At 43.0% G+C, this 72,089-nt stretch overlaps 3 protein-coding genes and 1 pseudogene across 4 annotated transcripts; 2 read left to right on the forward strand and 2 right to left on the reverse strand.

Moving 5' to 3' along the window:
* Positions 1-12,612: 12,612 nt before the first annotated feature.
* LOC130069367 (neuronal acetylcholine receptor subunit alpha-7-like) lies at positions 12,613-18,253 on the reverse strand (annotated as a pseudogene).
* Positions 18,254-21,763: 3,510 nt separating this feature from the next.
* LOC130069368 (uncharacterized protein CFAP97D2-like) lies at positions 21,764-23,786 on the forward strand. The gene is made up of 4 exons (XM_056233217.1): positions 21,764-21,877; positions 22,844-22,924; positions 23,205-23,323; positions 23,597-23,786. The coding sequence occupies exons 1-4, from the start codon at positions 21,764-21,766 to the stop codon at positions 23,784-23,786; spliced, it is 504 nt and encodes a 167-aa protein (XP_056089192.1).
* A 4,731-nt stretch (positions 23,787-28,517) lies between these two features.
* On the forward strand, positions 28,518-33,851 carry LOC130069369 (uncharacterized protein CFAP97D2-like). The gene is made up of 5 exons (XM_056233218.1): positions 28,518-28,532; positions 28,662-28,769; positions 32,725-32,805; positions 33,086-33,204; positions 33,478-33,851. The coding sequence occupies exons 1-5, from the start codon at positions 28,518-28,520 to the stop codon at positions 33,665-33,667; spliced, it is 513 nt and encodes a 170-aa protein (XP_056089193.1). The 3' UTR covers positions 33,668-33,851.
* Positions 33,852-44,800: 10,949 nt separating this feature from the next.
* On the reverse strand, positions 44,801-50,951 carry LOC130069379 (m7GpppN-mRNA hydrolase-like). 2 transcript variants are annotated; one of them, XM_056233231.1, is made up of 9 exons: positions 50,782-50,951; positions 50,567-50,665; positions 50,326-50,478; positions 50,118-50,230; positions 49,929-50,024; positions 47,310-47,442; positions 46,045-46,125; positions 45,906-45,957; positions 44,801-45,470 (listed from the first exon to the last, which is right to left on the reverse strand). In XM_056233231.1, exons 1-9 carry the CDS (start codon positions 50,830-50,832, stop codon positions 45,343-45,345), a joined length of 906 nt encoding a protein of 301 aa, XP_056089206.1. In that variant the 5' UTR covers positions 50,833-50,951; the 3' UTR covers positions 44,801-45,342. The 2 variants fall into 2 exon arrangements, with proteins under 2 accessions (XP_056089206.1, XP_056089205.1); XM_056233230.1 differs by having other exon boundaries at positions 44,801-45,476; positions 50,782-50,944.
* Between the last annotated feature and the right edge of the window lie 21,138 nt (positions 50,952-72,089).

Genomic DNA, 72,089 nt, shown 5'->3' on the forward strand with positions numbered 1-72,089 from the left:
CTAAATACAAGCTAATAAATTGAGGTAACTTATTAACAGCATACTTATAACCTACTGGGTTACATGCTCCCCCTTCTAAACATCTCATGACCCCATGAGATTACTTCTCAACACCTTAATGGTGACTTTAGGCTCAGTAGAAGGGTTTACCTGAGTACAACGAACACATTGTGCCATAGGGTGACACCACATGGTGTTACATGGTTTCCTTTCTGAACCTTCCCCACCCTCTACATTTATGACCATCCCTCTATGAATCAGAGTTAAGGGTCTGTTAGTGGGCTGGCCCAGAGAATCATAGCTCAACGGGTCGTATCTCCCTTTTTGGGCGGGAATGAACTGTCTCTACTACCTCTTTAGTAGCATTAACTCTTTCCATCTCTCCCCCTTCTAAACTAGGATCTCACCTAGTCTCTGAACTTCGATCGGGAAACTCTCCAGGGCCTTCTTCCATGATCATCGGCTCTGCCATTTCGGCAAAAGGTCTATCCACCTCCCATCCACAGTTAACCGGTTCATCCTCCACTGTAGAGTCCTCCTGTATAACACATTCTGGCCTGTGCTGTCTCTCCACTCTATCCGAGTAGTAATAACCCACATCATCATCTTCACTTTCAGAGGAGTTTCTCAATTCACACCCTGTCGGCACTACATTTCTTTCTGGTCCAGAGAAACCAAGATGGCGCCGGTGTTTTTGGCAGGCCGTCAGTTCCTGAGACTTTTTCCAAGTTTGTTTATTTTATGGTGTTTTATGAGTCCTTTAAGCAAAGTGATTTTAAACTCAAGTGTTGTCTTAAGCCAAAATGCACTGCCATTAATAGCGTATGATCGGCAAACTCTATTGAACATTAAATTTCTGGTTGATGAAATTCTCCACCACCGCTGCTGGCGTCCGTACCTCCCTTTCTGCGGCGCGTGCCGTGTTTGCGAGGGGTTTGGATTTTACGTTTATTACTGAAACGTGGATCACGCGTGGAGAAATAAGCCCTTTTTCTGAACTTCTACCACAGAAATGTAAGTTTTATAATACTCCTCGTTCATCTGGTCGAGGAGGAGGGTTGGCCTCTATTTTTAAAGAGAAGTTTAACTGTAAATAGTGACTGAGGAATATCAGTCGTTCGAACTGCAGTTAATGATATTAGACATTGATAACCCAGTGGTAATAGCAGTCATATATAGGCCACCTAAACAACATAAGGACTTTACCAATGATTTTGGAGATTTTCTTGGAGGTTTGATATCAAAGTTTGATAGACTGCTTATTGTGGTTGATTTTAATATTCATCTGTGTTGTTCTGAAAATTCCCAGGCAAATTATTTTTTAGGTTTGATTGACTCCTTTGGCCTAACTCAGGCAGTTAAAGGCCCAACCCACATGCATGGCCATACATTAGACCTGGTACTAACACATGGTTTTCTTGTTGAGGACTTAGAATTAAGTGATTACAGTATCTCTGATCATAAACCTGTTTTGTTTGCTATTCCTGTTGTCTGCCATTTCAACAACCTTGTAAAATCTATTCAGTATTCTCGCAGGTTTTCATCTACAACCTGTGCAGATTTTACTACAAGGTTCAGGGAGGTGTACAATGTGTCAGACAGTGGTCTTCAGGACAAGGGAGTGGATGAACACCTTCAACTGCTACACTTAACCTGTCAAGAAGTGTTGGATGCAGTGGCTCCATTAAAAAGTAAATATCGTAAAAATAGGTCTGATCCCTGGTTGAATGATGATGAGATACGGCGCTGTAGACAAGCTTGCAGGCAGGCGGAAAGAAAATGGAAAAAGGATAAACTTCAAATCTTTTATAACATTTTTAAGGAAACTTTAAAAAAATTTCAGAGAGCTGTAAAATCAGCTAAATCTAGATACTTCACAGAACTTATAGAGAAAAACTCGAATAATCCGAAAACACTTTTTTATATTATTAATACTGTAGTAAATCCTTCTGCTAAGGTAAAATTAATTCCGTCCCCGTCTGTATGTGAGAACTTTCTTGATTATTTTATTTCTAAGATTGATGCAATTAGATTGGATTTCTCACCAATGACTTATAAACCATCAAGTCCTGTTTGGCATATTGCAGTTTTTAATCAATTTGAATTGACTACATTTCAGTGGTTACAAAAGCATGTAAGTAAATTAAAACCCACAGGCTCCGATGCAGATATGGTCCCTCCATGGTTTTTTAAAGAAACTATTGAGGTGATTGGGCCTGGTACCTTGCAAATCATAAATAAAAGTTTAGATACTGGGATATTTCCAAACATATTGAAACAGGCATTTGTGCAGCCTTTACTAAAGAAACCAAATCTGAACCCGACTGTCCTGGCTAACTTCAGAGCGGTATCTCATCTTTCATTTTTGTCCAAAATTAAAAAAAAAATGGTTTTTTATCAATTAAATAACTTTCTAGAAGAACACAAGATCGGTGAAGTCTACCAGTCTGGTTTCAAGAAACACCACTCAACTGAGACAACCCTTGTAAAAGTTTTTAATGATTTGTTGATGACTGTTGATGCTGGAAAGTCTGCTGTGTTAGTTTTATTAGATTTAACCGCGGCTTTTGACACAATTGATCACTCAGTGATGATCTCACGTTTGGAGGAGTATGTGGGGGTTCAGGGGAAGGTCCTGGAGTGGTTTAAATCCTATCTGACTGGTAGAAGCATGGTAGTGAAGATCGGGACATGTTCCTCTTGATCAGCACCGATCATGTGTGGTGTGCCGCAAGGCTCCATTCTTGCTCCTATTTTATTTTCTCTCTATATGATTCCTTTGGGAAATATTTTCAGGAAATATAACATTAAGTTTCACTGCTACGCTGATGATGTACAAGTGTATCTGCCACTGTCACATGAAAATGGTTTAGAACCTCTTGGCTCCACTAGAACTGCAAACAATAATCTCAGTCTTGGTTTCATTTAGATGTAAAAAATTCAAAGTCAACCATGTTTTAAGATCTAAAAGGCAGGCCATGCCTTTTAGATCTTCAAGTTTCTTTCACTTACGTTTCTTTCACTTACGCAATCTAGCAAAGATGAAATCATGCTTGACGTTTAAAGGTCTTGAAACCGCGATCCACGCTTTGATAACATCCAGACTTGACTATTGTAATAGAATAGAACCTTTATTGTCATTATACATGTACTGTACAACGAAATTGGATGCAATCTAATCAGTGCAACATTAAACAAAGTAAAAATAAAATAAATAAATAAATAAATAAATAAAATAAAAATCCTCGGTAGAAAAATTAAAACACATATCTCTTCATACACAACAGATCAATACACAATACATCTCCTAATACTGCATTTACTGCACTGTGTTTCGTGCTGTTATCGCTTTTGGATAGAAACTGTTTTTTAATCTGTTTGTTCGTGTTTTCATTGTCCTGTAACGTCTCCCCGAGAGCAGCAGTTCAAACAGGGAATGTCCGGGGTGAGATGGGTCCTTTAGTATGTTCTGTGCTTTCTTGAGGAAGCGTGAACTATAAAGATCCTTTAGGGAGGGGAGAGGGCAGCCAATAATCTTCTGGGCGGTGGTGACAACCCTCTGGAGTGCTTTCCTCTCTGTCTCTGTGCAGCTCGCGAACCACGCACAGATACAATAAGTCAGTATGCTCTCTATGGAGCAGCGGTACAAGGACATAAGCACTTTTTGAGTCAGGTGGTTCTTCCTAAGAATTCTCAGGAAGTAAAGTCTCTGCTGTGCCTTCTTAACCAATACTGTGATGTTAGTATTCCAGGTTAGGTCCTCCTCTATGTGCACGCCCAAGAACCGGAAGTCTAGGACCCTCTCCACACATTCCCCACTGATGAAAAGGGGCTGAATGTCGGTTTTATTCTTCCTGTAATCTATTATCAACTCCTTGGTTTTAGTGGTATTGAGGACCAGGTTGTTGTCCATACACCACACAGACAGCCGCTCCACCTCATCCCGATAGGCGGACTCATCTCCCCCCGAGATGAGCCCCACTACGGTGGTGTCATCCGCAAATTTAATGATGCTATTTCTGGAGTGAGCAGGGATACAGTCGTGGGTATACAGGGTGTAGCGCAGGGGGCTCAGCACCCAGCCCTGTGGGGAGCCAGTGCTGAGACTGAGAGCTGATGAGATATGGGCGCCTACTCTCACCCTCTGGGAGCTAGATGAGAGAAGCGGGGTAATGCGTTATATACGGGAATTAGTCAGTCATCTATTTCTCGTTTACAAAAAGTTCAAAATTCAGCTGCTAGACTTTTAATGGGGATTAAAAAACGTGAACACATTACTCCTACCCTGATCTCCTTGCACTGGCTTCTATAGGATTGATTTTAAACTTTTGTTACTGGTGTACAAATCTCTGCATGGACTCGCACCGGCCTATCTGTCAGATCTTTTAACTGAATATCAGACTGGACGAAGTTTGAGATCAGCGACTCAGAAGCTACTCAAAATACCTAGGACACATCGAAATCAAAAAGGTGATCGTGCCTTTGCTGTAACAGTGCCTAAACTTTGGAATAGTTTGCCTAAACGCCGCTACTGTGCAGGATTTTAAAAGACAACTTAAAACACATCTGTTTTCAATAGCTTTTAATCAGTAATAATTTTTATTAAACGTGTTGCTGCCTATGTGATGCTTATCCTTAAGATTAGATTTTTTTTCACCTTCTGTGTTATATGTTACAATGTAAAGCACTTTGGTCAACTTGTGTTGTTTTTAACTGTGCTATATAAATAAAGTTGCTATTGCTATTGCTTTCTCCTAATCCTCTTCTCTGTTTTCTCTCACCAGATATGGTCCTGGTCTCCACTGGAGCAGAAACTCTGGTAAGTTCTCCAGTATCTGCCAACCTCACATGGTCCCCAACTGGCAAGAGATGGTCTCGGTGTAATGTTCTCACACCTCCCACGCCGGATTCGGGTTTCAGACGGTATACCGGTAAGTTCTCTAGCTTTTCCACCACCAGGTAAGGAACAGAATTCCACTTGTCGCAGAGTTTGTTCTTTCCAGTCAATGCCAGATTTCTTATCAGCACACGATCTCCCACAGTCAGACTCTGGTGTTTCCAGGGCCGGATTAAGAGTTCAGAGGCCCCTGGGCACAATGTCTTGTAGGCCCCCCCTTAGGGCCAAATGTATATTTTGTCCAAGGACATTTTAATATGGCATTTACAGTTTTACTGACTTAAAAGGAACTTTGTTGCTATGCTGGAGTAAAGTTCATAAATGGTCGTTCTTTCCCATAGGATTTTGTAAAACTATGTTGGGTGGACCTCTGTGCCTCTAGGGGGGTTCGGGGGCATGCTCACCCGCAAGAAAATTTTGTACATTTTAAGGTTAAATGCATCAATCTGGTGCTCTTTGAGAGGTCAGCAGGCGAGAGTTTAGCGTCCGTGATTTGATTGGATTTATTATTTTCACGGATTGGTTCAGCACGGAGTCAAAGAGAACCGGCATTTTTTAGCAGCTAGTGCTTCGCGATGGACCATGCAATGTGTCCATTGCACAAGTGGAGCTACTTGCTGAACGCGAGCAGCTAGGCCACGCTCACGCCCCGTCATTGCCTGCGCACCATCCGTGCATAGGCCAATGCATCGGTCCCAAGCCAACCCATTTTCACGGATAAAAATATCAAGGACATTGAAAATGGCTTCTCCTGTAGTGTGCGACTGAAGAGGCCGGCAAAACAGGACATCCTCCTCAATCGCCTTGTCCCGCAGATACCTGACATAGGCGAGGAGCTGTGCCTGCCCAGCAATATCAGTGGATTCGTCCAGCTGCAGCGCGTAGTAAGGACTCTTTTTTACGAACTCTATCAGTTGCTCTCTGATGTCATTGGACATGTCTACAATTCTCCTAGCGACTGTGTCATTGGACAGTGGTACTGCACCGAGTTTGGCTGCTGCACTATCTCCTATCATTATTCTGCACATGTCTTGTGCTGCCGGCAAAATGTGAGTCTCGGCGATTGTATGCGGTTTACCCAGTGTACCGATCCTTTTGGCCACTACATACGATGCCTCCAAACACTGTTTAGACACAGTGCTGTGCACTGAAATGGTTGCCTGTTGCTGATGGAGGCCATCAAGCTTTCTTTTAAAATATTCAGCCGGTTTATTTTTAATGCCAGCATGCTTTGTTTCGAGGTGCCTTTTTAATTTGCAGGGCTTCATACTGTCGTTTGCCGGCACCTCGGCACACACGACACACTGAGGTCTCAGATCAGCAGTGACTGGAAACCCAAACTGCAGGTATGCTTCATCGTACCTTCGAAGCTTTTTTGCAGCTGGTGGTGCGTCGGTTGGCTTGTTGGTCCTCACAAGAAATTTCTCCATTTTTGTTACGTGTTTTCAATAAAGTTTTGGCACTATGTAACTGTGTGTGTGGTGTATGTTGAGAGACGTATCAGGGGCTAATCAGTCGGGACTTAGGCACGATCTTTAATTTTATTTTAATACTTAACGCTTGTAGTCCTCGTCAGTGTGCGTGTGTGTGTGTTAGTCGTGTGGGTAGTTTTAGCTAAGTGAAGCTACTGCCTAGCAGTTAAAAAAAATTACTGGCTAGGGCTGAGATTTGATCTAATCTTAAAAAATAATGTTTGTGGGTTTAGTCTTTAAAAAGACTGTTGGGGTTTTGTAGTAAAGGCCTATCGAGATTGATAACAGACTAGCGAGAGCTGGCACAAGCGAACTTGGCAAGAGACTAGACTAGAGTGAATGGAGAGCTATGTCGTGAGTCAATTTAAATGCAGTGATTTATTTTTGTGAGAGTGAGTGAACATTTACAGCCCGCTCTGAAAGTCAGGGCGGGAACGGCGGTGGCCATGCGCATGCGTGATTCATTTGCAGCCTGGATGCGGAGGGGTGTGTGTCTTCTCTCTGCTCTGACTGCAGGCTGGGCCTGCTGCGCGAGGCTACTGCTAGTTTCGCGTAGCCAGACCTTCAGACTGACGGCTGAAGGTCTGGAATTCAGCAGCTTTATTTCGCCAAGGCTCGCCCATAAGGCCGTTTGACCGACATGTAAAACAACCAATTACTGATCGTTTCGTTCAGCGTCACGTTTCGGGGCGTGGAAATGTCCCCACAACAACAGACCTGCGTTCAACAAGTCAGTCAGCATAGAAAATCAAAGAAGGAGAAGAAAACTTCTTGCATACTTTTGAGAATCCTACGTTTAGCTGATCTTGATAAATGCTCATTGTCACTCATGTAAACACTAGGGGTGGGACGATACAGTTACCTCACGATTCAATTCTGTGGCGATATGTGGTCCACGATATGATAATATCACGATTCGCGATATCTACGATATTCAATATATTGGAAGAAATTTCATCAACGATATATCACGATATATGTGACTGAAAAGAAAGATTAACAATGCATGTGTACATATTGAGAATTAATATACCGTAAAACTTCCCGGGTTTTTATTTTCCCAAAACATCGAACTGCACCGGCTTGTATTCGAGACAGGCGTCTATATGAGACAGGCCTTTATAATTTAGTGTTGAGATGTTGTTCATTGAGTTTAGGCGAGTCTCTAATCTCTAAAAATCTCCAAATGCTCCACGTGAAACTGCGGTCTTCCGACCTTTTACTATCGTGTCAATTGATTTTGATTAATATGCGCGAGGGAGAGAGCAAGACAGCGCTCGTGTTGTTTGAAGACGTGAAAGTGCGCGCGCGCGGCCGTTGCGCTCTCTCTGCTCGTAAAACCCGAAGTGTCTCCACACTTTAGAGTGGAAACTAGCGGGTGGGTCTTGATTCGTTTTTTATTGTTTTCCGCCATTCTTCTCGCTTCTCTCTGTTGTTGTTAGTTAACTTGTGTGCTTCACCGGCCGCTGTTTGCGCCACTTTACCCCTATTTACTCGAACAGCGCCCCCCGCAAACAGAATGGTAGATATTGGGTAGTGACAGTGACACTGACAACGGGTAAATTAATCATTTTGTGTTGTAATAAAATATCGATATTGGGCGTTAGTGTATCGATTATTTATTGCGACAGAGAGCACAACAATATATTGCAATATCGATTTTTTTTCCCACCCCTAGTAAACACAAAAGTTTTTCTTCCGCAATCACACGTCTGCGCTTTGTTTCCCGGCGGACCGAAAACAAACGCGACACTTGCGCCCCCCGGAAATCCGATAAAATTCAACCAATCAGATGACGACTTCGACATTCCTGAAGTGTTTCCAGTTAAGTGTACCATATGCATCAGACGTTTAGCCAACGTTCCGTGGGCGTGACGTCTGAGGCTGAGACTAGGCTACTGCTGACTGTGAGTGCTTTTGGACGGGAGAGGGGCTCACGGTAGGGCTGGGCGATATGACCAAAATCTCATATCACGATAGAAGTCATCTCATATCCCGATAACGATATATATCACGATATACTGTAAAACTTCAAATAATAGCCCGGGCTTTTATTTTCCCAAATCGCCGAACTGCACCAGCTTGTATTTGAGGCAGGCGTCTATGAGACAGGCCTTTCATTTAGTGTAGGCCTAGAGATAACGAAGATTACGTTTTATTTATAAATGTGTTTAACAAATCCGTTAATCTAAGAATTAGCCTAGGCTACTTTATGTCTAAAGGGGGTCGCTCACCGGACGAGAAGCGCGCGCGCCGTGTCTATAGCAACTCGAGGTATCGCACACACACCGGACGCGCGCTGTCAGTTTATGGCCAGCAAATTGTTATGTTTAAGGACATTATGGAATTAAGATCATGTCTGTACTATGTTATGATGGTACTGTACAATTAAATACAATCGTTGCTTAGTCTGCAGTCTGAACACTTTACCTCAGAGCGTCCGTTAACTGAATGAATTGGGAATATCACCTGAAAATCCGATAATAACAGCATCAATTTGAATTCAACCAGCTGATTTCTGTAAATGAATGTACAACTAAATGTATGTTGCAGCACAGGGTGAAGTCAGTATATAACAATAATTGTACGTTTAATATAACCATAGCTTTTAGATTATTGGCAGAATTAAAAAAAACGAAACGATGTGACAGCCATGGGCTGAACAATACATTACTGGTAATATCCATCGAGCCTATGAACTTGTTGCCCGAAACACATCAACAAGAAAGAATGAAGGCTATACCCTGTAAAACGATCTCCTTCTCTCTCCGGCCTCCGCTAACTCTGCTTGCGCTAACAACTCCGCCCAGATGCGCGCAATCTGCACCACAGAACTGGTTTAAACAGACGATCTGACGGGTTTTAGAAGATTAAATACAAACCGAAACTAAAAAACAGACCAGGCCTCTATTTGAGACTGGCGTTTATTTATCCAAACCACCCTAAAATGGTCAATACAACAAATAGAAAGTTAACCAAACCATCTAGCCCCTCGTTTAGGAACGAGCTCCTCGGTTTTTTCTGGCTGGTTCTTCTCCTGCTCGGAAACACCCGGTTCTGTCACCCCTTCATTCATGCTGTTATTCACGTTCCTGCCTGCATCCCCATGGTGGCGTGAAAGATTGCAGTCATCCAAATTTTTGCCGTAAACAATGTTTTTTTGCGACACCACGATATAAACGATATGGCATAATATGAAACGATAGGCTTTTTATATCGTCCATCCGATATATATCGTCATATCGCACAGCCCTAGCTCACGGCAGCTCCCGTGGTTGAGCACAGTAGGCCTAACTGCAGAGTGATTCGTGCTTTCGAGTCTCCAAACACCACAAAAGTCTCCAAAAACACTAGTAAAAGTCGCTGGATTTGTCGCTTTTGACAAAAAAAAAAAAAAAAAAAAAAAAGTCGCCAGGAGGATGATTTGTTTGTGTTATAATCAGTGCTTGAAGTGGGGGGAAAAGGTGGCGGTACTCTCTTTGCATTGGCAAATCATGACATTTTTATAGTGAAAAACAAAACTTGGAGATTGTGGCTACAACAATTTGTTGTTATTTATTTATTAACAACATAAATGTATTTAAAAACATGTTTGTCTGTGCGTGGCTGCGTGCGTGTGAGCATTTCACAAAAACTAAAGGAAAGCTTGAACTGTAGCCTATATTCTGACTAGTTTATTCGTTTATATATATGTATTTATAAACTAAATACGACCTCACGTTTTATACGTTTGCAGCCTCTGAAACTTCCGTCCGATTTTCTGCATTTTTCGCATCCATAGCAAATATTTTGAGGGGTTTTGACAATTGAAAGCCACCAAATGACGAATATGAAAAAATGAATACGACAGTTTCGGACTTAAACGTTTGAGGCTTGTGCAGCTTCTCGAGGAGAAATCAAACAAAAAATGAGCGCCGTTTTCTTAAGTCTGTGAGTGCGCAGCACACACAAATAAACTAAATTGACATACTGCAGTTAAATTTCTAAATGTGGTGTTTTTATATTTATAACATTTGAATACAGTTCAGCAACATACATCACACGACCTGACGACCAAGAGAGCTGACAACCATCACTTAAAGCTCCAGTCGGCAAGTCTGGCAGATTGAGTGGATTTAGGAAAATTTTGAATGTTTACAACTCTCATGCCCCTCCCCCACTATCAACGGATACCCTCCCACCGAGTTCGTGCTCGTCAGTGCGTGTGCACCAGATTTTCAGTGAACGCGCCCGTCTCATCAGCATCCATCAACACCATGGAGTATTTGGAGGTATGCTGTCCTGGCTAATCTACCGATAGATTGCAATTGCTAACGTCATTTATACTCTAAATGAGCTTACTTGATTTTACCATCACTCTTCGTTACTGCGCGAACTTCCGCGAACTTCAGGCGTGTGCATGCCATGTGATTGTAACGTGCGCGAGGGGTGGCGTGTGCCCGATCTGTGATTGACAGTCAGATCTCACACCCCCCCTGCGCTGATTGGATATGATGAACCGGGAGCTGTGGATTTTGGCAAAACAAATAACACGCTCCAGGTGAAGTTAGAAGCTCGGGTTTTTTCCTAAAACCACTTTATTTATGTTGTTCTGTCAGATTATAGTGTCGATTTCACTTAATATGATCAAAAAAAATGTTGCAGCTTTAATTTACCATCACCTCACGATTGAAATGAAAATGTGACACTGATTTCATATGACAGCTCAACAAACAAGTGAATAATATTAAGTCACTTTTTAGACGAAATAATGACTTTTTTGGTCTATTTTAGCAGCGAAAATAGATCCGATGAATCCAAACAAAGATCACAGCGCATCTAACAGCAACCCTCAATCGTCTTTTGAATGATTCAGTGTTTTGAACGAATCGGTTGAGTCAAAGATTTAATGAGCCATTCACAAACATCTGTCTCAATCTTGATGAATTGGCCGTTTGAACGAATCGTTTGAATGAACGACTCAATGACTCGCTTAATAAAACCGCTTATCACCTGTATTTGCGCTCACTATCGACAAACCAATCAAATTTGTTCAAAACTTTTTTTTTAAATCAGTCCAAACACATTTTAATTTTTTATTCAGGAGTTATGTATATACAAAACTATAACTTTTTATGACAATAGTTTAGTGATAAAAAAAATGTGATTTTTTCCCCAGTTTTTTCCCCCTCCCATCCTGTAGTCTACTCGCGCCCCCCCGCCGGTTGAGAACCACTGCTGTAGATGATATCTTTATCGTTATAGTCATGCTGTGGACGATATCTTTATCATTATAGTTATGCTTTGGATGATATCTTTATCGTTATAGTTATGCTGTGGACGATATCTTTATCATTATAGTTATGCTTTGGATGATATCTTTATCGTTATAGTTATGCTTTGGACAATATCTTTATCGTTATAGTTATGCTGTGGGTGATATCTTTATCGTTATAGTTATGCTGTGGACGATATCTTTATCATTATAGTTATGCTTTGGATGATATCTTTATCGTTATAGTTATGCTTTGGACAATATCTTTATCGTTATAGTTATGCTGTGGGTGATATCTTTATCGTTATAATTATGCTGAGGACCATATCAATCTTTATCAATATTGTTATGCTGTGTGTGATATCGTTATGCTGTGGACGATATCTGTATTAGTATAGTCATACTGTGGACGATATCTTTATCTTTATCATTATAGTTATAGTCCTTGGTTTGAACAGGCCTTAACGTTGCTTGTTTAAATCAGAGATGTAGTAAAACATCTCTAGTTATTAAGATGAGGATGTTGTGAACTTTTTCCTTGCAGAAAAGTTAGAAGCTCAGGAGACCAGGAGACAATGGACGTTTTCCAAGCAGAAGTTCTTTATTGCTGGTAGCTGCAGTCATTCCAACATCGTCTGAATAAGGGAACTTTTACATTGCAGTTTTATATACATTTCAAGGGGGTGGGATTAATTACATAGAGGAGGGGACTCTTGAACAACACAATGAAAGTACGATTCAGCTGGTTACCTGATTTCATCAGCATGACAATGTCACTCAGAGCCTTGAGATGTTAATCCACTCAACTTGATTAGGTCACTCAAACCTTAACATTATCATAGAGACAAAGGCCCAGCTGGGGGACCTGGAATGCTTGCACTTTCTTAGTTAAAATACTGTTATATTGGAACCTAAATTAAACATTTTATTAAATTTGTATTCCTTCAAGGACAATTAAAAAGTGCATAAAAGTGATTTCGCTTAGCCCTAGTTAGCATGTCATTTGCACTCCCATTACACAAGAATCTCGGTCGTTTCTGAGCGATGTACAAAAAACGTAAAATGACGAAATTCTCGCGGCAAGAACGTCAAGCATCAGTTGAAGAAATCTTTCGAGATGGCTTCCACGAAATTAGGCGGCGACATCATGATCCCAATTGTGCAGAGGATTGTAAAAATGGAGAACGCCATGAGGCACAAACGATCGATCACCGCCGCCACGAATTTCCATTCGTTAAGCCGCCTTTCCACTGCACACGACAAACGACAGCCGTTGGACCGGAAGTCATTCATTTCCAATGGAGAGTCGCACGGGAGCTGCGGGGAGTTCCGATCATATGCGTATGCGGAAAATTCGTATCCGATTTGAGCTTTGGATCCGTTGAAATATCTGAACTTCTGCGGCTAGACCGTATGCGACCGGCCGACCGGATGTGATGTATTCTAATCAAAACTATGAGCGTGAGGCTAGAATTACCAATATTTCAACTCTTTAATGTTATTCTGTAAACTTTATTTCTGTAAAATGTCGGTTATTAATAATTATGGCAGAAATTCTTTTTTTATAATTATTAAATCAATATTTATATTGATTAGCTCTGTAAAATCTATTGTTTTTATTGTAGATGTATTGAGGGTCATTTGTTTTGTGTGGATATATATGAATGATGAATGTAATGCATGCATGAATATATATTCATGCATGCATTACATTCATCATTAATTTTACCATTGTGAATAGCCGAGGGTAACGGTTGCTTCACGACCAATTTCAAAGTTCCGTGCGACTGACACTAGGGGGCGAAATGCGACAATCGTATGCGAATGTCGTGTGCAGTGGAAAGGCAGCTTTACACACGTTCTCGTCCTCGTCCTGGTCGCGAAATCGTTTGGCGATATACCTCACTTCCTCCAGAATTTTGGCCAGTTCCAAAGCCCCACCCACGATACCTCCACTGACTCCGCCCCTAATTCCAGCCCGCCCCCCTAGCGACGGCACTGCCGACCCTGGCTACAGCACGTCATCCTCAGTGGACGCGACGAGATGCCCACAGAGCACGCCGTGAGAGTCGTGAGCGTAATGGACGCCCTCCATCCCTCTGAAGCCGATGTACAGCATGTTCCCGCTGGCGGGCTGCAGCGCCCCCTGGCTGACCGACAGATCCACGCTCGACACACTCCCACGCCGGGGATGTTTGTTGTGACACGCCAGACGGATCCGCTCCTCACCGGGCCGGCGCATGCGGAGAAACCAGGCGCACCAGTTCAGGAGGAGAACGCGGGTCTAGACAAGAAAACACAACCATGAATAGCCACGTTTCCACCCGAAATCACCCGAAACAATAGTAACGATCTCATCCATGCAAATACTACTGTGTTTCGTGATTAGTTTGTTTGAGCACTATTTGCATAACTCAAAGATTCGCTGAGTCAATATGACCGAATCAATGCAGGTGACTCATCATAATGCTGTAGGCAGTGGCGTAACGAGCCAACACCGGGCCCTTATGCAGGATTATCAAGGCGGCCCCCTACTACAACACGTGATGACGCAATGTCCACGAGTAGGCTTTTGCATGCAATACGCAAGGAACTGTTTACACCTGGCCACTTCATGCTTTTTCTGTGATATATCGTATATCGTATAGCTATCCGATCGTGAAAAGACCAGATGTAAATTCCCTTCGAAACGCATTCGAGACGGATTTGAATCCGGTCGCTCAAACCACTTCAGTAGGGGGGTCTGGGCCGCATTCCAGACGACACTGGACAAGTGTAAATGCATCTGGTTGTTGAAACCACATGTCAATTTTACTCCTCTAAAAATGCTAAAAAAAATAAACGTGTGAGAGCGTGTTATGTCTATATGTCATAGTCAGATATGACGACGCTTCTGCAACAACACGCATCACCGCAGATGAGCATCTATTCATCAAGCCAACGCACAAACTACACTCACCGGCCACTTTATTAGGTACACCTGTCCAACTGCTCGTTAACACTTAATTTCTAAGCAGCCAATCACATGGCGGCAACTCAGTGCATTTAGGCATGTAGACATGGTCAAGACAATCTCCTGCAGTTCAAACCAAGCATCAGTATGGGGAAGAAAGTTGATTTGAGTGACTTTGAACGTGGCATGATTGTTGGTGCCAGAAGGGCTGGTCTGAGTATTTTAGAAACTGCTAATCTACTGGGATTTTCACGCACAACCATCTCTAGGGTTTACAGAGAATGGTCCGAAAAAGAAAAAACATCCAGTGAGCGGCAGTTCTGTGGGCGGAAATGCCTTGTTGATGCCAGAGGTCAGAGGAGAATGGCCAGACTGGTTCGAGCTGATAGAAGGGCAACAGTGACTGAAATAACCACTCGTTACAACCGAGGTATGCAGCAAAGCATTTGTGAAGCCACAACACGCACAACCTTGAGGCGGATGGGCTACAACAGCAGAAGACTCCACCGGGTCCCACTCATCTCCACTACAAATAGGAAAAAGAGGCTACAATTTGCAAGAGCTCACCAAAATTGAACAGTTGAAGACTGGAAAAATGTTGCCTGGTCTGATGAGTCTCGATTTCTGTTGAGACATTCAGATGTTAGAGTCAGAATTTGGCGTAAACAGAATGAGAACATGGAACCATCATGCCTTGTTACCACTGTGCAGGCTGGTGGTGGTGGTGTAATGGTGTGGGGGATGTTTTCCTGGCACACTTTAGGCCCCTTAGTGCCAATTGGGCATCGTTTAAATGCTACGGCCTACCTGAGCATTGTTTCTGACCATGTCCATCCCTTTATGGCCACCATGTACCCATCCTCTGATGGCTACTTCCACCATGTCACAAAGCTCTAATCATTTCAAATTGGTTTCTTGAACATGACAATGAGTTCACTGTACTAAAATGGCCTCCACAGTCACCAGATCTCAACCCAATAGAGCATCTTTGGGATGTGGTGGAACGGGAGATTCGCATCATGGATGTGCAGCCGACAAATCTGCGGCAACTGTGTGATGCCATCATGTCAATATGGACCAAACTCCCTGAGGAATGCTTCCAGCACCTTGTTGAATCTATGCCACGAAGAATTGAGGCAGTTCTGAAGGCAAAAGGGGGTCCAACCCGTTACTAGCATGGGGTACCTAATAAAGTGGCCGGTGAGTGTATATCGCAAATCAAAGTGAAAGTAAGTCGCAGACGCTCGCTTAACACACAATCATCTTCATTAAAAGAAACGAAATGATCTTACCAGTACTGTTGCCGCTCTCTCTAATTGCGGTCTTCGATTTAGAAATTTTAGCTGATGATCAATAAAATGCAGCTTATCTGTTGCTTTCGGTGACCTGAACTCTATTAAATCTGCATATAGCGCGGAAATTGAAGATCGGATTTATATCTGTTTTGCAAAAACACATTTATGTGACCAGCTGTAAATGGAATCGTTTTGATAAATCAGTAGCTATCCGATCTGAGAAAACGCATGAAGTGGCGCGCGCGTGTAACGTTAAACAGCCGACCCGGGGATTCCCCAGTCCCAGCTCAAAACAAATTACACCAAAATCCATGATTGTTCGTTTCACACATGTATTTAATGATCTGTAAAATATGTTGTTGTCATTATTTATTTAAAACAAAATCGTGATAAAGTAAAATACGATCAAACTAAAAGTAGTAATATGCGATAGGGGGCCCCGGCTGTCAATCAATATCTTCCAGTCAAGCGGGCCCCTGATTGGTCCGGGCCCGTAAGCAACCGCGTACCCTGCTTACCGATAGTTACGTCACTGGCTGTAGGGATTTCTGGAGGCGTACGCGGCTTCTTCCTAATGGTGCTTGAATATTCATTGTCATTCTACACAACGAAGACCTGACATATTTTATTCAAGCAAAAATGGAAATTAGTATTTCATGTTGGCTAGGTTAAGAGTGTGCCTAGAAAACAAATTTGCACAAAGTTTGTTTCCTCGTGTCCAGTCTCATGCATTTGGTATGAATCGATTCTGGTTCATGTCACACATCCTCTGTAGAATGAGGCGCCCGGCGCTCGGAAAGACACTTTAACCTTCAACACTTTTAATACAGAGTGAGAGAGACTGTTGTAACTTTACTTTTATTATAAAAATAATATATTAATAACAAAAACATTAAACATACAGTATATACAGTAGCCCCCAGAAGTATTTGGACATTGAATTACATTTTTTAATATTAATAATGTATGGAATAAAAACTAAATACTAAGATAAAAATCTTGATAAATTAAACAAATAAATAAATGCTTTGGTAATATAAAGCTTAAGTAGCAAAAATACACACATAATTAAAATATATTAATAATAAAATTAAATAAAAAGCTAAACAAACAAACACATACATATATAAAAATATAAACGGGATGGGATAATACATCCATAAATAAATAAATACATAAATGCTTCAGTAATGTAAGCTTTTAAAATTTTAAATTTAAAATACATAAAATAATTAGGGCTGTCAAATGATTAATCGTGATTAATCACATCCAAAATAAAAGTTTTTTTTACATAATATATGTGGGTGCACTGTGTATAATTATTTTATATATATAAATACACACACATGCTTGTATATATTTAAGAAATATTTTCATGTATATACTGTATATAGATTTATATATAATTTATATTATATATAAATATAAATATTTTATATGTAAATAATATTTTTTTCTTAAATATACATGCATGTGTGTGTATTTATATATATATACAAAATAATTATACACAGTGCACCCAAATATATATATGTAAAAAAAACTTTTATTTTGGATGTGATTAATCGTGATTAATCATTTGACAGCCCTAAAAAAAAAAATGTTAATAATGTATGAAATAAAATACTAAATAAAAAGTGAAACAAACAAGTAACTAACTTACTAATAAATAAATAATAAACAAAATTAAAAATTAAGTTTAACAAACAACTTAAACAAATAAATAAATGTAGCAAAAAGTAAAAAATACATGCACAATTAAAAATATATTAATAATGAAATTTAAACAAAACACAAAAAAGAGGAAAAATGAAACAAAAACAGATCTGCTTCAGATAGTGATGGAGAGCGTTTCTCTTACCCATCGTGGCATCTTGGCTCCGTCAGGATCGTGATAGTGATACTGCAACACCAGACCCACAGACCCACAATCACCATGGTGGTCACAAAATACTGAGCTGAAACACACACACACACACACACTGAATCCACAACAAGCCCTGCATGTAGATGAAGCATTCATGAGATCCTCAGCGATGTGTGTCTGAGCTGTGAGAAAACACACTGTGCCATTACAGAACGTCAAGCTTCAGTAAACCCAATCTAATCTGTTCCTGAACCCTCGAGAATCTCTCAGTCCTGCACATTTCAATAAAGGAGTCACGGTAAAATTACTCATTATTTGAACTGATTTCTCATAGGTAGAATTATTCAGTTAATAATAATTACTTAAATTTGCATCTGTTCCTCACACAATGCCATCATGTGATGCTGTTTTCGGTCCTACAAGTGTCAAATATCTTGTTCTGTTTGTATTTACCATTTACTTTTTTTAGTTTGCAAGTTTTGCGGCCCTGTTATCACTCACTTACATTTATGCATTTAGCAGATGCTTATATCCAAAGCGACTTACAATAGAGGAAAATACATATATCAAAAATCTAAATTCAGGAATATATAGAATACAGATTTACTATACATACAGTAAATAAGGATAACCAACATTTGATGCATTTAAAAATAGGTTATTTTTATGTGATGTTAATTTCATATTTATGGCTGTTATTGCTTTTGAAATAAAGTCACATTACAGCAGTTTATACTCCATCAATGTAAAGTGACAACAGCATGAACATCACTAAAAGTCAAACATGTGAAATGGTTACAAAAACATGTGAAATGGTCTTTTCTGTGAGGTTATTGTGTGTTTTCCCTCTGTAAAGGTGTGTTAGTGAACAGACAGATAACATGTCAGGGTGAATGATTGCACTGGTTTCTAACAGGCCCGTCTGTCTCTATCTATCTCTCTCTCTATCTATCTATCTGTCTGTCTGTCTATCTGTCTATCCATCTCTCTATCTATCTGTCTGTCTGTCTGTCCATCTCTCTATCTGTCTGTCTATCCATCTATCTATCTGTCTGTCTGTCTGTCCATCTCTCTATCTATCTGTCTATCTGTCTGTCCATCTCTCTATCTGTCTGTCTATCCATCTCTCTATCTGTCTGTCTGTCTGTCTGTCCATCTCTCTATCTGTCTGTCTATCCATCTCTCTATCTATCTGTCTGTCTGTCTGTCCATCTCTCTATCTGTCTGTCTATCCATCTATCTATCTGTCTGTCTGTCTGTCCATCTCTCTATCTATCTGTCTATCTGTCTGTCCATCTCTCTATCTGTCTGTCTATCCATCTCTCTATCTATCTGTCTGTCTGTCTGTCCATCTCTCTATCTGTCTGTCTATCCATCTCTCTATCTATCTGTCTGTCTGTCTGTCCATCTCTCTATCTGTCTGTCTATCCATCTCTCTATCTATCTGTCTGTCTGTCTGTCCATCTCTCTATCTGTCTGTCTATCTATCTATCTATCTATCTATCTATCTATCTATCTATCTATCTGTCTGTCCATATCTATCCATCTCTCTATCTGTCTGTCTATCCATCTCTCTATCTGTCTGTCTATCCATCTCTCTATCTGTCTGTCTATCCATCTCTCTATCTGTCTGTCTATCCATCTCTCTATCTATCTGTCTGTCTGTCTATCCATCTCTCTATCTATCTATCTGTCTGTCTATCCATCTCTCTCTCTATCTATCTGTCTGTCTGTCCATCTCTATCCATCTCTCTCTGTCTGTCTGTCTGTCTATCCATCTCTCTATCTATCTGTCTGTCTGTCTGTCCATCTCTCTATCTGTCTGTCTATCCATCTATCTATCTGTCTGTCTGTCTGTCCATCTCTCTATCTATCTGTCTATCTGTCTGTCCATCTCTCTATCTGTCTGTCTATCCATCTCTCTATCTATCTGTCTGTCTGTCTGTCCATCTCTCTATCTGTCTGTCTATCCATCTCTCTATCTATCTATCTGTCTGTCCATCTCTCTATCTGTCTATCTATCTATCTATCTATCTATCTATCTATCTGTCTGTCCATATCTATCCATCTCTCTATCTGTCTGTCTATCCATCTCTCTATCTGTCTGTCTATCCATCTCTCTATCTGTCTGTCTATCCATCTCTCTATCTATCTATCTGCCTGTCTATCCATCTCTCTATCTGTCTGTCTATCCATCTCTCTATCTATCTATCTGTCTGTCTATCCATCTCTCTCTCTATCTATCTGTCTGTCTGTCCATCTCTCTCTGTCTGTCTGTCTATCTATCTATCTATCTATCTATCTATCTATCTATCTATCTATCTGTCTATCTATCTATCTGTCTGTCTGTCTGTCTGTCCATCTCTATCCATCTCTCTATCTGTCTGTCTGTCCATCTCTATCCATCTCTCTCTGTCTGTCTATCTATCTATCTATCTATCTATCTATCTATCTATCTATCTATCTATCTATCTATCTATCTATCTATCTGTCTGTCTGTCTGTCCATCTCTATCCATCTCTCTATCTGTCTGTCTGTCCATCTCAGGGTTTTTCCTGGCTCAAAATGAGGCGGAGGTGGTAAAATCGTAACACTAGGGGGGTCTGGGGGTTTTGATACTCGGGAGAAAATTTTGTACATTTTAAAGATAAATTCATTAATCTGGTGCACTTTGAGTCACTCGAATCTGTTGTTAAAAATAAATAATAATCCACCCGCCAACCACCCATATTCTTTGATTTACATATTTGCATCTGATAATCACATTACAATTATTCAATTAAGCATGATAATATGGTAACATATCACACTGAAGTAGGCTGATTTAAAATCAACATTTATTTAAATTAAAAGTTAAAAGAATTAAATTAAAAGAATTGTCTGTCTCTATCTATCTATCAGTCTATCTGTCTGTCTCTATCTATCAGTCTGTCTGTCTGTCTCTATCTGTCTGTCTCTATCTATCAGTCTGTCTGTCTGTCTCTATCTGTCTGTCTCAATCTATCTGTCTGTCAAATTCAAATTCAAATTAGCTTTATTGGCATGAATGTGTAAAATAGCACAATATTGCCAAAGCAATAGACATATACAAACATATAGATAAATAAAAGTGAACAATAAAAAATAAAATAAAAAATAAAACAATTACTAAAATATCAAACAATCAAAATAACAATTATTTGTAATTTATTTGTACAATTATTTATCCATCTGAGGTTCCACTGGTTGTCCTCATTTCATGGCATGAGGAGACATATTTTGCAGCAATTATTTCACATTTGGGCATTTCTCCTAGTAAATATGGGATTTTCTGTGTGTCTGATATGGATTTGAATTCAGGGTATATTTGGGAAATGTTTGGGAAGTGTTTTTGTCTTAGTGTATTATAAAGTCTGTATATAATGTGACATCGTTTTTCATATGAGGTAAATAACCGCAAGACAGAAATCAAACTTCACTTTAAATAAGATTATTTTCATCCTACTAAGAGAAACGATGTGAAGTTGATCGTTTAGTCAGTGGCTTGATTTACTGATGCATAAATAGCATTAAAAATTTGGAGAGAAAGATAATCTGTCTGAACTTGAGTAACTGTAACATCAGAAATCACAGATCAGGCACTAGAATAAACATGATTATTACTTACATGTTTGTGGCAAAGCCTGCGCCGAAATTTACCAAATAATCCATAGTGAAATGCGCCGAATACAAGCAAAAAAAATAATGAACTGCTGAGACATTCACACTGTTGAAAAAAGGGAAACCCCACTATCCCAGCATTAGGAGGATCGTTTGTCGATCTTTCCTCCACGCTCCAGTGGGCGGGGCCAAAGACGCAGTGATGTGACGTAGCGCTGACCTTCTGCCAAGGCGGCCTTTCGCTGCCCTGTGACGTCACAAGCCTCCACTGTTTAGAACTCCGCTGTTGTTTTCTAGTCTTGGTTACAAACGTGTTTGGAATATCAAGGAAGGTTTGAATTTTGATACTTTGAAAGGGTATTTATATTTTTATAACGGCCTCTGAAATGTCAAAAGATCAAGGAAAGAAGAGCCAGATCTACCGGCCTCTGAAACCTGCAGCTAACTGGCTCCTTCAGCAAAAATGGGACCAGTCCAGTTATGAGATCCACCGAGACAAGGTCTGACTCTGACGGGTTTTGGTTGTCTGCTTTTTTTTAGTAACGTTATGTTTAATATTGCTTGAAATTTAAGTAACTAGTGCAAAGTGCCCGTACAAAATCTGTTTTTGTGTGTGTTTTTAGTAATTGTTGGTTTAATGTGTTTGAGTGCTCATTGTTACAATTAACTACACAGCAAAAGTTCAGTGAAGTTTTTATTTGTGCATGGTAGAAAGCAAATACTGATACTGACATAATAATGACATACAATAAATATGGAAAATTGAACTACAGGATTCAGGGAGCAGCGACACAGTGAACTCTGAGAAAACACTACGCTTGAGCAAACAGTTTGTGATTAGGCTTCTACGAATGGTGGCCGTGAATAAAATATAATATTCAGAAGTAAACATGTAGCTGACTTCATGTTTAGCTGACAGTGTTTATGTCAGAATGATTATTTTTGAACCACAACCTTCTAAGTGCTTCTTTTACCGATATCTTTTGCATTTCTAATCCAAACAACGTTAAACTCGGCACTGCACCCGTAGCAAGACACCCGTCAAGTCTGAAATCCATCGGACTAACGGTTCGAGAGATATGCGAGTAACAGACACACACACACACACACACACACACACACACACACAGACAGACGTTCCTGTAATTTATAGATAGATTTGGGCCACTCAGTTTGAGTTATTTTAGTACATCAAGTCACTAACTTAAGTCATCTTCATTAATATAGCGCTTGTAACCATGTAGATTGTTCCAAAGCGGCTTTACAGTGATAATAGGAATAAAACCACTAACGTTAAGTGAAAATTAGAAATGTTGGCAACCATAGCTCAAATGGAATAAGTTTTTTAATTTTATTTCAGTAAAGAGAGAGAGTGTGTGTGTTTGTGTGTGTGTGAGAGAGAGAGAGAGTGTGATTGTGTGTATATATATGTATATGTTGATGTTCTGTCTCTGTCTCTGTCTCAGGTGAGAGAGGCCAAACCTGTAGTCGACACCAAGGGCATCGAAACACCGGCGCATATCAGACACAATCTGAAGAAAGTCCAGGTATCTGATTAATTAATATGTAAACAAGAATGTATTTTCCTGTCATCATTTACTTGCCCTCATGTTGTTCCAAACCTGTATGAGTTTCTTTCTTCTGCTGAACACAAAAGAAGATATTTTGATAACCAAACAGTTGAACGTACTCCAATAATTATGAGCCTATAAGCAGACAAAAATGATTTTGTGAGCTCTATAACAGCACTATTGCCGATTACAGTGATGTGTTGTTATGAAGTAACGTGGAGTAGATGAAATGCATGATAACAGTGTTTGTCTTCAGTTGCAGAAAGAAAGGATGTCCATCATAGAGAGAGACAATCATCGTCTGGCCAGCAATCTTTCTGCTATCACTCGCTCTAAAGGACTGGTGGACAACAGGAACCATTGCCCACAGCTCAGGTGTGTGTGTGTGTGTGTGTGTGTGTGTGTGTTTGTGTGCTCATACGTCAATCTGTAGCTGGTTAACATAGTAACTCAGTGAGGTGTTTATTTGATCTGGGTTTCAGTTGTCGGATCTCCCGCTGCGTCTCATGTATATAACATCTAAACAAGATGTAGAAATTATTTAGAAATAAAATTAAATTAAACATTAAAAAAATATTCTATTTCATTTGACAATTAAACATTTTATTTATGTTATGTTATGATAATGTTATATATCTGGTTTTACAGTGTGAACACACACAAAAAGAAGGAGGAGCTTCTAGAGCTGACAGCAGAAAACCATCGGATCAACCAGCGAATCCTGACGCAGAAGTCGGATTACAGGAGGGAACTCTGGGAGGCCGACTTTGAAAAGGTCCAGCAATATAGAGACAAACTCGCACACTATCCACGAGGAGAGACCAACAAACAGGTTTGATCCTAATTCACACTTTAAAAAACGGAGCTAATTTCTTCTTAATTTTCTCGCCTTCATCATGTTTCCACACATTTCAGATGCTCACGCTGCTCTTGTTAATGCCTGTGAAAAAAAGCATGTCATGTGGGTTCGAAATTATTATTTCAAAGCACTAAATGGTTTAGCTCCTCAGTACTTGAGCGAGCTTTATTTTTAAAGAGGCGTTTACAACAAAAAAAGCATTTAGGACTTAAGTTACTGAGATAAAAATCAACCCGATTTCAAGGGAGGATCTGATTTGTCACAACAGCTTCTCGAACAAGAAAAAATGTAGGGCGGGGCTTAATTTAGTGCATAGGGAATTGATTGTCTGGTTGTGGTTTGCTATTGGCTGTCCTCATGTGAGTGACAGGTTGTAGCCCCGCCCTCGTCATCAGAGAAGAGTAGAGATGCTGCAAGAGGAACTTATTCTGATTCAAGATTACAAGGCACACAAAAAACTGCACTTCACTGCAATACCATGGCGACTCAAAGGCAAAAATACGCATCAAAATGTTACTTGTTTTACGTAAAATCATTAAATGGCTTCCTTCCGCTAAAATAAATAGTACCTGTGCCCGGTTGCATAAAGCACCTTAGGTTTTTCCCTTAAGTATTATACTTAAGGGGCGATTTCCCCTTACCTAAGAGAATAATTTAAGGGTGTTGTAGTGTTGTCAAAAATATTGATATTTCGATAAATATCGATACTGAAATATCTGAACGGTACCAATACTAATTTCCCGAAGTATCGATACTAGCTGAGCGGTCACTTTCACTTCTCTCCAAAGGCGCGTTGACAAACACCACACGTGACGCACTCGTCTCATTCGCTCTGGTTAAATAGCAAAAGTGAAGTGAATGGTTTTGAATCGACCGGCTTTGGTTGATTGATAAAGAACACCGCGATCAGGCATGTCGGAGAATAGCGCGCACACGCATTAAAAAACACACCGCGAGCAGGCATGTCGGAGAATACGCGGACACGCGCTTCACACTGTGAGCGTGCTGCGGGCACCCAAAAGATTGTTTGACTATCAATAATCCCTAACATCACTAATTTTTTTAAATTATTTTATAGTTGAACAGACTTAAGGAACAGGCTCCAGGGGTACCATTTAGCAGCATATATGCTCAGCATCAGGGGTGTTTGTTATTTGGACAGACCTGCCCCCACTGCTAAAAAAATCCTAAAAGAAATAATGTAACTCTTCTCATTTTAACTTTTCTGAAACATTAACCAAGATGGCCTAGTATTGTTGTTGATATGAGTCTGTGTTGTCTAGTATTTTCACCGTTTTCTTAAAGTTAAGATAAGCTGACTGAGGAATCTTAGACAAGTAAATATTGTTGTGGTCAAATGTAAATTAGCTTGTGCCTATTTAACTTTATTCAAAAATTATTATTTAATTCTGCAATTTTCCTTCATTAGCGATTATCATCAATTTGATTACACAGATACTAATTAAACTAAACAGCTAGACAATGGCATCTCTGAATTCAATAATGAAATGCCTTTAACTGAAAATTGAATGTTTAATCTTATTATTATACATTACTGACACTCTATCCTCCAATTTGATACTGTTAAGTGCTTTTTTGTTACAGTATATTTTAATCTTTGATAACAGTAGGTAATAAAAATACAACGGATCATGTAAGCTCTGGTCCAATTAAAAAATATTAACAAATAGAACTCGGGACATTTTTGTTCATGTAAAATATACCTCATTGTCATGTTCTAGACTTGTTATATTTAGCTTTAAATACAAAAAATACCCCCTTAATATTGTGGCAATTTTTTTCTCTGTGGTATCGAATATCGATATTTTTCAAGGTATCGTATCGAAGTTAGAAATTCTAGTATCGTGACAACACTAGGGTGTTGCATATAATCTCTTAAACGGTTCTCTTAGGTAAGGGAAACATTTAAGTGTTTCACGACAGCGATCCTGGATTCACGTTATAAAAGTCTGTTGTTGCCATAGATGCGCAAAACACTAACATGTCGGCATATCACGTGTCAGTCCAGTGACGCTATCACGCAACACCGCGTTAGCTCCGAAAGTGTACTGTTCACCGTCTCCTGCTTTGGCATTTGTTTAGGTTTTGTGAATGCACTTCTGGCTCTGTGTCTCGAAATACAGCTGAGTATTTCCATAGCATACCTGTTTTCTTCTGTCATGATTCCTTTTAAAACACAGAATCAGCTCGTTCTCCTGTGAATTTTTTTCTGCACGGGTCGGCCACACACTCTCCGTGCGCGCACTGACTTAACGTTGTGATAGTCTACATGCGAGTCGCGTGTAATGACAGACAGACAGCCGTCTAGTTGGTTAGCGATGCCAAATATTGCGCGTCGATCAAATCGGTATTCTTGCAACAATTTTTCATCGCTAAGTTGGTCCAAAGGGTTCTGCCTATTCCCTATGATCTTCAGCTGGTTCCATAAATTCAGCCATGTCGTCTTATTTTTGTCCGCGTCACTCTTAAGGTTACGATTCCCAAACCTTAAGTTATACTTAGGGAAATGACCGTTAAAGGTGCATTGCGCAAGTTTCTGAGGTTTTGCAGAACTATGCCCTCTCTGGCGACAAGCGAAACTGCAACCAGAATGAACTACAAGCCGATCTCTTTGAATCCATCTTCTACTTTTGTCGAAAGTTGACTGAAGTTTTGTCGCTCGAGTTGTCTTCGCTGATACGGAGAATGGCGGCGAATACACAAACCTGCCAGACATAGCCAGGGGAGCGCGAACGCGCATGACGTCACGCCCAGTCTCACGTTCCGGCCCAAATCCCTCTTGTTAATTTTACTGTACAGGATTAAAGAGGCAATCGCAGTGATCAGAGAAGGGCTCATTCAGCCCATCAGGCAATTGTTTAAGCATGTATGGGTTAGAAAAACGGGTATTTTTAACATGAACTGTTGCGCAATGCACCTTTAAGGGGTTTTATGCAACACTTAACGCTTTTTCAGGGATTACTTAAGTGAAAAAACAGCATTTATGGGAAATTCTAAGTGTTTATGACGTTTCACTTAAAAAAAAAAATCTTAAGTAACACTTACGGGGATTTTTCTGCAACACCCTTAGGTTTAAGGGAAACATAAGGGCGAACTTAAGGGAAAATTACACTTAAGGTGCTTTATGCAACCGGGCACTAGACCATAAACAGTAGGGGTGTGTAACGATATTCGAACCGAACCAAAAAAACGCGATACACCACCCACGATACTGGCGTCCCGAACACGCCCCGCCCCCTGCTGCCCCGCCCAGCCCCGGCTCATTGCACCTCATGTCTTATGTGTACACAACGAATACAGCGTTGTTGCCTAACCACCATTAACCACATATAATCGCAATAAGCTCAGTGTTTTGTTACTTTCGATAATAAGCAAGGTGTAATCTTTCAAATTCTGTCTATTTGATCACAAAATTCAAACAATAAATGCCGCTTTGGCGCTCTGTGATGTGGCGTGTCAGATCACTGTACTAGGCTCCTCATTTAAAGCGGCAGCGCGAGTAAACGTGATCATCTCTTCCTCAGTTACAGAATAAACATGAATGAACACCCGAAGGTATGTTGAAAGATACAGTATACTGTATACCAGTATACAGTATACATCATAACTCACTCAATCAGTGTTTCAACAGCGGAAATACGTCAATAAAACGCTTAGTTTTTCACATGTAAATATTTACCTCAGGCAAGTCCTTCAGTGTCCACAGCTTGTTGGTTCGCTAACTCTTTCACTAAATAAATGCACTGTATTAAAGGTGCTCTAAGCGATGTCGAGTGTCTATCACTTCTTGTTGACGTTTAAAGTATTGTCAAACAAAACGGAGGCTAGCTAGACCCTCCCTCCTCCTCATCCGCACACTAACCCCCCAAACTCTTCTTGTCGGTTATTGGCTGGATCAGTTTGTTATGTTTCGTGGCGCGGGTCGCTACAGTTTGTTTTTGTTGCCGTGTGTGACGCCTGGGATGTCTGCAGAGACCGCGTCTTTTTACAGTGTGTTCAGGGGGACAGGCAGCTAGCGGATAGTGAGGAGATGTTTGCTGTATGTGACAAAAAATGTTTTGGCCTAAAAAATGCGTGACATCGCTTAGAGCACCTTTAACCTATATATTATATTTTACTTAACCTGTTAATGATATCTTGATTATTTAATGTATGTTTAAAATATCTGTCATGAAAATAACATCAACTGTGTAAATTATTATATTTCAATAACAAATTAGAGTAAAAACATGTTAATGCAAAAACTGCCTTATGTGCAGTTTACATGTTTTCATACAATTTGTTATTTGAGTGTTGATTATTATTGTTATTATTAGATCTAAAAATAAATGTCAACTGAATTTAGGCTAAAAGTCTAAGCTCTGTTGTTAAGCTTTAAAGTCGTCATGAAATCAGATTTTACCATTCGTATTTTTATATGTAATATTGTAGTGTTTATTATAAATGATTTATCTGTGCACTTCATTATTTTTTTTTAATTCATGTCCCCTTATAATCTTTAATCAAATACGTTACCCTTCCCTCCCCCCTCGAAACGACTTCTCTTCTCTTCCGGTCAAAATCTATTACTAGAGGGCGTGGCTATCCCGTGGTTCGCGGGAGGCTCATATAAATATGGGGTGATTCCTTCCGGAAAATTTGGCTGCTCGTCCTCGTTCTCGTTCTCATCGTCGGGTTCCTCAATTAAAAATGCTTCATGGGAGGGTAACGGTGGAGAGAAATCCTCCACAACTGACTGTAAACTGGCTTTCAAATCTGTCGGTGAATCTTATCTATTTGTTCATTTATATATATATATATATTTATTTATTTATTCATTTTCAATTTCTGCAGGTTTCGTCCTCCACAACACACAAGTCCTACCGGCCTCTGAAACCTGCAGCTAACTGGTTCCTGCAGCAGAAATGGGACCAGTCTAACTACGAGATCCACCGAGACAAGGTCTGACTCTGATGGGTTATGGTTGTCTGCTTTTTTAATATGTTTATTGCGTGAAATTTAACTAACTAGTGCAAAGTGCCCGTAGCAAGACACCCGTCAAGTCTGAAATCCATCAGACTAACGGTCCGAGAGATATGCGAATAGGGATGGGAATTGATAAGAATTTAACGATTCCGATTCCATTATCGATATTGCTTATCGATTCGATTCCTTATCGATTCTCATTGGGTGAGGGAATAAGTACAAATTTATTTGTTTGTATTAACTTATTGAGCTTATAACTTATTTGTTTGTTATTAACTCGCTGACACAGCACAGCGTATTAGGGGTGTGAACCTACACTTGTCTTACGGTTCAGTTCGATTACGATTATCATGTCATCGATTCAGTTCAATTCGATATCTCGATGCATTACATGCACTGCATCCTCAATTTTACTTCAAAAGTGATGTGTGCATGCGCGTGTTCACCTGTTCGTGAAGTCGCAGTGACAGAAACAGTGACATTCCAGTTTAAGTTTCATGGGACTAAAGTCTGTTCATGATGTGTGGCCAAATGTCTCTGCATATTGGAGGTCCCCCCTTTAACGAAATGGAAATTTTACAGGTGTTGGAACAAGTGACCATATTGTTATGAGGCGCCGTCATACTCTCATTGAGTATGTGCGCGAGTTTGAGTGTGTGTGTGTGTGCTCGCGTCTCATATGAATATGTGCGTGGAGAATTTGTGTGTGCGCGCGCGTGTCTCGTATGTGCGTGGAGAGTTTGTGTGTGCACGCGCGCGTCTCTTATGAGTATGTGCCTGGAGAATTTCGCGCATCTTGTGTGTGTAGAGTTTGCGTGTATGCGTGAGCGACTTTAGGTGTGTCGTTGTGCATTTCATATGTATTTGTTTGAGCATTCAGCAGTATACATGTATGTTTGACTACTTAGTATACGTTTATGCAAGTGTTTCATATATGTGTGCGTGAATGAAGTTTGATTTAAGCCCTAGACGGCACCTCACATATTGTCGTCTTTTCGCGTGAAATATAACCAAACGAGCGCTTCTGCCTCGATGCAATGTTTGTTGCGTTCTGAATCAAAATAACGCATCGCGTGTGTGACGTCATGACACATTTGCAACGTGCGGAACCGATAAGCGGAATCGTTAAGCAGGCATACTAACGGTTCCAAGGAATTGGTTCACTGGGAACCGGTTCTGAAGAAGAACCGGTTCTCGATTCCCATCCCTATATGCGAATAACACACACACACACACTAGGGATGGCGAAAACTAAAAAATGTCTTGACCGACCACCGAGCCTCATTAGCCGGTTATAACCGGTTAACCGTTTAAAATATGCTACGCTATTTGAAATAACAGCCATTTAGAGCCGCGCCTGCAATTTTGCATCTCTGTCGCATCTCTCTGCGCTCTGCCTCCCGCTCACACACACACTGCCCCAGCGCCGCCCTCCCGCTCACACACACACTGCCCCGGCACCGCCCTCCCGCTCACACACACACTGCCACACACACACTGCCCCAGCGCCGCCCTCCCGCTCACACACACACTGCCCCGGCACCGCCCTCCCGCTCACACACACACTGCCACACACACACTGCCCCAGCGCCGCCCTCCCGCTCACACACACACTGCCCCGGCACCGCCCTCCCGCTCACACACACACTGCCCCGGCGCCGCCCTCCCACTCACACACACACACTGCCCCGGCACCGCCTTCCCATTCACACACACACTGCCCCGGCGCCGCCCTCCCGCTCACACACACACTGCCACACACACACTGCCCCGGCACCGCCCTCCCACTCACACACACACTGCCCCGGCACCGCCCTCCCGCTCACACAAACACTGCCCCGGCACCGCCCTCCCGCTCACACACACACTGCCCCGGCGCCGCCCTCCCGCTCACACACACACTGCCACACACACACTGCCCCGGCACCGCCCTCCCACTCACACACACACTGCCCCGGCGCCGCCCTCCCACTCACACACACACTGCCCCGGCGCCGCCCTCCCACTCACACACACAGTGCCCCGGCGCCGCCCTCCCACTCACACACTGCCCCGGCACCGCCTTCCCATTCACACACACACTGCCCCGGCGCCGCCCTCCCGCTCACACACACACTGCCACACACACACTGCCCCGGCACCGCCCTCCCGCTCACACACACACTGCCACACACACACTGCCCCGGCACCGCCCTCCCGCTCACACACACACTGCCCCACACACACTGCTCCGGCACCGCCCTCCCACTCACACACACACTGCCCCGGCGCCGCCCTCCCGCTCACACACACACTGCACCGGCGCCGCCCTCCCGCTCACACACACACTGCCCCGGCACCGCCCTCCCGCTCACACACACACTGCCACACACACACTGCCCCGGCACCGCCCTCCCGCTCACACACACACTGCCCCGGCGCCGCCCTCCCGCTCACACACACACTGCCCCGGCACCGCCCTCCCGCTCACACACACACTGCCCCGGCACCGCCCTCCCGCTCACACAAACACTGCCCCGGCACCGCCCTCCCGCTCACACACACACTGCCACACACACACACTGCCCCGGCACCGCCCTCCCGCTCACACACAAACTGCCCCGGCGCCGCCCTCCCGCTCACACACACACTGCCCCACACACACTGCCCCGGCACCGCCCTCCCACTCACACACACACTGCCCCGGCGCCACCCTCCCGCTCACACACACACTGCCACACACACACTGCCCCGGCACCGCCCTCCCGCTCACACACACACTGCCCCGGCACCGCCCTCCCGCTCACACACACACTGCCCCGGCGCCGCCCTCCCGCTCACACACACACTGCCCCACACACACTGCCCCGGCGCCGCCCTCCCGCTCACACACACACTGCCCCGGCGCCGCCCTCCCGCTCACACACACACTGCCCCGGCACCGCCCTCCCGCTCACACACACACTGCCCCGGCGCCGCCCTCCCGCTCACACACACACTGCCCCACACACACTGCCCCGGCACCACCCTCCCACTCACACACACACTGCCCCGGCGCCGCCCTCCCGCTCACACACACACTGCCCCGGCGCCGCCCTCCCGCTCACACACACACTGCCACACACACACTGCCCCGGCGCCGCCCTCCCGCTCACACACACACTGCCCCGGCGCCGCCCTCCCGCTCACACACACACACTGCCCCGGCGCTGCCCTCCCGCTCACACACACACTGCCCCGGCGCTGCCCTCCCGCTCACACACACACTGCCCCGGCGCCACCCTTCCACTCACGTCACTTTTTTAAAATCCCCTACAGCGCGAAACATGAGTCCCGCAAACGCGGCGCCGAGGAGCTTGTATGTAATCGGAGGACAAATGGCTCCCTAGTTTCTAAATGGTTTGGGTGCAAGGTGATCGCGTTGAAAATAAAGGCGTTAGTCTAGCGTTAGCAGCTCATTTGAAAGTTGAAACATTGCCGCGGCTCATTTAAGAAATGACAGCTCCGAAGAGACGCCGCTTTAGTTTGAGGTAGTGCTAACAATAATAAAGAAAGATGATCATCATCACCTTATCTGTTACCACTGAAATGTAGATGTAATGTATAAATCTAAGCCCATCTTATGCTGAATGTTGCCTAATAGACTGCAACACGATAAACCCAATGGATAAAACAGGCAACTTCAGAATGCGTAAATGTTGGTAACCATAGCTGAAATGGAATAAGTTTGTTTTATTTTATTTCAGTTGATGCTTAAGATTTAATTATAATAAACATGCATTGTGTGTGAGAGAGTGTGTGAGTGTCTCTGTGTGTGTGAGAGAGTGTGTGTGATTTTCTGTATGTGTGTGTGTGAGAGAGAGTGTGTCTGAGTGTGAGTGTGTTTGAGAGAGAGTGTGTGTGAGTATGTATATATGTATATGTTGATGTTCTGTCTCTGTCTCTGTCTCAGGTGAGAGAGGCCAAACCTGTAGTCGACACCAAGGGCATCGAAACACCGGCGCATATCAGACACAATCTGAAGAAAGTCCAGGTATCTGATTAATTAATATGTAAACAAGAATGTATTTTCCTGTCATCATTTACTTGCCCTCATGTTGTTCCAAACCTGTATGAGTTTCTTTCTTCTGCTGAACACAAAAGAAGATATTTTGATAACCAAACAGTTGAACGTACTCCAATAATTATGAGCCTATAAGCAGACAAAAATGATGTTGTGAGCTCTATAACAGCACTATTGCCGATTACAGTGATGTGTTGTTATGAAGTAACGTGGAGTAGATGAAATGCATGATAACAGTGTTTGTCTTCAGTTGCAGAAAGAAAGGACGTCCATCATAGAGAGAGACAATCATCGTCTGGCCAGCAATCTTTCTGCTATCACTCGCTCTAAAGGACTGGTGGACAACAGGAACCATTGCCCACAGCTCAGGTGTGTGTGTGTGTGTGTGTGTGTGTGTGTGTTTGTGTGCTCATACGTCAATCTGTAGCTGGTTAACATAGTAACTCAGTGAGGTGTTTATTTGATCTGGGTTTCAGTTGTCGGATCTCCCGCTGCGTCTCATGTATATAACATCTAAACAAGATGTAGAAATTATTTAGAAATAAAATAAAATTAAACATTAAAAAAATATTCTATTTCATTTGACAATTAAACATTTTATTTATGTTATGTTATGATAATGTTATATATCTGGTTTTACAGTGTGAACACACACAAAAAGAAGGAGGAGCTTCTAGAGCTGACAGCAGAAAACCATCGGATCAACCAGCGAATCCTGACGCAGAAGTCGGATTACAGGAGGGAACTCTGGGAGGCCGACTTTGAAAAGGTCCAGCAATATAGAGACAAACTCGCACACTATCCACGAGGAGAGACCAACAAACAGGTTTGATCCTAATTCACACTTTAAAAAGCGGAGCTAATTTCTTCTTAATTTTCTTGCCTTCATCATGTTTCCAACCCTTCTGTGAAACACAATAGCACACATTTCGGATGCTCACGCTGCTCTTGTTAATGCCTGTGAAAAAAAGCATGTCATGTGGGTTTGAAATTATTATTTCAAAGCACTAAATGGTTTAGCTCCTCAGTACTTGAGCGAGCTTTATTTTTAACGAGGCGTTTACAACAAAAAAAGCATTTAGGACTTAAGTTATTGAGATAAAAATCAACCAGATTTCAAGGGAGGATCTGATTTGTCAACAACAGCTTCTCGAACAAGAAAAAATGTAGGGCGGGGCTTAATTTAGTGCATAGGGAATTGATTGTCTGGTTGTGGTTTGCTATTGGCTGTCCTCATGTGAGTGACAGGTTATAGCCCCGCCCTCGTCATCAGAGAAGAGTAGAGATGCTGCAAGAGGAACTTATTCTGGTTCAAGATTACAAGACACACAAAAAACTGCACTTCACTGCAATACCATGGCGACTCAAAGGCAAAAATACGCATCAAAATGTTACTTGTTTTACGTAAAATCATTAAATGGCTTCCTTCCGCTAAAATAAATAGTACCTGTGCCGGTTGCATAAAGCACCTTAGGTTTTTTCCTTAAGTATGATACTTAAAGGGCGATTTCCCCTTACCTAAGAGAATAATTTAAGGGTGTTGCATATAATCTCTTAAACGGTTCTCTTAGGTAAGGGAAACATTTAAGTGTTTCACGACAGCGATCCTGGATTCACGTTATAAAAGTCTGTTGTTGCCATAGATGCGCAAAACACTAACATGTCGGCAGGGCCGTAGCTAGAGGATTCGGGGCCCCCTGAAAAAATATTGATGTGGGCCCCCACCACCCTGCTCCACCAATATCATATACTGTACAATAGATGAACATGGAGGCCCACATAACAGAAGATGGTGATGTTGTTGTAAAACCTTTATTTTAAAAGTTAAATGTTTATATAAAAATTACAACTAATAAAAACTAACAAAAAAGCAAGAAATTGTTAAATAATAATAAAACCAATTTTTAAAAAGTAATGATTTTTTTCCCCATCAGTCTGTTATAATTCATAAATCAAAAAGTAAACATTTAAAAAAATTGACAAGAATGCAGTCTAATTAAAAAAATAAAAGCATTCATTGTCTTATTTTTAAAAAAAGATAATATGGAACTGGTAATATTATTAAATAAAGCGAATACATTTATTCATCCAAGTGCAGTGTGTTGTATTCATGTTTTCTCGATGTTTTAAATATCATCAGCCGGCAGGTCAGATGCATAATGCAATGCGTCGTGACTCGTGTAATTTTTTTTAAAACTCTAGTTACAATACTGTAAAAAGACAGGAATTTAGACCACGTAATCATTCGGTCGATTGCGGCGCGCACCGATAATAAAAAATGACTGTACACGGCAGACTGTAGACGGAAGTTTTCTAATTCCCAGCGAAATAACAATACATAACCGGTCTTTAAGAACGTCTTGATCGACTAGGATACAACCACTCTCCTTGCCTCCCTCTCCGTCTTTTCCTGGCATTTCTGGTTCCCTGATTTGTTTATCTTTTCCCCGACATTTCTCAGTCAGTCAGTCTCCTGCTCTTCCACCAAGTTCATCGTTAACTTCAGGCTGCCGCCTCAACTCTGATTGGTTCTGTTCACGAGCTGGGGCGGGACTTACAATTTTATTGGGTCCATCTGATGTTTGTCACTGACTCTGACTGAATAATTAATACATACTTTAGGTCGGACTAAACCATTTTTATGGAGGTAAGAGAAGCAGATATTTGGAAAAATATTTACCCAAATTGCACGTTTTTGTGGTTTTCATTTAAATCTCAGGCATACAACTAATATAAATATTAGAATTATTCATACTACAGGGGCCTAAATAGTATAACTGCTGGATTTTGTGGGGCCCCCTGGGCAGCGGGGGCCCCTATAATTGTCACCACCTTTCACCCCACTAGCGACGGCCCTGCATGTCGGCATATCACGTGTCAGTCCAGTGACGCTATCACGCAACACCGCGTTAGCTCCGAAAGTGTACTGTTCACCGTCTCCTGCTTTGGCATTTGTTTAGGTTTTGTGAATGCACTTCTGGCTCTGTGTCTCGAAATACAGCTGAGTATTTCCATAGCATACCTGTTTCCTTCTGTCATGATTCCTTTTAAAACACAGAATCAGCTCGTTCTCCTGTGAATTTTTTTCTGCACGGGTCGGCCACACACTCTCCGTGCGCGCACTGACTTAACGTTGTGATAGTCTACATGCGAGTCACGTGTAATGACAGACAGAAAGCCGTCTAGTTGGTTAGCGATGCCAAATATTGCGCGTCGATCAAATCGGTATTCTTGCAACAATTTTTCATCGCTAAGTTGGTCCAAAGGGTTCTGCCTATTCCCTATGATCTTCAGCTGGTTCCATAAATTCAGCCATGTCGTCTTATTTTTGTCCGCGTTACTCTTAAGGTTACGATTCCCAAACCTTAAGTTATACTTAGGGAAATGACCGTTAAAGGTGCATTGCGCAAGTTTCTGAGTTTTTGTAGAACTATGCCCCCTCTGGCGACAAGCGAAACTGCAACCAGAATGAACTACAAGCCGGTCTCTTTGGTTCGGTTCGAATATCGTTACACACCCCTACTGTTTATGGTCTAGTGCCCGGTTGCATAAAGCACCTTAAGTGTAATTTTCCCTTAAGTTCGCCCTTATGTTTCTCTTAAACCTAAGGGTGTTGCAGAAAAATCCCCGTAAGTGTTACTTAAGATTTTTTTTTTAAGTGAAACGTCACAAAAACTTAGAATTTCCCATAAATGCTGTTTTTTCACTTAAGTAATCCCTGAAAAAGCGCTAAGTGTTGCATAAAACCCCTGCATTGCGCAACATTTCATGTTAAAAATACCCGTTTTTCTAACCCATACATGCTTAAACAATTGCCTGATGTTAGAGAGTGAGAGAGTGTGAGTGTGTCTGTGTGTGATTGTCTGTATGTGTGTGTGTGAGAGAGAGTGTGTCTGAGTGTGAGTGTGTTTGAGAGAGAGTGTGTGTGATTGTGTATATATATGTATATGTTGATGTTCTGTCTCTGTCTCTGTCTCAGGTGAGAGAGGCCAAACCTGTAGTCGACACCAAGGGCATCGAAACACCGGCGCATATCAGACACAATCTGAAGAAAGTCCAGGTATCTGATTAATTAATATGTAAACAAGAATGTATTTTCCTGTCATCATTTACTTGCCCTCATGTTGTTCCAAACCTGTATGAGTTTCTTTCTTCTGCTGAACACAAAAGAAGATATTTTTATAACCAAACAGTTGAACGTACTCCAATAATTATGAGCCTATAAGCAGACAAAAATGATGTTGTGAGCTCTATAACAGCACTATTGCCGATTACAGTGATGTGTTATGAAGTAACGTGGAGTAGATGAAATGCATGATAACAGTGTTTGTCTTCAGTTGCAGAAAGAAAGGATGTCCATCATAGAGAGAGACAATCATCGTCTGGCCAGCAAACTTCCTGCTATCACTCGCTCTAAAGGACTGGTGGACAACAGGAACCATTGCCCACAGCTCAGGTGTGTGTGTGTCTGTGTCTGTGTCTGTGTGAGTGTGTGTGTGTGTGTCTGTGTCTGTGTGTGTGTGAGTGTGTTTAGCTGGTTAACATAGTAACTCAGTGAGGTGTTTATTTGAGCTGGGTTTCAGTACATGAACACAAATTTGTGAAAGCGGCGTATGCATATTGCTTGTTCAGTCTATAGACGTCTGCGTGTTTCATTACGAAGTGACATCACCATCTACTGGCCTGACAGCAGAATACAGCGGTTTAACTCGTTTTCGTGTGAACAGGGATCGTTTTTACAATGTTGTCGTTTGTACGTGAAAAAAACAAAGAACTTTTCCGTTTTTATAGTACATTGTTGTTGTGTAAAAGTACCCCTAGTGCTTTTTTTATGTTTTTGTCATTTTTATTATTTAAAAAATATATATATTTATATAGTTTTCATTCATTTCTATTTCAATTTTAGTTTGTTATTTTAGCACATCAATGTAAACAAAATAAAAGGAGAAATGTCCAGAAACTATCTCAAATAAAATAAAATAAGTTTAAGTTATTTATGTTTTATTTTATTTCATTTAGCGTTTATATATAAATAATGGAAGCTTGTTTTCCGCCACAGAATAAAACAATTTAAATGATAATTGCAACTTTTTATCTCACAATTCTGACTTTATATCACCCAAAAAGTCAGAATTGTGAGATAAAAAGTAGTACCTTTTTTTATTCTGTGGCAGAAACAAGCTTCCTATATATATATATATATATATATATGATAGCGGCTACTCAATCCAATGATTCCGCTGAGAGACTAAGACAGGGACTTTTTATGCACTTGTGAAGCACAAATAAAACATCGCTGAAGAAAAATAACTTTTACTAGCTTTTCTTTATTGCACAGACTGATGTTTCTTGATGGTACAAGTTTAGTGGTCAACAAAGAACCCCCCCTCCCCCTCCCCTCTTTTTCATATTTTAAAATTTAATGATCTCTTGTTTGTAGATGATGACTGTGGATGCAGCGGAAGGCAGGAAGCGGGTGATCAGAGACGAAGCATAGAGAGAGAGTCCATAGGGTGACCGTAGGGTGAATTGGGATGACAAATACCCATTATTTTAATGGAAAGTAGGCCTTTTGCAATTACCCCCATGTCCGCGGATCCCTACCCACTTGCCCCAGAATAGGGGGTATTCGGACACCTTTAGGGGGCGACACTGAGCTGAACCCCCCCTGAACTCCCACTCCCTCCTCCCCCCACCACTCCCAAGCCACACCCCCGTCCCACGAACCCACTATTTGTCCGATTACCCACTATAGTGGCCAAATGGGGGCGTGGCTTAGAGGTCGGGCGGGGGTCAATGGGACATTTGGCCACTATAGTGGGAAATCGGACAAATAGTGGGTTCGTGGGATGGAGGCGTGGCTTAGAGGTCGGGGGAGGGGGTCAACGGGACATTTGGCCACTATAGTGGGTAATCGAACAAATAGTGGGTTCGTGGGACGGGGCGTGGCTTAGAGGTCGGGGGAGGGGGTCAACGGGACATTTGGCCACTATAGTGGGCAATCGGACAAATAGTGGGTTCGTGGGACGGGGCGTGGCTTAGAGGTCGGGGGAGGGGGACAACGGGACATTTGGCCACTATAGTGGGCAATAGGACAAATAGTGGGTTCATGGGATGGGGGCGTGGCTTACAAGTCTGGGGGTCAATGGGACATTTGGCCACTATAGTGGGCAATCGGACAAATAGTGGGTTCGTTGGACAGGGCGTGGCTTAGAGGTCGGGGGAGGGGGACAACGGGACATTTGGCCACTATAGTGGGCAATAGGACAAATAGTGGGTTCATGGGATGGGGTCGTGGCTTACAAGTCTGGGGGTCAATGGGACATTTGGCCACTATAGTGGGCAATCGGACAAATAGTGGGTTCGTTGGACAGGGCGTGGCTTAGAGGTCGGGGGGTCAACGGGACATTTGGTCACTATAGTGGGCAATCGGACAAATAGTGGGTTCGTGGGATGGGGGTGTGGCTTAGAGGTCGGGGGAGGGGGGTCAACGGGACATTTGGCCACTATAGTGGTAATCGGACAAATAGTGGGTTCGTGGGATGGGGGCGTGGCTTAGAGGTCGGGGGAGGGGTCAATGGGACATTTGGCCACTATAGTAGGTAATCGGACAAATAGTGGGTTCGTGGGACGGGGCGTGGCTTAGAGGTCGGGGGGTCAACGGGACATTTGGTCACTATAGTGGGCAATCGGACACATAGTGGGTTCGTGGGATGGGGCGTGGCTTAGGTCGGGGGAGGGGGTCAACGGGGCATTTGGTCACTATAGTGGGTAATCGGACAAATAGTGGGTTCATGGGATGGGGCGTGGCTTAGAGGTCGGGGGGTTAACGGGACATTTGGTCACTATAGTGGGCAATCGGACAAATAGTGGGTTCGTGGGATGGGGGCATGGCTTAGGTCGGGGGAGGGGTCAACGGGGCATTTGGTCACTATAGTGGGCAATAGGACAAATAGTGGGTTCGTGGGATGGGGCGTGGCTTAGAGGTCGGGGGAGGGGGTCAACGGGGCATTTGGCCACTATAGTGGGTAATCGGACAAATAGTGGGTTCGTGGGATGGGGGCGTGGCTTAGGTCGGGGGAGGGGGTCGACGGGACATTTGGCCACTATAGTGGGTAATCTGACAAATAGTGGGTTCGTGGGACGGGGGTGTGGCTTGGGAGTGGTGGGGGGAGGAGGGAGTGGGAGTTCAGGGGGGGGTTCAGCTCAGTGTCGCCCCCTAAAGGTGTCCGAATACCCCCTATTCTGGGGCAAGTAGGTAGGGATCCGCGGACATGGGGGTAATTGCAAAAGGCCCACTTGCCATTAAAATAATGGGTATTTGTCATCCCAATTCACCCTACGGTCCCTCTGGGACATTATGCGTCCAATGGCAGCTTATTTGTATGGGCGTTTGTCCACGAACCACCTATATGGACTCCCGCTCTCGCTGCTGTTTTCACTGCCTTCAGGTGAGTTTAGTCTCTAAAATCACACACATAATACACACAACTGTTCCTGACACTTTCCTGACGTGTTATTGACACACGTCTGTTGAATATTTACACTTTACACTACATGGGAGAGTCGAGGAAAAGAAGACGAGAAACTGACCGCGTGAGGAACCGGACAAGAGTCACGCGGTCAGGCTTTCACTCGTTGGCGAGAGCTAAAAAGCAGCAAAGGATGCAACAGCGATGCTGACCTGGCGTTCTTGTTGATGGATACAATAAATACAAATACTCTACAGCGATTCTAGGGGTCGCTGTTTGATAAAAAACGGAAAACTGCATAGTGTGCCTTTAAGACTTAATTTATTGAGAAAAAAATCAACCAGATTTCAAGGGAGGACCTGATTTGTCAACAACAGCTTCTCGAACAAGAAAAAATGTAAGGCGGGGCTTAATTTAGTGCATAGGGAATTGATTGTCTGGTTGTGGTTTGCTATTGGCTGTCCTCATGTGAGTGACAGGTTATAGCCCCGCCCTCGTCATCAGAGAAGAGTAGAGATGCTGCAAGAGGAACTTATTCTGATTCAAGATTACATGGCACACAAAAAACTGCACTTCACTGCAATACCATGGCGACTCAAAGGCAAAAATACGCATCAAAACGTTACTTGTTTTACGTAAAATCATTAAATGGCTTCATTAAACAGCAAAATACTTAGATGTAACGCGACTCATCTGATGGAGCTTAAATAAAGACATTTTCTAACTCAATTAATCACATGTACACACACAGACACACACACACACACATCAATCTCTAGGCTATTCATCTAGTTATCTACCGCTACCTGCATCAGAAAAACGTTGATCTCTCGAGGAAAAACTCAAATCGCGCTCGCGCGTTCGTACTTCCTAGCTCACTTTCCCATGGGCGAGCCAAATTCTCTGGGCGGGCAAAGCAGAGAAAGGGGAGGTTACCATTCCTCCTTATGACGTCATACAGGGGAGATTCAAGATCAGCCCGTCTGAGCTTTCATTTTCTCAAAGGCAGAGACAGATAGCCAAAGCTCGGTTTACACCAATTGAAATTTCTAGCCACTGGGGGACCATATACAGGCTAGGGGAACTCATATTAATGTTAAAAAACCTCAGAAAGTGTAAATTTCATGTCAGGGGACATGAACCAATGAGCTGGGCTGAGTTGAGTGGGGGACGGAGGGGGGTGACTGGGACACCAGAGTCACTGTCTTCTAGTTTTTAACATCTACTCTCGTGTTATGGAAATCATTATGAACAGCAGCTATGCTAATTATTTCCCATTTGCTTTTCTGCTGTTATCTCAGGACGCTAGTCCCGAGGAAAATGGCGTTCGTCAGCTCCAGTTTGTATCCAGCCTCTCACAGAGACTTCAGATGCCCCAACACCTGCGATGAGACGACTCGACGCCTGTGAAGAGACTCAACACCTGTGAAGAGACGACTCAACGCCGGCGATATGTTATGCCCTAAATTATTACATGATTAACTAAATGTATTTTTCCATGTACATTTCTGAAATGCACTTTCTGTAAAGCTGCTTTGAAACAATATGTATTGTGAAAAGCGCTATACAAATAAATTTGAATTGAATTGACGTTTGAGCTTCAGCAAGAATCAATGAGGTTCATTCTCGCACGTTTGAGCTTCAGCAAGAGCCAATGAGGTTCATTCTCACACGTTTGAGCTTCAGCAAGAGCCAATGAGGTTCATTCTCGCACGTTTGAGCTTCAGCAAGAACCAATGAGGTTCGTTCTCGCCCATTTGAGCTTCAGCAAGAACCAATGAGGTTCGTTCTCGCCCATTTGAGCTTCAGCAAGAGCCAATGAGGTTCATTCTCGCACGTTTGAGCTTCAGCAAGAACCAATGAGGTTCATTCTCGCACGTTTGAGCTTCAGCAAGAGCCAATGAGGTTCATTCTCGCACGTTTGAGCTTCAGCAAGAGCCAATGAGGTTCATTCTCGCACGTTTGAGCTTCAGCAAGAACCAATGAGGTTCATTCTCGCACGTTTGAGCTTCAGCAAGAGCCAATGAGGTTCTTTCTCGCACGTTTGAGCTTCAGCTCGCACGTTTGAGCTTCAGCAAGAACCAATGAGGTTCATTCTCGCACGTTTGAGCTTCAGCAAGAACCAATGAGGTTCGTTCTCGCACGTTTGAGCTTCAGCAAGAACCAATGAGGTTCGTTATCGCACGTTTGAGCTTCAGCTAGAGCCAATGAGGTTAATTCTTGCACGTTTGAGCTTCAGCAAGAACCAATGAGGTTCGTTCTCGCACGTTTGAGCTTCAGCAAGAGCCAATGAGGTTCGTTATCGCACGTTTGAGCTTCAGCAAGAACCAATGAGGTTCGTTCTCGCCCATTTGAGCTTCAGCTAGAGCCAATGAGGTTAATTCTTGCACATTTAAGCTTCAGCAAGAGCCAATGAGGTTCATTCTCGCACATTTGAGCTTCAGCAAGAGCCAATGAAGTTCATTCTCGCACGTTTGAGCTTCAGCAAGAACCAATGAGGTTCATTCTCGCACGTTTAAGCTTCAGCAAGAACCAATGAGGTTCATTCTCGCACGTTTGAGCTTCAGCAAGAACCAATGAGGTTCGTTCTCGCACGTTTGAGCTTCAGCAAGAACCAATGAGGTTCGTTCTCGCCCATTTGAGCTTCAGCAAGAGCCAATGAGGTTAATTCTCGCACATTTGAGCTTCAGCAAGAGCCAATGAGGTTCATTCTCGCACATTTGAGCTTCAGCAAGAACCAATGAGGTTCATTCTCGCACGTTTGAGCTTCAGCAAGAACCAATGAGGTTCATTCTCGCACGCTTGAGCTTCAGCAAGAGCCAATGAGGTTCATTCTCGCACATTTGAGCTTCAGCAAGAGCCAATGAGGTTCATTCTCGCACGTTTGAGCTTCAGCAAGAACCAATGAGGTTCATTCTCGCACATTTGAGGTTCAGAAAGAACCAATGAGGTTCATTCTCGCACATTTGAGCTTCAGCAAGAACCAATGAGGTTCATTCTCGCACATTTGAGCTTCAGCAAGAACCAATGAGGTTCATTCTCGCACATTTGAGCTTCAGCAAGAACCAATGAGGTTCATTCTCGCACGTTTGAGCTTCAGCAAGAACCAATGAGGTTCATTCTCGCACATTTGAGCTTCAGCAAGAACCAATGAGGTTCATTCTCGCACATTTGAGCTTCAGCAAGAACCAATGAGGTTCATTTTGTTTTCTTCGCTTCTTTTTCGGCAGCACTTGATCCACTAGCACTAACACTTTCTCTTCTATTCTATTTAAAATAAAATAAAATTATGGTCTGCGTTAGATGAAACTGAGAGGTTTCAGAGCACTTGCATATTGTTGTCCTATGTTAGTTTCACTGCTTCTATTGTTCTCATCTGTAAGTCGCTTTGGATAAAAGCGTCTGCTAAATGAATACATTTAAATGTAATGTAAATGTTAAATCAGTTACAAACAACATTCATAAGAATTCTACAATGACGTTAATTCTTTGCTAACTACACGGCATGATTTATCATTTCTCTCACCCAAATACTTGATTATTCCTAGATAGTCACATATAAAATCGATCTTAAACAAGTAAGGGATAAATGAAACTCACTTTTCTAATAAGGACGTACACAGTTATTAATTTTTAACACAAACACTGCACCGCGACTTCTGGAACAGTCTTGCTGTGGAGAGCGCAGCTGTTTATGTCGCATTTCTCTTGTGCAATCGCTTCCAGCGCATCTGCCAATGGCCACTAGATGGCGCCTTTGCGCTAACTTCGTAGCATTCATTCTTGAATTACGCAGCACGTTTGAGCTTCAGCAAAAACCAATGAGGTTTATTCTCATGTTAAACAGCATGTTTGAGCTTCAGCAAGAAAAAAATATCTATGATGCAAGGTGTACATATTTGATAACTTGAAATATCTCATGAACTATAAACGGTAGACTAAGTGTACAATACTGCACTATACTCACCTTTTTATAAAATTAGAAAAGACATATATTTGGACAGAAATACTATTTCTCACAAAATAATCCTTGCTTCACTCTGAAAAATAAATATTTTTCTGAATGTGTAAAAGGCAAAACAGAACAGACCATCACTCTTTAAGAAAGTGTCTTTATTTACCAAAAAATGAGAAGAAAAAAACCCAATACAAACCATGGATACTGCGGTTAAGCAAATCATGTTGCATAATTGTAAAGTGACTTACTACAAATTTCAGTGCCATTTCATAGAGAAAATGTTAATATTGTATCGTAAACATGAAGGGCGGGGAAACTGGGAAGAAGTTGAAGAATAATAAAAATATCCAACAGAAAAAAGACTTCATGGCACAGGAAACTAAACTACAGAAGAACACATGGGAAACATGGATGAAATGTGATTCATCAAAAAGCAAAATCAAATACGCATCAATGTCAAGCAGACATTTGCTGACTGGACTTAAGTATATAGTGCTTGAATGGTTTTTACTGCTTTTGCACAAGGAGAAATCTGTACAGTACCAGTCATGTGACGTTCTAAAAGCATGCTTTCTGAACAGCTTCTTAGAATTGCAAGGTTGTAAGAAAAACACAGCAAAAACAGCAAACAATGAATACTGAGATGACTTCAGCCATAGAAATTCAACACACAGCTGGACTGATTATTATTGTAACATTTGTTCACAATGAAACAAGAGTACTTCAAGGGCTCTGAACCAAATTATTGATAAATGTGTTTTAGACAAACCAGTTTCATAACAGATCACTAAGAGCAAGTTTACCAAGAACAACTTCTTTAGAGACACAAATGTTTGATGCCCTCATGATTGGGCACAAGTTTTAGCATAAAATATGAAGTCTACAAAGAACTCAAGCTAACAGCATTCCAGATCCAGATTGATAGGAACTGACATTAGTGTGTGTAAAAAGGAATATTTTGATATATCTTTAATCTTGGTCCAACACACAATGCCTCTCCAATAACAGGTTTCACAGGGCAGAAGATCCAAAGCAAAATCTTCTGCATCAAATCTTTTAAAAAGCAGAGACAGATCTTCAGGACTCAAAGCAGGTTTTCATGATGGCCTCCCTGTCGAATTTGAAGCTGAGAAAGGAGCGTGAGGAGAGGATGTGTTCATATTCTTCACAACACAAGTCTGCCTGTCCATTATAGCCATCAGCAGCTGCGTCTGGGAAAACAGGTGTAGATGTTCGACATTCAGATTAACACAACTTTTTTAATTCATGCGGTAAACATACTATTTGATGAATGACCTAAAGGCGCATCACATTAGCAAAGTTTCTAGTCTAAAGGACCACTGTCATTAGTGTAGTGATGTGTGAGAGCTTTCTGCTGGTCAACCGGGCGAATCCCAGTGACTAACTGCAACCCTCTGGGAAATCTTTCTACAGAAATTTCACCCGCCGACGGCAACCGTGACCGCACCTTCACTCTCGTGTATTACAAAGTCTTCAAACATTCGTAAGTTCTAATCACATATTGGATATGCGTGAGGATTTTGCTTGTGATGAAGTGCAATTCGTTTGATTTAGCAATATAACAACACCCCAATTCTAATCCCTATTGCATCACTGTTTTAAAAGGCTTATTTAAATACCTGTGTCAAAGTTATCCTGCAGTCGCCTTGGCTGAAGTTTCTTGTCATCTTTCTACAAGACAATATATTGTTACACAATACTGATAAAGATTACTGTAACGTTCAGAAATAGTGTGTGTGGCGACATGGAGGAACTCGCCTGCTGCTGACTGACACCATTAGCTCGTTTCTTCAGGGTTGGAGACTCTTGGTGTTTCTTGCCATTGCCTTTCACATTATTCTGCAATGAAACACCAGAACCAATCACTGAATCAGCAATAATAAACAAACTGGCTCACATGATGACTCAGTGACTGTGAAATAGAGCAGTTTATCTGAGCTGTAAAAAATGTTTATACAGAAAATGTCTTCCAAACAACTGCATAAGCCCATGAGATTTCGCCACAACAAAATAAAGTGTCAGTCAATAGAGTGCAACGGTCGGGTTCCAGAAGCAAAAACTACTTTTCTTTTCTCCATTGGGATTTTGAACGATAACTTATAAACTAGGGATGCATCATATCGGTATCGGCCGATATATGTTCATTTCTAATGAGAAGAAAATTAGGCCGATATATTTAAGCTGATAAATAGTGTATTGTTTTCTTCAGCTGAGACGCATCAGATGCGCAACTGTTTGAAATATGATTGGAATCACTCAAATTGTACCTTTGTATTTTGTGCGGTTTTTATGAACTTTTTTTGCTTTAAGTCAACTTTGAAATGCTTTCAAATCAAAGTTTGCAGTGTTTTGATTCAGCTCGTAGCTGGTTGGCTTGGTTCATGGCTTATATAACGCTTTAGTCAATCGGTTCTGAGAGAAGCACATACAATCGTGGCTGATCCATTGCATGTTCTGTACACTGAGTATGAATTATTACCTTCTGGAAGACGATACAGATTTCCGATGTGTAGGTATAACCGTTTTAAGAAGTCTTTTATTCCTTTTTCAATTAAATTGTTAAATGACGAATGAGTATTTATTTATTTATATTTGTGTGTAGAGTTTTTAGTTGTCTGTTACGCTTCCAATGATTCTGTCAATGTAAACCCCTTGAGTCCTTGAGAAATAAAGTGTATTTCATTTCATTTCATAACGAAAATGCACTCATTTTGCAGCATTGTTTGCTATATCACGGTATGTAAATATATTTGTGCAGCTTTCAGTGGGCAGAAATGCAGTTACAGACACAACTGAGGGATAAAAAAAACATGGATGAATGAGAAAATAAAGAGCGTGACGTGCTTGATATCAAAAAGGGTAATTAAAAGTGCAATAAACTGAATAAGATCAGAATTTTGTCTTTATAAGCTTTATTTTCTCTGTGCTATACAAGTTGGTTATACTGTTCACACCTACCGCCCGGTACCTATCATAGCATCTTTATTTATGCACTTGAGTTATTTTATGATGTGAACACCTACCTTGGGTTTAAGCATGTCTACAAGCTCACTCTGGGAGGTTTGTCCAGCAGCTTTCTGTGGTTTCTGCTTTGCCCAGCTGTCAGCCGATACTGGAGACGCTTCCACCAACATCTGAGATTTTCTGGGCTTTGAGCTGAGCAGAGGAGCGACACCAAAATTAGTGCATGTCATCCTTTCAACAGTCATCTGACTGCGCATTCAGCAGCACGCGGCAGCATAAGTCAAGCCACCTTTATTCCTATAGAGCTTTATTAATTACAGACTGTTGCAAAGCAGCTTCACGGGGATAAACGGGAAAATAATGATGCAAACTAAGTTCAGTTCTGCTGTAAAGCAGCTCTAAAGAGACAATAGAGTCATTGATCAGCTGAAGTCAGTCCAGTGTTGATTCAGTTCAGTTCAATAACTGTGTAAAGATCATCAATTATGAAATCAGTTCAATTCAGCTCTAAAGCAGCTCTGGAGAAAACAGCGATGTCATCAAGTCCATCACAACTCCACAGAAAATCATACACTTGGTTTTTGCGAATGTAGTTCAAAATTTCATATCATAATCAGTGTTGGGTAAGTTACTCTAAAAAAGTTACATATTCAACAGTGTAATTAGATTACTGTACCTATTACTCTGTATAAAAAAGTATTGCATTACTTATTACTAATCACTTATTAAATCCCTTTTCAACCCCGAGCAGTCGAACAACACAAGGATAGACATGAAACGGCTCGTTTAATTTATGCAAATAAATATAAAAAAATATAAAATTGCATAAATTATTCTTGAACTGACTAAAGTATTTAAAGACAGAAGTTTATATTAATAACATACATTTTAACATTAGACGTTACATTTTGATGTTAAATCCACTATTGTTATATGTAGAATTGTTCTCTAATCTATATTTAATGCAATTACATCAGAAATAACTACAGAAAAAGTAATCTCTTACTTTACTTTTTCAAGGGAAAAGTAATTAAAGTACAGTAATTAACCACACCCAACACTGATAATACATATTTCATAGTTGATTATTTTCATCAGTGAAAATAAGTCAGTGGGCTTTCTGAATGACTATTCAGTCTTAACGCACCTCAGGCCCCGTCCACACTACTGCGTTTTAGTTTAGAAACGGAGAATTCAAACGAATACGATCTCCGTCCACACCAGCGTTTTAGCTGCGTATTAGAATTGATCTCCGTCCACATTAAAACGACTGAAAACGCGGATCACGTGACCATTCACCAACACTGGGCATGCGCGTGCCGGTGTAAACACAACTTCATTGATAAAATGATCCCACCATGCTCTGGGTTAAGCCCAAACCGACGCTCCATGTACGGTCAACGCCGCCGCTGCACACGGGAATTGGTCACAGATCGCTGGAATAATAGCTTGACTCCGGCGCATGTAGGCAGTTATAGCGTTGTAAAATGCAGAATTTACTTGTACAACAGCTGCTAGCAAAGATATACGCCATGACTGATGACACCCAATCACAGAGCCGAGCGTGAGCCTCTACTACGTCATCGTTTCTAAAGTCCTCCGTTTGGACCAAGCGTGCCGCACAAGCCCTCAAAAGTGAAGCCAAAACGTCTCGATCGCCCCCTAGAGGCCGGTATAGCTCATAAGCCCCGCCTCCCCATGTTATTCAACGGGACGTGAGACCAACTAAATAATTAAATTACACTTCACATATCTTTTTTCTAAAGATAGTTTCTGTCATTTACTGTAGTTTCTATCACGTTTATGTAATTTCAAGTGTTTGTTTTTAAGATAAGTTAGTTTTAGTTAGTTATTTGATGCTATAAAAAGCATGCTGTGACATCATGATTGACAGCTGTGATTGACAGGTTCTCTGTGCGAAGTAGTCACTGAAGTACTAACGGACTTTTTCTCATAATGTTGACTATGTGGTCAGTGGTTGTATTTACCTTATTTTAACGAGGTACTGCAATCAGCAGACATCATTGGAGAGGAACGGAGCAGACAGAGGCCACTTAAGAAAACTGCAGGGCGTGTGCTTGCGATTGATTCAGCGAGAGTGAGGGCGGGGCCTTGATTTCGTGGCTTTACTTCTAGCTCACGACTGCGCATGACTGGTCCCGAAAACGCTACTGCGCAGACTCAAGTCCCAAGATGTCAGCGCCATATCGGGACACTGGCGGCTTCAGTTCTCTCCAATGGAAAAGAGCGAAGGGGCGTCGTCCATCTTTTTTTACAGTCTATGGTTTGGACCCGTCTACACTAAAACGCCCTCCGGAGATTCAAAACGAAAAACGGCTCGGCAGCGTTTCTAAACTTCTCCGTTTTGGGTCTCAGTTTTTTCCGTTTTAGTGTGGACGGGAGGTGTAAACGTAGCAAAAGGTCTCCGTTTTTAAACGAAAACGCAGTAGTTTGGACGGGGCCTCAGATAATGAGCCTTCAGTAGGTTATCTAACACATATTTCACAAATAAATAATCGTCAAATAAGCTATTTATAGTCATTTCAATTGTGTCCCTCTTTAACTGCACAGCCACTAAAATATTAAACTGCACTATTAGCTCCTTTATGCAAAATGTAAAGTCTTTGCAGGCATGAAAGCATGATGGCGAAAGGCTTCTATAGCAAGAATCATCGCACCGGAATGGTTTGCATGGTGTGCTGCCATTGGACGCAAAATCCTCATCGCTGCTCGTCGACTCTCCTTTGTGTTTGGCGATCCACTCTCTGAGCTGCCTGCAAATCAGCACATCACAGCTTCAGTCGTGCCACAGCACCCCTACGGTCCACTTCAGATGCTCATTAATGATGCAACAGGAGAAGAAGTACCTCATAAACGGAATAGCCATAAAAAACTTGTTGGGCGCCAGTCCAAGCTTGGATTTAGGAGTCATGTCGTTCCTGTGGCACGGCAGTTTATCCACCGGGAACCATTCAATGTTCTATCAGAAATCAAACGAACAGAGAGATTCAGTGGATGCGTTACACACACGTGCTTGTATTCAGGCGAAACAAAAGCATCCAAATGTATATACACCCTTATTTCTTTCCTGGTCTTGGGGTTAAACTTGGTGTCTTTAGGAACTCCCGGGATAATGTACAATCGGGCCAACTGATCTAAAATTCTCTGCTCGATATACGTCTTTTTGCATATACGATCTCGGATATCAAAGCCCGTCTCCTCTAAAACCTGCAGAGAAAACAGAACAAGGATGACATCTGACCTCTAAATGTATCAGAGCAACATTCGTATTTTCACAGCCAAGAACAAGACGTACTTCTCTCACGGCGCAGTCATGGAAAGCCTCGTCTTCATTGACTTTCCCTTTAGGAAAACCCCAGCCAGACTTGGCCAGATAACCCTGGACCATTAACACCTTCAGGTACACAGAAAGCTTCAATAAGCACTCTTATGAATACACGAAGGTCGTCGCAACCCTCTTTCAAAATCACGTAGCATGGATAGTGATGCTTCTAGCAGCTGTGGACTTACATGGTCAAGCGTTTCATCAAGAATAATGGCCCCAAATGTCGGCACACCCATCTTATACTCTTTCCACTGCTCTAAAACCTTCTGAACATCCTCTCCGTGGGGCAGCAGGAATGGACAGTGATTAAAAAGTGATCATAATGTTAAGGAGACACACAGAGAGAAACAAACCACAAAAAGAAGACGGGACTTGATCCGCCATTTTGTTGTTGTCAGATTTCACTGGTGATTTCAAATATGAAACTTAATCATAAGCTTGATAAACAGCTTTGGAGAATTTGATGTTTCCCCATTCAGGGAGATGAACATCTGTCCGAGGGGCATTTCAAAGATGGCCGGCGCCAAGTGAAAGGACTTGCCTGAAAGTGACTGCTTTTACACGCCAATGACTTTCATTGTCCATTCACTGGGTTCTGGAAGTGGATTTTGATTGGCTGTCAATGAACTAATTACTCTTCTCTAAAAAGTATTGCATTAATTATAGACCAAAACATTCTCATGTTTCTCATAAGACTCATACGGGTTTATAATGTCATGAGAGGCAGTAGTAGTGCCACCACGGCATGAGAATGAGGAAATGATGCGTCTCTGCTGCGAGTGCGTGTGGATTTTGAGACGGCCTCCGCAACACACTGGGTATTATTATAGTCATCATAATCGAGTATTAAATTCTGGAATCGGATTGACAAACCATAATCAATGTTTCAACTAGCTGACAAGAAGAATTCACAACCAAATATCACGGAAAAACAAAGTTTCAAGTTTACAAGGAATAAAAATGGCTGTCGCTGTTATATTATAGATCATGTACGATGCAAATCCTCATTTCTGAGCCCTGGTCTTGGACAATGTAGAAAACAAACCTTTCTATTGTAGGCATGGTTGTTTTCACCAGATATTTAACAATAAACATTCAAATATAGCTCAACCAGAGGTCCCTGGCTCACATTTTTTTTTATTTAGTTTTTCTGAAGAAAGACAAACATAAATAGTGATGAAAGCCGAATGTTAAATGTCATGAATGTATATTTACTGAGTAATCCACTATTTTGCTGAGGGGATCAAAATCACACTTTTCACCTGAGATTTGGAGGGGTGTAAAATGACTTTATAAAAGATGGCAGCGTCATTATTTATTTATACACAGAGATTGGTAGGTCTGTTAGTTAAATCTGTTGACTATCTAAAGCACTTGTGTTTTTTTGCCTGAAGTTTGCATGTCTGTCACTTGTCAGATATCTTAATATCCTTTCAGATTCTTTTGTTTTGGTAAGCTTATCTTCATTTTAAAGGCCTAATATGGTTCAATCCCAGAGATAGAGATATTAATGCGGCTCCATGAGTAAACTGGTCAATTGTACACATTTTCAGGGGTCAAAAACCAAATGTGGGTCACAGTGCATACAGCTGACACTTTTCTTCTTTCAAAGACCTAGTGTTGAAACTAGAAATGTATCTTGTTTCCCTCAATCAAAATACATGCGTATAACGTACCTTTTTAAACGTATTTTCGAACGGTCAACGTTGGCATATAAGGCAACAAAGATTGCTAAATTAAACAGATTTAACTACCAATCTCCATGTAAAAATAAAATAATGATGCTGCCATCTTTCTGAAGTCGTTTTACACCCCTGTAATTTGGCTCCAAATCTCAGGTGAAATTGTCTTTTGATCCCCCTCTACAAATATTAATCCATAACATTTAATATTTCAGCTTTATATTTCAGAGAGCCCAGTCGTTCGCTGGGCTCTCTAGTCAGTGGAAAAACAAACAGGTTATGAGAAGGTTCGCAAGTTGAACTAACTTTGAACCAACTTTGAACCAGCACCAGTTCCGAACCAGTTCTTTTTTGGTGGAAATGGGGTAATAGAGATACACAAACAACATGGCAAATGAACAAGACCGCGGCAGCAGAAGCACACCCGCCGAAAACATTTACAAACTGAATCTGCAGGGCTGTCAACTCGCACGAGTTCACTGTGAGAGATGCAATTGTCACTTTTTACATGCTCTCACGCACACATGCATTTTCTCACGCATAGAAAAATCGCGCAGCAAAAAGCACACTGACACCGACAGACTAGACAGAGCAGGTTACTATTGATATGAAACAGATTCTCAGCTCTCAGATTCTGTCAATTTTATTACGAAATTCAAACAATAAACACCGTTTTGGCGCTTGTAAATGTGACGTGAAAGATCGCTGACAGATCTCAGTTCAAGCGGCACGTGAACCGATCATCTGTTACTGTTACTCTTCACTACTAACTAATCGAAATGTAATAAAATCGATCGATCAGTGTTTTTCAACCGCGGAAAGATGTCCATAAAACAGCTGGAGAACAACATATGTCATGTAACGTTACATTTACCTCAGGAATGCCTTTTAATTACCCATAGCAGGCATGTTAGTTGGACTTAAAATAACTGCTATAGAGAGGAGTATTTTGCTAAATATGATAACTATATTACACATTTATTATATTTTTACCTATATCATTAAAATATTATAACGTTGTTTGTTATTATAAAAACACATATTTAATTTGAGTTAGTTTTAACCTTTAATAATACCAGCTGACAGGGTCTCTCTGTATGTTTACAGCATTAGGTGATTTATTTTTGTAGAACAATTAACATAACACATTAAGGTAGGCTATCTACTGTACCTAATATTTACCCAAAGGAATTGATAGTGAATCAGTATCCGAATCAAATCACAAGAATTGAATTGAAATTGTGAAATAAGCAATAATAAAAACAGTAGCATACCAGTCTTTGTACCATGTAAACATTGTGTTTACATTGTTAATAAACTTGATAAAATTATGTTTAGTTACCAAATAATTTGACAATCACAATAAACATTGTGATGCAAGTTATTTTTTTTTTTTTTTTTTACACATCCCCCCAATCCCAATCCACCCATTTTATGTTATGTTACATTTACACTACAATGCCCTGTCTTTTTGGCTTGTTCTTTCTGATTGCGCTTTAATCCAGATAATATCCCAGAAGGGAATATCAAAACAAAATAGAGTTAAAACTTGTTTTGAACAATTTCTTTTTCATCTACAGATTGATTTTAAGTAGGGAGAGAAAAAAATCGATTTAAATCGTAAATCGGATTTTTTGTGAAAAAATCGGGGATTTTTTTTTTAGGCCATATCGCCCAGCCCTAGTTTTCAATAAGGCTAGGTTTGGTTTAAAATCATTCGGGCGCCAGACAAGTTCAACTTGTCAAGAAAAAAATATATATATGCTGGATAGCTCCAACCACTGTTACATACAAAAAAATATTAATAAACTGATACCCACAATTTAATTTTCACAGAGTTTGTATTATTATTATTTTTTGTTCACATGACAAAACAAATGAAACAATTTCAAGTTATATTCACACAAAGAGAAATCACGAGAGTCATTGGATCACAAGTGTCCATAAGTTCGCTATATGTTTGAACTCAGTCTTTCATGTTCCACTTCATCAACAAAGAAAACGCAATAAACAAAACAAAGAAAATAAATAATAAACAAATACATATGTATTTGGTGTATGCGCGTGCATGTACGGAGCGTGTGTGTGGGTGCGGGTGTATAATGACCACGTGAAGCAGTCTGTGCAATGGCCGGGAATCCCTGGCCGGGAAAATGAGTTTTGATTTTTACGTGTGGTTAAAAAGTGAGGAGGAGAGTTCGAAGGCTTTGACGTGAGGTTAAAAGTGATGGACACCAAGATCAGTACCTGAAGCAGGCGAACCAAACTGGATAGTGTTGCTCCAGGCAACGCAACAAACCAGGAAGAGCGGTATTTCTCCGTCACTTTGGCCGTCACACCCAACACCGCATACACAGGATTTCCAGCAGATAATAGCAGCAACGTCCTTCAGGTAGCGTGAGTCCCACTTCAATAACCTGAGGCAGGCGAACCAAACTGGATAGTGTGGCTCCAGGCAACGCAACGAACCAAGAAGAGCTGTCCCACTGTGCAATGTGACGTCAGAGTGACGTCTTTTCTATGTAATTTTTGGACGTCCAATTTCGGTCCACTGAAGGGGTTGTTTTGTAACGCCAGGTGACGTCTTTATTCGACGTCTTTTGCACGTCTAATATTGACGTCGGTGGGACCAAATGTGGTCGTTTGTGGACGTCTTTTCAACATCAAATTTAGTATCTTCTATAACTGTAGTCCCATGTTTCAAAAGGGTAGAGGACTTTTATCTGTACCATGTATTTACATTTATGCTTTTGGCAGATGCTTTTATCCACAGTGACTTACATTGCATTACACATTTACATTCCTGCTTTCCCTGGGAATTGAACCCATGATCTAGGTGTTGCACTAGGTGGCTGTCACACAAGTGCCAATGCTCTACTGTTTGAGCTACAGCATTACACCTTTATATGTGTCAATTACCAACTTCTGCTGAGACAATCAAATGGAGTTTTTGGACAATTATCTTAAATAATTATAAATAATCTGTATTCATATGTATTAATCATGTTGATAACAACAATGTTGATATTTGTAAATAAAAAAGTATTGCATATTAATCATGTAAATTTCCTGCACCTGTAATAGACGTCCAAATGAGGTCCAAAAAATGACCCAGTTTAACGGTCAAATGTTGAACGTCAACATGACGTCCAAGTTGGGACATTATTGTGCTACCAGAATTAGTGCACTCCAGCAGGCCAGTGAATATGGTCATTACTCGATCTCAGAACCAAGTGCAGGACCCTGAGAAAGAGGAGACAGATGAGTCGACTGAGCCAAATAGCCTGTCAGAGTTGCCTTTTCTAGAGGCGGAGAATACCCCTCCAGGCAAAACAAGGTGCCGGAAGACCAGAAGACAGCGGAGGCAGGCTAGGCTAGTGGGCGCCATAGAGAGAAATGAAGAGCGACAACTTACCCAGCCAGTGGATGATTGGGGTGAGGTCCCAGATAATTTGGGGCAGTTGCAGAGAGAGGACCCCACTTTGCAGAAAGCGTATGACAGGGTCACACAAATAGATGGTATGTCCACTGGGATGCCTACTTCACTGTCTGGAGAGGGCTACGTAGTGAAGGAGGGATTGCTTTACCATGAGCCAGGAGAGGGCAGGGCAGAGCAGCTGGTGGTTCCTAGGCAGTTGAGAGAAAGGGTGTTAGCCATGGGACATACCATCCCTTGGGCAGGTCACTTGAGCAACACCAAAAGCTATGAGTGTATTGCAGCCAGGTTCTATTGGCCAGGGCTTTATAGTGAGGTGCAACAATACTGTAAATCCTGTCCCGAGTGCCAGTTCACCAGCAAGAGGAAAACTAGCCCTTACCCCCTTCAGCCACTGCCGATCATAGAAGTTCCCTTCTCTCGCATAGCCATGGACATTGTGGGGCCCCTGGAAAGAACCCAAACAGGGTTCAAATACATTTTAGTCATTTGTGACTATGCCACCTGCTACCCTGAGGCGTTTCCTTTGCGCAAAGTTACGGCTGGTCCAATTGCACAAGCCCTGTTGCAGCTATTTTCTAGGGTAGGCATTCCCCAGGAAGTTCTAACCGATCAGGGCACTGCCTTCCTGTCAAAGACATTAAAACAGGTGTATAGCTTGCTAGGCATCAAAGGCATCTAGACCACCCCATACCACCCTCAGACAGACGGGCTGGTTAAACGCTATAACCAGACTTTAAAGGGCATGTTGAGGAAGTTTGTAGCGGTCAATGGTAAAGACTGGGACCGCTGGTTGCCTTACTTGCTCTTTGCCTACCGGGAGGTCCCCCAGGCCTCCACCGGCTTCTCGCCGTTTGAACTTCTGTATGGGAGACAGGTGAGGGGGCCTTTGAGTGTCCTGAGAGAGGACCCCCACTCCTCAGACCCCCAAGTCCCACAGCGTCCTCATGCATATCCTCAAAATGAGGGACAAGATGGAGGAAATGACCGAGCTGGTGCGGGCTAACCTGGAGCAGGCCCAAACGCACCAGAAGGCCTGGTATGACAAGGCTGCAAGGCAGAGGCATCTCAACCCAGGGCAGAAAGTTTTGCTGCTTCTGCCCACTTCAGAAATCAAACTGCTTGCTAGGTGGCAGGGTCCGTACGAGGTGGTGTGGAAAATGGGTCCGGCCACCTATGAAATCGACCTGCCTGGGAGAAGAAAACCCAGACAGACCTTTCATGTCAACCTCCTGAAAGAATGGCATCAGAGGGCCGGACAGACAGGATTACAACTCCGGGTGCAGGCGGTGATGGAGGAAGAGGAGAGTCCCGAGCAATTCTTTCCCACCAGTCAGCCAGCATCTACCCTGAAGGTATCCCACTTGACCTCCCACCAGCAGAGGGAGCTAGAAGGAATCATCCCTCCTGACCTATTTCAGGAAAAGCCGGGATTTACTTCTGTGGTGGAACACTCCATTCCACTCACTACTCCAATACGCCACTACTCCAATACGCCAAAGGATGTACCGGGTTCCTGAGCATCTTCTGCCGTCTCTCAAAGCCGAGGTGGAGGAGATGCTGGCCTTGGGGGGGATTGAGCGCTCTTCCAGTGAGTGGAGTAATCCTGTGGTGCTAGGGCCCAAAAAGGATGGCACTATGCGCTTTTGTATTGACTTTCGGTGGGTGAATGCTCAGTCCCACTTTGAAGCTTACCCCATGCCTAGGCTCGAGGACTTGATCGAGCGCCTCGGCAAAGCATCCTTCATCACTACCTTGGATTTATGCAAGGGATACTGGCAGGTGCCTTTGGCCAGGACAGACAGGCCGTACATGGCATTCCGGACCCCACAGGGTCTGTTCCAGTTTGTGGTAATGCCATTTGGCCTGCAGGGGGCGCCAGCCACTTTTCAAAGACTTATGGATATTGTGTTGGCAGGTACACTTGGGGAGAGCATCAGCGTCATCTCGGTGAGATATTGCAGCGCATTCAGCGAGCGGGCCTAACCATCCACCCAAGAAAGTGTGCCATAGCCCAAGAGGAGGCCAAATACCTTGGCCATGTTCTGGGTCGTGGTGTGATCCGGCCGCAAAAGGACACAGTCGAGACAGTACAGGACTGTCCAAGACCCCAGACAAAGAAGGAGGTTAGGTCATTTCTGGGGCTGGTGGGCTGGTATCGCCGATTTGTGCCGGACTTTGCCCGACGAGCAGCTCCCTTGTCAGACCTGACTCGGAAGTCAAGCTCCACCCAGCTTCAATGGGGGAGGAGCAAGACAAAGCCTTTTTGGATTTAAAAGAGACCCTCTGCAAAGATCCAGTTCTCCAGAGCCCTGACTTTGGAAAGCACTTCACTGTCCAGACGGACGCATCTGGTGTTGGTCTTGGGGCGGTGCTGCTCCAAGGAGAGGGTGACGACAAGAAACCTGTGGCTTATATTAGCCGGAAACTGTTCCCGAGAGAGACCAGATATGCGGCCATAGAACTTGAGTGCCTGGCCGTGAAGTGGGCGCTTGACACTTAGAAATATTACCTGCTTGGTCGAGACTTCACCCTAGAGACTGACCACCGCGCCTTGCAGTGGCTAGGGCGCATGAAGGACTCCAATGCAAGAGTCACCCGCTGGTTTTTAGCCCTGCAGCCCTACAGGTTCACGGTGCAGTACAGAGCGGGCAAGCAGAATACTGTTGCAGACTTTCTGTCTCGCCACCCTGTTGGCGAGACTCCAAAGGGGTAGGGAAATGTGAGAAAGTGAACCTCACTTCTCACTGTTACGCACTCCCGCATTGACTGTGAATGGCGTTACACGCGAGAGCGGGAGAGACTCTGGACATTTGCATACGCATTTGCACACACATACACCCGCACGCTCCTTTATAAAAATGATGCCTTGCTTAGGCTAATTGTGTTATTTTGTGAAGGTGTATGGATGGCTAATGAACACAGGGGGGTTTGTGTTTAAAGAGAAGACTGGCGCGAGGCTAGGCGCCATTAACTCATTCACGTTGATTTGTTTGTAGCGCGGTTAGTCCGCGATTTCATTCACAACACTCAAAACTAATTTGTCACTGCTTATAACTTCCTACTTTACCACCTCCATGACATGTAGTGCGGTACCCACTAGTTCATGTCCCATTTACTCCCTGTTTCTGGCTAAAATCCTAGTGAATTCATACATATTACGACTCACGCATTTCCTGCATCCCGGTCCGGTTCGACTGCACCTATGCGGATGCACGCGCCGCTGTAGGGGCAGTATTTATCCTTGTCATAGGGCAGAGGGTGCAGATCATTGTTCACAGGGGTGTTTGTAATAAAGTTTTGTATGTATATGAGTGGTGTGAATAGGTGGTGTAAATGTTGTATAAAATGATAGTGATGTGATGATACTATTTTATTTTCATGTAATGTTTATTTTCTACTTATTTATGGCCTTAGGATAAAGGTAATACCCTGATTGTTGGTATGGTCCAATTGGCCCTGAATGGGCCAATTTGGCTTAATGCTTTGGTCTATTTAAGAGCGCCTCATTCTGCATTAAGGAGAGTAAGAGTGAGTACTAGCTTGCTGTGAGGCTATGTACAAAGTGTTTGCTGTACTACCGTTGAAAGCCAGAAGCATTGGGCGATTTTGATTTATTTTTGATTATTTTGTTTTCTTGACTTCTGAGTTAAAATAAAAATAAACTTTATTCTATTTTTGGAACAAATTGAGCTCCGGTAACCGTCTTTTCCACCTCCACCACCTAAAGCCAGTGAGCCTACACATCCCAGTATTTGGGGTGCCGCTCGGTACCCCACAATCGCTTTTCTCCATATCGCCACACTCTCTCTCCCTGGAAAAAAACAACCCATGGTTGTGGGAATGTGTATCATTTAAAATCCAACGAACTCCTCTTCATCAGAAGATTCATTGAATAGTTGACTGAGTTTTTTCGTCTCTTGGTAGTCTAGCTCTTCAGCTGTGGGAAAACATGGCTTCAGGTTGCACACATTCACGATGCGAACATCTTCGCCAGTGGACCCGGAAGTTCAAAGGACCGACCTGTTGATGATACGGTAAGGCCCTTTCCACTTTTGAGCCAGGTACGCCGTAAAGTGACGTTGGGCACTAGACTGGGGAAATGTTCTCATCCACACACGATCCTTTTCCTTGTGTGTGACATCTCGCCTGTTTTTATTGTAGTTTCGCAACTGTCTCTTTTGTGCTTTTTTACAGCATTCCATGGCTTTGGACTGAAGCTCAGCTAGGTGGTGGACTGTGTCGTAAGATGTGCAGTCTGGAGTTAGATTCTTACCATGTAACAACTTGTCCATGGGACTTTGCTGTTAAGGTCGATGGTAGAGAAGATGGCTGCTCCAGATAATGATTCCAATATTTCAGTGATGTTGGGTAAAGGGTAGGCATCATTCTCTGTAATGGCATTAACTTTCCTGTAGTCTACACAAAACCTAAGACTTCCGTCTTTTTTAGTTCTTTCAGCCAAAGCCTTGGCATATGTAGTTGTAGTAGGATTGGACTTTATCGTCTTCAGTGGGCTGCAAATCAATGTAGCAGACCAAAGATATTCATTTCAGTCTAATCCTAAAGAAGATGATCCTTTCCAGCCAACTAATGCCAGTGTACCAGTTATTAGTTCCCAACATCTAAAGGAAAAGACTGGAAACCCTAACAGCCTCTCCTTATTAACTTCTGTTCCTCCTCAATTTAACACAGCTCAACCACCTGCCTACCTAGATGAAAATACATTAATTGACACTGCTGTACATGACACCCACTTACCTCCGGAAGGCAAGCAACAGTTACGGCGGATCCTCGAGTCAAACCCTCAAGTTTGTACCATGCGTCCAGGACGTACTGAAGTTATGCAACATCACATTTATACTACCCACCAAGTTCCTATAAAACAAAGACTGTACCGCACAACTCCTACTAAACAAGCTGTCATAAAAGAGCAGCTGGAAGAGATGTTGACTGCTGGCATCGTAGAACCGTCACACTCTGGATGGGCCTCACCTGTCGTCTTAGTCCCAACAGCCGGTATGGTGAATACTTTTTGATGTAGGGTGATTGGCACATTTATCCAACCTAATGGAGCTTCTGCTTCACCATTGGCTAGGTAGAGAGGATCCAGGGTCCATGGATGGAGTCAATAGGTTACTGTCGTAACCCCGGTTCTCTGAAACATCGAGTGGAGAGATCCACCTATGGGAAGGGCATCCGTACCTGACCTCTGCAGAAGCATCCAATTGCACCAAGTCTGGCTAACAGACAGAAGCGCGCAGCCAATGCCAGGTGAGGCCACACCCCCTTACCTACGGGCATATCACAGCTGGGCGCACTGCTATTCCTCAGTAAGTATATTCGCTTCTCGTGCGGCAAGCGGGGCAAGGCTGGTGGATCTCTCCACTCGATGTTTCAGAGAACCGGGGTTACGACAGTAACCTATTGTTCTCTTTCATCATCTCGTTTCGAGATCCACCTATGGGAGAGACATGGACAGCTCCCCGATTGCCCAATACACTCACAGTGAGGTTCTGAAGGCCAGAGAAGGACGGTCACCTCAGAGAGGCAGTGCCTGACACGTCCCACAAACATGACCCTGCAAGTTTTCCGCCACGCTAACTGCTGTGGACAAGCAGGGCATGAAACATGCATGAGACACATACATGATAATGGCCCCCGCACCACCAATGCACATAGCTAAACCCAAGAAGGAATGCGAATGCTTGGTGACAGGAATGAACATGGCCAGCCGGCCCATTCACTCCTCGTTGGTTAACCAAACGGGGCTGTGGGAAAGGGCTAAGAGGACCCTACCCCTAGGACCGAGTGTGCCACCGAAGTTCTGGTGACATCCAACCGGTAGTAACGCTCAAAGGTATGAGGAGAGGCCCAGCTGGCCGCGGAGCAGATGTCCTGCAGTGGCACTCCCCTGAACAAAGCCCAAGAGGCGGCTAAGCCCCTTGTGGAATGAGCTCTGATGCCCCTTGGGGCTGCACTCCCTTTGCTTCATAAGCCATAGTATAGCGTCCACAAGCCAATGTGAGAGGCATTGCTTTGAAATGGGACTCCCCTTGTGCAGGGGAGCCCTAGAAACAAAGAGCTGGTCGCTCTTGCGGAAAGCACTGGTCCTGGTCATTATGCTTGCAGAGCACGGACGGGACACAGAGCATTCAGCCCCTGATCCTCCGGGGAGGCAAAGGGTGGAGGGTGAAAGCGGATAGCTCCAAAACCTCCGACGTGAACGCAGGGAAGCATTTCGGCATGAAGGCCGGGTTAGGCTTAAGGAAAACCTTATCTCCACTTAGGGAGAATTTGGCGCACGAGGGGTGAACCGAGAGTGCATGTAGCTCACTGACCCGTTTAGCAGATGCCAAGGCCGAGAGCAAAGCTGTCTTGAGGGACAGCAGCTTAAGGGAAATACTCCCCAGAGGCTCAAAAGGATACAGAGACCGCGCTTCCAGCACCATGGAGAGGTCCCACTCTGGGACAGATTCAACAGATCTCCTGATGACCAGCAAAGAGCGGCGTGCACCCTCCATAAATCTGCGGGTTAGAGGGTGCTGCCTGACGGTGGAGCCCCAAAACCCACATGACAGGCTGAAATCGCAGCCAGGTAGACCTTAATAGTGGAAAAGGACCTGCCTCTTTCCATGAGGTCTTGCAGGAAACACAAAATATCAGGCACCAAGCACTGATAAGATGTGAAACCACGCCCATCATACCACCCTTCGAACACTTGCCACTTACAGCCATATAGGGATCGCGCGGAAACGGCCCTGGCCTTCTGAGTAGTGGCGATTACACGCGGCGGGAGCCCCAGTGCATTTTGGTTCGTCCTCTCACGGGCCAGGCCCAGAGAGCCACCCTGTCCGGGTGGGGGTGGTAAATCTCCCCGTTGGCTTGGGACAGTATGTCCGTGCGAGGGGGGAGGCGCCATGGCTCGGCGTATAACAGAGGGATTATCTCTGCCAGCCATGGGGCTTTGGGCCACCTGGGTGCTATCAGAGTGAGAGACAGGCCGTGCTCTCTCACCCTGGCCAGAGTGAAAATTATCAGGCACAGGGGAGGAAAAGCATACAACAGCACTTTGGGCCATGGGTGGGCCAGTGCGTCTGCCCCGAGGGGCGCGTCCATGTCCTTTAGCGAGAAGAACATAGGACAATGGTGATTTTCGCGCAAGGCGAAAAGATCTACGGCTGCCTGTCCAATCTCATCCATAACCTCTCCACTATCTGCGGGTGAAGACGCCAATCCCCGTGGATTGGGTTTCCCCTCGATAGCCGATCCGCGCCTCTGTTCCGAATGCCCGGGACATGAGTCATGCGTAATGACAGAAAAACCTGTCTGCTCCACACCAAAAGCCTGTAAGCTAGAGCGTGGAGTTTTGACGAGCGCATGCCACCCTGACGGTTGATATAAGCCACTACCGTGGTATTATCGCACCGTACTAGAACAGGATGTCCCTGCAGGCAAGGTAGAAAATGATTCAGAGCTTTCCAAATAGTAAAAGGTCTAAATAGTTAATATGCGCTGAACGTAGTCTGCTCAGCCACAGACCGTTCACCGTTCTGCCTTCCTGGGTGGTTCCCCAGCCTGTTAAGGACGCATCTGTCGTCAAAACTTTTCGCATCGTACCGTCCCGAGGGGGGGTTCCCCGTGCGTAAAAGTTCTCGCTCTCCCGATTTCGTGAACGTTCTCATTCTCAGGAGACCAATGGCACAACTTGGATAGATGAAGCCATGAGATCCTGCAGCCTGAGGCATGTGCGATATTGTACTCTCGCCCCTTCACTGAACTGAGACAGACAGTCCATCAGCGAGCGAACGCGCTCTTGAGAGAGACGCGCTCGCATGGAGACTGAGTTCAATTCCAAGCCCAGGAAAATGACATTCTGACTGGAAGTCAGATTGTTTTCGCTCGCATTCACCTTGAACCCGAGGGATGTGATGTGCGCGAGCACCTTCTCCTTTGATTTGGCTATGATGAGCCAGTAAGTCAGAATTCTCAGCCCTGATAGTCTCAGGGGCGCCACGCCCACCTCCACACACAGACAGAAAGTTCGGGGACTCAAATTGCGCCCGAACGGAAGAACTGTGAATTCGTAACAAACGCCTTGGTAGGCGAAACGAAGATATTTCCTGTGTGGAGGGTAGATGCTTATGTGAAAGAAAGCATCTTTCAGATCGACTGATGTGAACCAGTCGTTCTGCTTTATGGCACAGGCGAGAGAGGCTTGTGTCACATTCTGAAATTGAATTTCCTCAAATGTTTGTTCAACACTCGAAGGTCCAATATAGGGCGGGGGGGCGCCACGCCTTTTGGAACATGAAAATACCAGGAATAAAAACCATGGTTTATCAGATTGGGTGGCACCATCTGAATCGCTCCCTTGTTAGGAGGGAGGAAATTTCCTCTTTCAGAATGTGTGAGGCGTTTTCTTCTGTGTGAGAAGAGAGAACGCCGTTGAAATGCGGAGGTTTTATTGCAAACTGCAGCTTGTAACCCTGGGTTACAGTACGCAAAAACCCACTCGGGCGCTGAAACGGCTTGCCAAGCCGCTTTGTGACTTGCGAGCGCCCCCGCTCGGGCCGGAGCGGAGCTGTATGGGCCCAGCTGGTTCATTTGTGATGCAAAGGCGCCATCTAGTGGGAACACTAGAGGCAACATGCAGGGGTTTGGAGGGATTTCCTCTCTCTGCAGTGAGAAGTTTTCTTTGCGGAGAGAGGTCTTCTCTCCAAAACGAATTCATTTGATTCGTAGCTTTGTGTGTTTTGTGTTGGGCAAACACTGGGGCCAAAGCCTTTATTGACAGAGTGAGGGAAACATAGTGTGGTGTCGATTGTGCTGAACTTTCCCTCACAAGGTGCCCCCAAAAGTGGGAAAAACACATATCTCCTGAACACATGAACTGGGCAGTCTCAAGTGCAGGCAGAAAAATAATATCCGCGGAGAGAGATAATCTCTCTGTAACGGATTTATTTAATGCGTTTTTTTTTTTTTGTGTGTTTAAGTGTTTAAGTGTTATTTAGTTATGTGTGTGTTTTGTGTTGGGGAACACAGGGGCCTTACACACACAACGTCCACTAAAAACACATCGGCTGGACAGCCGCAACTGAGCTGTGTGAGCCCAGTTGGTTGATTTATGAGGCAATGGCGACCTCTTGTGGACGGACTCAGGGCGACATGCATGGGATCAGAGAGATTTGCTCTCTATGTTGCCGCTGGCAAATATATAAATCTGCACGAATTCATTTGATTCGTTTATTAAATGTGTTGTTTAGTAATGTGTGTGTTTTGTGTTGGGAAACACTGGGGCCGAAGCCTTTAATAACTGGGTGAGGGGAACCAAGTGCGTGCGGTGTGGTAACACTGCTATGTACTTTTCCTCACGACAGCCCCCTCCCCCGTAACTTGTTGTTGTGGGGGGGAGGGACACACACACACACAACGTCCACTAACATACGGGCTGGGCAGCCACGAGAAGGGATTAACCGACCGTAGGTGAGAGACCCTGTTAGTTAACGTTACTCCCAATGGTCGAACAACAGGCAGGCCGCTTGCGTTCGGGACCGCCTTCCTAGGAAGGCATAAATTGAAAACCTCAACACGTAATCGTAACAAATCAAGGCCCGTGAGACCGTGTTAACAGTCTAGCGGGACGCTCCGGCCGTTCAGACTGGGCGGTGGTCCCAGCGTTTACCCGTCGTACATATTCCTATCCTGGTCGGTGGCGCTCTGTGGAGCTGGCCACACAATGTTGAGACGAACGGCCGCTCGCTCACAAACTTCCAGGAGGATGGACGGAGGCAAAGCCGCGTGAACGCTAGCCTAGGGAACGCTAAAAGGACCGCGTCATCCCCGTCGCCGGAATCGACCGGTTCGTCAACGAGAGTGAGGTTTTCCCGCGAAGATGTCCTCTTCAGGGAATGCGGATTGGGCTGATGTCAGCTCAAATATTTTAGAGAGGTGGCGCTCCGGGAGTCCCCCGGTAGCGCGTCATCATCACCGTGTCTCTCCTCCGAGTCAGAAAGGCCGAGCACGGCGCGCTGTGTCGTGCAACTTAAAGCCGGCTTAGTAAAAGCTACATGGGCAGCAATTACAATGACCGCAATTCCCCGGGTTCTCCAAAGCTTGAGCGTGTTAAGCCCAAGCAGACCGCGCAGAATGAGAGGGTCCTTATAGCGGCGATGAGAGCACCACACGCGGCCGGGCAGGCTCGTCGTGATAGGCTGATCCCCGGGGGAAGCGGCTGTTTAGACGGTCACATAGCCATGGGTGGGCCAGCGGTGAAGAACTCGGAAAAATCCGTGGCGGGCAGCCATGTAAAGGAGGAGCAGGTGAAGGACAGCGAGAGCTCGGGCGGCTCCGGATGCAAAAAACACAGCAGATAGGCTGAAGAAACGACTGTCACTCACGTCAGGCGGAGGCTGATCTGGCGATATGTCCTCCTGAAGACTCGAAAGTGAGCAGCGTAACGTTAATCCAACCGAACTGTGTCAATGCAGAGATCGCGAGAAGCGAATGTCAACTGAGGAATAGCAGCGCGCCCAGCTGTGATATGCCCGTAGGTAAGGGGGTGTGGCCTCACCTGGCATTGGCTGCACGCTTCTGTCTGTTAGCCAGACTTGGTGCAATTGGATGCTTCTGCAGAGGTCAGGTACGGATGCCCTTCCCATAGGTGGATCTCGAAACGAGATGATGAAAGAGAACTTTGTGAAGTGAACTCCTCTTTCCGGAGGTTCTCATGTATAAGGGTGTAACTAGCTCCAGTATCAACAATAGCCTTTCCTTTCCAGGTGCCAATACCAAGTGGTATAACTAATTGTTGTGGAACAGCAATAGGTGGCCCCCGGCCAGAATACTTTAAGCCCTGCACATATTATTCTGTTGTGTTTCAGAACATCCACGAGTGGAACCGGAGACATGACTGCACTGTTTTTGCCTGGTTTATTCGGCACACCGCAACAACAACAACCAACATTAAGGGAGTGCCCTCTAGTGGCCATCAGGTATTGTAACATCAACTCACATACATTACACCACTGATCTATATAGAATGACGTCATTATATAGATCAGTGCATTACACCCGTGACCCCCCACCATGATCACGTGACAATCAAAAACATTTACTCTTTCATGTCTACTACATTATATATATATATATATATATATATATATATATATATATATATATATATATATAATCTAAACAACATTTAGAAATAGCCGAAATAAAATATTTTTTAAATATTTAATGATCTCTTGTTTGTAGATGATGACCGTGGATGCGGCGGAAGACAGGAAGCGGGCGATCGGAGACGAAACACAGAGAGGAATCTTCGAGGTAAGTAGCAACAGGTAAGTGGTGGAGTCTGTGTGTATAAATAGCCTATATGTAACGCCCCCTACCTGTCGTTCTTGTGACTAAATAGGGAACGCCCCAAATTCATTAACTATATGCCTACAGATGTTGTAGTTAGGCCCCTCTGGAGTCACAATCAATGTTCCCTCTAATTTTTTTCAGCACGGAGCAAATTAATTTTTTTCTGAGCGCACATTTCAGTACTGTGAGCAATTCGCAACCACACGACCTGCCGTTGTGCCGAAAATTACCACAAGCCTGCGTTAGCCATAGGGGATTCAAAGAGATGACAGCAAATGCATCAATATGTCTACAAGGTTGATATTTATTCAATATACTTTTATAATGGTTGGACTTTGGGAACATTTTAATGATGGTGTTTTACCAGTCAGTTTAGTTAAACTTAAAGGATCTTTGTTTGATAAGGTTTCAATAAGGTTTAGAAAGGTTATTATGACTGGTTAACTGGTTATGACTGATAATGATATATATATATATATATATATATATATATATATATATATATATAAAGTATCCAAGATGTTTAGTCATTTCTCAACAGGTACAAAATTCAAAATTGACACGTATAAATTGACTGTAATTTTTCCTAAAGGTTACCTATAAACAATTTAATAACTGCAACAAACTAGTGCAACAAATTAGGTTACAAAACATATAATTTGAATTTAATTGAGGATGATAGTCCTATCTGGCTATGTGGCTCATCTTGTCTGCAGGCCGAAAACACATCTCTCCAAAGAACAGCATCTGAAAAACAGGTTAACCAAAAGAGAAACATAATTTCTCTTAAAAACACAAAATCATCATGATTGCATTTAACAACTGCAAATATATTAAAATAGAATTAACCTACATGATGAAATGACTAAACGTATGGCAAAATGTTGTTGCAGTAATCAAGGTCACTTTGATCTATATAAGGCCTAGTAGGTCTAATTAAAATATTGGAAATAAATTTCTACCTCAAATCTTCTCTCGTCTGTCTTTGTCCTCTTTCCAGTAGTTGTAGACCTTGTCAAGGTCTATAGGACTCTCTTTTTGCCTTGATTTAATTCTCATCAGTTGGTCCAAATGGAAAACTTCAAGGCGGTTGCGCGATTTTGTCTTAATGGCATTCATTAGACTGAAACCGCGTTCACAGTCGGCGCTGGATGCCTGGAATGTGCCGCAAATGTCAAGAAGTTGTACCAGATCTGGAAAATGCTCACTTGTCAGCGACCAGGTTACAATCTCAGAAAATGATCTGAGCAGTCCGATTTTCCTTTTTTCATTAACCATGAACTTGAATTCGTTGTATTGTTGACAAATGCGCCCCGTGACCGCATCGTCTGCTTCCTCCAAAAGCGATTCGAACTTCTTCGCCAGACTGGTCACGTCATTCAGCCCATGATCAAATTCACCAACTGCATGATCCAACGTGCCCGGCTCAAAGGCAGCGCACTCTTTGAGCTCATTTTCAGGGAAGCGGGCATCCAAGTGCTCACAAACTTTACGGACAAACAGAATAATGTCCCTTGTGTTCACTGCACTCTCACTTTCCAAAACTGTGAGCGCTCGTTTGCCCCAGTGAACACGCTCTCCTAAATATTGCGCACGTAGTTTCTGTATTTTCGCTCTGGCAATGCAGTGCCCATCCACGGCCGTAAGGTTACTGCGCTGTAAACAGGTGCACAGCTGAGCGAGTTCCTCAAGCACTTCTGCTAGCACAGTGATTGCAAATTTGTACGTGGTGTCGGTCAGTTTTCTATGACAGTATTTCGCAATGGGGTCAGAGTCAGCTTCTTTGGCACAGTATTCGGTCAACGCGCTGAAATTTCGCAAAAAAGCGTGCACAGCTTGGTAGCGTGACAGCCAACGCACTTCATTCAAAGGCCTAAAAGACAGCGAATCCACTTCCAAAACCTCTGCCATCTCTGTGAATTTAGCTTTCTTCACAGATGATCTGCTAAACATGGAGTATACTGTCCGGAGTAGCGTTTCTACCTCTTTCATTATAGAGACATCTTTCCATGCGTCATCAATTCCTAAGTCCTCCCTATGGGCCACGCAGTGTTGCTCAGTCAGGTGCGGTACTTGACGCTTCAGTAAAGCAGCCACTCCTTTATGTCTGCCTAACATGACAGAAGCACCATCTGAAGTAAACATGACCATTTTGTTCATGTCTAGCGCATGGTCTGCGTAGAACTTGGTAATGGCATCAAGAATGTTTTCTGCAGTGCATCCTGAAAGCTGAATGATTCAAGCAAAAACTGTCTTGTAACTAAAATCAGTTTGCTCCCGAAATTTAATGTAAAGCACAAGCATCTTATGGACTGAGATATCGGTACTTTCATCCACAATTAGTGTGTGGACACGAGCATTTCTTATGCTGCTTATCATCTCAGTCTGCACAACTGAGTTGATACATTCCACAAATTCAAAAGCATAATTTTTGCTTCTCCAACTCTGAGGTAGGTCGACGTATTTTGCCATGTGATCGTGTATATCCTGAACTGATAACATGGACATGTTGGTGTTAATTGCTAGCATCACATTGTCGATCAATATTTTTATTTTTTCAGGGTCGGATCTTGCTCTCTGAATTCGTCTCTCTCGGGATTCATTCGTTTCGGTGAGCATTTTATCGATAGAGTTCCCATGTCGAAGTCTTAATGTTTTCAATGCGTCTACATGAACTTTCTGTGTCAGATGACGTTTTAGGTAATCAAGCTTCCACTCGGACCAGTGTTTCCCCCGAGTGAACTCTCCTTTCGCTTTTGCCTCCAAGCAGAATTTGCAGATCACGCCACTCTTTTCTTCATATGTAAATATGTCTGAAAGTTTTTTCCTACCTGGACCATCTTTTGTGTCAGTTTGGACTATTTCATCTAACCACTCATGTTTGAACGTTAGGCAAACCTTTTTCTGGGGCACCAGCTCTGCCTTTCTCTTTGCCATGGTATACTGTATAACTGTTGGGGGCTGGGGCACGCCAAGAGTAGCCTAGGATACGTATGTAAACATTCTAACGTATCCGGCTTGGTTGTCAGTCACAGGTCAGTATTTTAAATGTTTATTACCTAGCCTGCATCGCCTTTGATGCTCAGATGTTTAACCCCTGAAAAAAAAATCGTTTGGTTTGTGTGGTCTGAGAAAAAAAATGTGCGCGGTCTGAAAAATCTATTGCGCGGCAACTTCGACTGGCCTGCGCAGCCGCGCGCGCGCGCAGCTTAGAGGGAACATTGGTCACAATGTATACTTTTCTTTTGGAAAGTTATGAATAATTAAATCTATACGCACCTTAACTAATCAAGGCAACATAAACACTTTTGAAAGAATAAAAACACTGGTAAAAGTACAACAAACATATAGGATTTAATTGGAATAGAGTTATTGAATGTTAACTAGCTCAAAAATGAATTTCAGAATGTGAAGTATTCACACAATCACATTGCCAGTAAATCTGACACAACAGTTGCCAGACCTACTGAAATTAGTCTTCAGGTCAAATACACTCAGTATAGATTGAACCAATGACCTCAAATGGATGAATGTATACAATAACTCCCACAGATTATAACAAAATATACTCTGTATATACACATTATATTTTCAGTGCACTGAGAAATACTAAGTTTACCAATATTTAATGTTGTGGGCCCACACACGCACCAGTCATTCACACAACCCCCCCCCCCCCCAACTGAAAAATGGCCCCTTCACTCTCCTGAGCACAAAACAAATCAAACCAAGCTACCTCCAATTTCACGTGCAACCATACAGCAATTCCAGGAATCCTGTAGCAGGCCTTGCGCAGCTCCTTGTCCTCGCTCAGCTCCTCGTCCTCGCTGTCCCTCATCAGCCGACGAAACGCACCTCCCCCGCCGCCAGAGGAACCCCAAATAACGCGGGTATTTTGGGCACTATCTGGTCCTCAAGGTCTCCCTCGTGGTAAAGGAAAACCCCTGCGTTAACAGTCTTTAGTCTTGTTGTTTCACGGTTGCTTTTACTTATCACTTCATATGCGCATTGATAATTAAACAGCCTGTATTCGCGCCTGAACGACAGATTACAACACTGGAAGGCCGTAAAACACTTGCGGAGATCTCAAAGACATAAACACAAATTAATCCTCCCTGTGTTCGTGCTACACACCCGATCTACCTTACAGTTCAAGATTTTTAAACTTGTTAATCATTAAATCAAATCACTCTCTTACCGCAAGCGCGTCTCTCTCATTTCTGTGTCTCTAACCCCCCTCTCGCGCTTGTCAAAAAAACCTCTCATCTCCCGAACAACCACTCACGTTACACAAAACACCAGTGAGGGCGGGACTTAATTCACATAAACCAATAAAATAATGAAAAACCTAACTTGATGGTTAAAGCCACGTTTTCCACATGTACACCTCGATCAAACTTGTATCTCATGCACGCGCGCTCTTAAAGGAACAAATACCGTATACTCACAAACAAAGATGAATGGTTAATTCATATTTTATCTCTTAATTAAACCTAAATACAAGCTAATAAATTGAGTTAACTTATTAACAGCAAACTTATAACCTACTGGGTTACATGCTCCCCCTTCTAAACATCTCATGACCCCATGAGATTACTTCTCAACACCTTAATGGTGACTTTAGGCTCAGTAGAAGGGTTTACCTGAGTACAACGAACACATTGTGCCATAGGGTGACACCACATGGTGTTACATGGTTTCCTTTCTGAACCTTCCCCACCCTCTACATTTATGACCATCCCTCTATGAATCAGAGTTAAGGGTCTGTTAGTGGGCTGGCCCAGAGAATCATAGCTCAACGGGTCGTATCTCCCTTTTTGGGCGGGAATGAACTGTCTCTACTACCTCTTTAGTAGCATTAACTCTTTCCATCTCTCCCCCTTCTAACCTAGGATCTCCCCTAGTCTCTGAACTTCGATCGGGAAACTCTCCAGGGCCTTCTTCCATGATCATCGGCTCTGCCATTTCGGCAAAAGGTCTATCCACCTCCCATCCACAGTTAACC

Source organism: Rhinichthys klamathensis, unplaced genomic scaffold (genome assembly GCF_029890125.1).
Source record: "Rhinichthys klamathensis goyatoka isolate OS25496 unplaced genomic scaffold, OSU_Roscu_1.1 h1tg000363l_1, whole genome shotgun sequence".
In the NCBI taxonomy this organism is placed as follows: Eukaryota; Metazoa; Chordata; class Actinopteri; order Cypriniformes; family Leuciscidae; genus Rhinichthys; species Rhinichthys klamathensis.

Excerpts from the sequence above, each read along its gene's own strand:
- LOC130069369 (XM_056233218.1), top strand. Across the intron at positions 28,770-32,724 it reads ACGAGATCCACCGAGACAAG|GTGAGAGAGGCCAAACCTGT; the intron begins GTCTGACTCTGA and ends TCTCTGTCTCAG. Across the intron at positions 33,205-33,477 it reads AACCATTGCCCACAGCTCAG|TGTGAACACACACAAAAAGA; the intron begins GTGTGTGTGTGT and ends CTGGTTTTACAG.
- LOC130069379 (XM_056233230.1), bottom strand. The coding sequence starts at position 50,832 with ATGGGTGTGCCGACATTTGGGGCCATTATTCTTGATGAAACGCTTGAC. Across the intron at positions 50,025-50,117 it reads ATGGCTATTCCGTTTATGAG|GCAGCTCAGAGAGTGGATCG; the intron begins GTACTTCTTCTC and ends GCTGATTTGCAG. Across the intron at positions 45,477-45,905 it reads GCAGGATAACTTTGACACAG|ACGCAGCTGCTGATGGCTAT; the intron begins GTATTTAAATAA and ends CTGTTTTCCCAG.
- LOC130069368 (XM_056233217.1), top strand. The coding sequence starts at position 21,764 with ATGTCAAAAGATCAAGGAAAGAAGAGCCAGATCTACCGGCCTCTGAAA. Across the intron at positions 22,925-23,204 it reads ACAATCTGAAGAAAGTCCAG|TTGCAGAAAGAAAGGATGTC; the intron begins GTATCTGATTAA and ends GTTTGTCTTCAG. Across the intron at positions 23,324-23,596 it reads AACCATTGCCCACAGCTCAG|TGTGAACACACACAAAAAGA; the intron begins GTGTGTGTGTGT and ends CTGGTTTTACAG.